The 60,948-nt window shown below is 42.7% G+C and overlaps 1 protein-coding gene and 3 long non-coding RNA genes across 10 annotated transcripts in view; 2 read left to right on the plus strand and 2 right to left on the minus strand.

Moving 5' to 3' along the window:
• The window catches only part of LOC127909488 (uncharacterized), a 4,929-nt gene extending 4,429 nt beyond the window's left edge, over positions 1–500 (plus strand). The window contains exon 6 of the long non-coding RNA XR_008071456.1: positions 460–500. This is a non-coding gene — a long non-coding RNA (uncharacterized LOC127909488). The remainder of the gene's footprint in view (positions 1–459) is intronic.
• LOC127909491 (uncharacterized) overlaps positions 1–1,642 on the minus strand; it is a 5,939-nt gene extending 4,297 nt beyond the window's left edge. For all 6 annotated transcript variants that reach the window (XR_008071480.1, XR_008071474.1, XR_008071479.1 and 3 more), the window contains exons 1-2: positions 1,447–1,642; positions 130–209 (exon numbers count right to left, since the gene is read on the minus strand). This is a non-coding gene — a long non-coding RNA (uncharacterized LOC127909491). The remainder of the gene's footprint in view (positions 1–129; positions 210–1,446) is intronic.
• Positions 1,643–21,116: 19,474 nt separating this feature from the next.
• LOC118373431 (collagen alpha-1(I) chain-like) lies at positions 21,117–55,635 on the plus strand. The gene is made up of 49 exons (XM_052471353.1): positions 21,117–21,342; positions 22,912–23,115; positions 23,827–23,858; positions 24,938–24,973; positions 26,035–26,130; positions 28,484–28,555; positions 29,187–29,231; positions 29,663–29,716; positions 30,008–30,061; positions 31,953–32,006; positions 33,167–33,220; positions 33,480–33,533; positions 33,620–33,664; positions 34,024–34,077; positions 34,442–34,486; positions 34,607–34,660; positions 35,310–35,408; positions 35,779–35,823; positions 39,143–39,241; positions 39,727–39,780; positions 40,108–40,215; positions 40,578–40,631; positions 41,264–41,362; positions 41,933–41,986; positions 42,215–42,313; positions 42,530–42,583; positions 43,545–43,598; positions 43,741–43,794; positions 43,917–43,970; positions 44,268–44,312; positions 44,527–44,625; positions 44,962–45,177; positions 45,570–45,623; positions 46,405–46,458; positions 46,587–46,694; positions 47,061–47,114; positions 47,300–47,353; positions 47,508–47,669; positions 48,535–48,642; positions 49,316–49,477; positions 49,894–50,001; positions 50,806–50,859; positions 50,969–51,076; positions 51,326–51,379; positions 51,789–51,896; positions 52,024–52,315; positions 52,593–52,783; positions 52,969–53,211; positions 54,368–55,635. The coding sequence occupies exons 1-49, from the start codon at positions 21,261–21,263 to the stop codon at positions 54,512–54,514; spliced, it is 4,383 nt and encodes a 1,460-aa protein (XP_052327313.1). The 5' UTR covers positions 21,117–21,260; the 3' UTR covers positions 54,515–55,635.
• Positions 50,008–50,799, minus strand: LOC127909494 (uncharacterized). 2 transcript variants are annotated; one of them, XR_008071485.1, is made up of 4 exons: positions 50,580–50,799; positions 50,425–50,548; positions 50,270–50,393; positions 50,008–50,176 (listed from the first exon to the last, which is right to left on the minus strand). It is a non-coding gene; the product is annotated as an uncharacterized LOC127909494 (long non-coding RNA). The 2 variants fall into 2 exon arrangements; XR_008071483.1 differs by having other exon boundaries at positions 50,008–50,238.
• Positions 55,636–60,948: the final 5,313 nt, after the last annotated feature.

Genomic DNA, 60,948 nt, shown 5'->3' on the forward strand with positions numbered 1-60,948 from the left:
GTGACAGGTTAGTACAGTGGTGAACCTATAGGTCTTCAGTGTGACAGGTTCGTACAGTGGTGAACCTATAGACCTTCAGTGTGTGACAGTGGTGAACCTATAGGCCTTCAGTGTGTGACAGTGGTGAACCTATAGGCCTTCAGTGTGACAGGTTAGTACAGTGGTGAACCTATAGGCCTTCAGTGTGACAGGTTGGTACAGTGGTGAACCTATAGACCTTCAGTGTGTGACAGGTGGTTGAACCTATAGGTCTTCAATGTGTGACAGTGGTGAACCTATAGGCCTTCAGTGTGTGACAGTGGTGAACCTATAGGCCTTCAGTGTGTGACAGTGGTGAACCTATAGGCCTTCAGTGTGTGACAGTGGTGAACCTATAGGCCTTCAGTGTGTGACAGTGGTGAACCTATAGGCCTTCAGTGTGTGACAGTGGTGAACCTATAGGCCTTCAGTGTGTGACAGGTTAGTACAGTGGTGAACCTATAGGCCTTCAGTGTGACAGGTTCGTACAGTGGTGAACCTATAGACCTTCAGTGTGTGACAGTGGTGAACCTATAGGCCTTCAGTGTGTGACAGTGGTGAACCTATAGGCCTTCATTGTGACAGGTTCGTACAGTGGTGAACCTATAGGCCTTCAGTGTGACAGGTTAGTACAGTGGTGAACCTATAGGCCTTCAGTGTGTGACAGTGGTGAACCTATAGGCCTTCAGTGTGTGACAGTGGTGAACCTATAGGCCTTCAGTGTGACAGGTTCGTACAGTGGTGAACCTATAGGCCTTCAGTGTGACAGGTTAGTACAGTGGTGAACCTATAGGCCTTCAGTGTGTGACAGTGGTGAACCTATAGGCCTTCAGTGTGTGACAGTGGTGAACCTATAGGCCTTCAGTGTGTGACAGTGGTGAACCTATAGGCCTTCAGTGTGTGACAGTGGTGAACCTATAGGCCTTCAGTGTTTGACAGTGGTGAACCTATAGTCCTTCAGTGTGTGACAGTGGTGAACCTATAGGCCTTCAGTGTGTGACAGTGGTGAACCTATAGGCCTTCAGTGTGACAGGTTCAGTACAGTGGTGAACCTATAGGCCTTCAGTGTGTGACAGTGGTGAACCTATAGGTCTTCAGTGTGACAGGTTCGTACAGTGGTGAACCTATAGACCTTCAGTGTGTGACAGTGGTGAACCTATAGGCCTTCAGTGTGTGACAGTGGTGAACCTATAGGCCTTCAGTGTGACAGGTTAGTACTGTGGTGAACCTATAGGCCTTCAGTGTGTGACAGGTTAGTACAGTGGTGAACCCATAGGTCTTCAGTGTGTGACAGGTTAGTACAGTGGTGAACCTATAGGTCTTCAGTGTGTGACAGTGGTGAACCTATAGGTCTTCAGTGTGTGACAGGTTAGTACAGTGGTGAACCCATAGGTCTTCAGTGTGTGACAGGTTAGTACAGTGGTGAACCTATAGGTCTTCAGTGTGTGACAGGTTAGTACAGTGGTGAACCTATAGGTCTTCAGTGTGTGACAGGTTAGTACAGTGGTGAACCTATAGGTCTTCAGTGTGTGACAGGTTAGTACAGTGGTGAACCTATAGGTCTTCAGTGTGTGACAGGTTAGTACAGTGGTGAACCTATAGGTCTTCAGTGTGTGACAGGTTAGTACAGTGGTAAACCTTTAAGTTGTCACTGTGTGAAAGGTAGGTGATTTTGAAAAGACAACAATGGTAATACCAGCACACTCATGTAGGGGAGTTCACTTTTTGTACAACCCAATGGGCCAGTCACTGCCGGCCCTGGACGTTCTGTCGCCGTCGGCGAGACAAATATCTCCCACCCCCCTCGTATCTCTGCTAAACTATGTATAGCAGGGGTCAGCAATAGGTTTGGCCATAGGCCAATTCTTTTCTGACCTGAAAGTTGGAGGAACAGAACATAATCGCAGCCCAATTCTTAGGCCTACACTGCAAATTAAACACCATTTTTAACACATCTCGTTAGTAGGCTATATAATCAGTTCAATGTCAGTATGTGTACATTGATAAAATCACCAATGTCTCTATTATATTAGTTATTTTTGTTTTTCTTGTGTGCATTGATTGGGGAAAAACATCTTGTAATCAAAAGAAAATGTTGGGCTGAAAAAGTCTCCAAAGAAAGGAGGATGATGAAAATAGAAGATTCAGCGAAGAATGGACAGAGAAATCGGCATTCGTACCATATTTCTCCAACGTCCATCCAGAGTGTCTTGTTTGCAAATAATTCAATCTTAGGCATTCTTGTAATTCTAAGCATGGTACTTTCAAACAGATACTCGGCCTTGTCTCAGGATGGTAAGTTGGTGGTTGAAGATATCCCTCTAGTGGTGTGGGGGCTGTGCTTTGGCAAAGTGGGTGGGGTTATTCCTTCCTGTTTGGCCCTGTCCGGGGGTGTCCTCGGATGGGGCCACAGTGTCTCCTGACCCCTCCTGTCTCAGCCTTCAGTATTTATGCTGCAGTAGTTTATGTGTCGGGGGGCTAGGGTCAGTTTGTTATATCTGGAGTACTTCTCCTGTCCTATTCGGTGTCCTGTGTGAATCTAAGTGTGCGTTCTCTAATTCTCTCCTTCTCTCTTTCTTTCTCTCTCTCGGAGGACCTGAGCCCTAGGACCATGCCCCAGGACTACCTGACATGATGACTCCTTGCTGTCCCCAGTCCACCTGGCCATGCTGCTGCTCCAGTTTCAACTGTTCTGCCTTACTATTATTCAACCATGCTGGTCATTTATGAACATTTGAACATCTTGGCCACGTTCTGTTATAATCTCCACCCGGCACAGCCAGAAGAGGACTGGCCACCCCACATATGCTCTCTCTAATTCTCTCTTTCTTTCTCTCTCTCCGAGGACCTGAGCCCTAGGACCGTGCCCCAGGACTACCTGACATGATGGCTCCTTGCTGTCCCCAGTCCACCTGACTGTGCTGCTGCTCCAGTTTCAACTGTTCTGCCTTATTATTATTTGACCATGCTGGTCATTTATGAACATTTGAACATCTTGGTCATGTTCTGTTATAATCTCTACCCGGCACAGCTGCTGAAAAATGAGCTCCTGTATATATTGAGATTTAAATGTTTTTTTAGAGTGAAGTACATCGAAAAAAATCAAGAGAAAACTGCAAGACTCAATAGAAGACAAAACAAGGAACAAACCAAAAAAGACAGGCTTTTGAAAAAGTAACTATTTTTCATAAAATTGTACAGTTATCTTAGCTAGCTGAATTGCTAGCAGAATTGTTTACTTGTTGCTAAGCAGTTGCTAGGGACTCTCCTGGAAGAAGCTAGCTAGCTTACAAAGAATAACAACAAAAATATCTAGTTAACAGAAGAAAGGAAGACAAAATAAGGACAAAAGAAGGACAGAAGAAAAAGGAAAAGAAAGAGGACAACAAAGTGAAACAGTCAGCACTTCTATTGCAACTTCGTATTTCGTCGTCCTAACGTAGTCGACACTGCTATCTGCCCAGCAGCTAGCCAGCTAGCAAACGTCCACCGTCTACCGAATAGCAGCACTGTAGAAACTATTACACTCAACTGAACGACTTGATTAGTGTAGTGTTAGCTAGCTACATAGTTGTCTTTGCTGTCTTCGTATCCAAGATAATTGTGTAGTTTAGAGCGTGTAGTCTTAGAGTGATTATCTTAATTTACCAAGGTTAGCTAGCCAGCTATTTGTCGTCCTTAACGTAGGAGACACTGCTAGCTAGCCAACAGCTAGCCAACGTCTACTGAATAGAACTTCCGCACTCAACAACCCGGTCGCATTCCGCTTCGCTCCACAGGTAGTATCACATTTTCATTTCATTTCATTACAGCACAACGGTTTGATTTGTTTGATCGTAGCTAGCTACATAGCCGTCTGTGTATCAAAGATAATTGTGTAGTCTAGAGCGATTTTCTAGGTTAGCTAGCCAGCTATTGTCGTTCTTTTAACGCAACGTAACGTAATCAACACTGCTAGCTAGCCAGCTAGCCCCGAATAGCAGCACTGTAGAAACTATTACACTCAATGGAACGACTTGATTAGTGTAGTGTCAACAACGCAGCCACTGCCAGCTAGCCTACAAAGTCAACAACGCAGCCACTGCCAGCTAGCCTACTTCAGCAGTACTGTATCATTTTAATCATTTTAGTCAATAAGATTCTTGCTACGTAAGCTTAACTTTCTGAACATTCGAGACGTGTAGTCCACTTGTCATTCCAATCTCCTTGCATTAGCGTAGCCTCTTCTGTAGCCTGTCAACTATGTGTCTGTCTATCCCTGTTCTCTCCTCTCTGCACAGACCATACAAACGCTCCACACCGCGTGGCCGCGGCCACCCTAATCTGGTGGTCCCAGTGCGCACGACCCACGTGGAGTTCCAGGTCTCCGGTAGCCTCTGGAACTGTCGATCTGCGGCCAACAAGGCAGAGTTCATCTCAGCCTATGCCTCCCTCCAGTCCCTCGACTTCTTGGCACTGACGGAAACATGGATCACCACAGATAACACTGCTACTCCTACTGCTCTCTCTTCGTCCGCCCACGTGTTCTCGCACACCCCGAGAGCTTCTGGTCAGCGGGGTGGTGGCACCGGGATCCTCATCTCTCCCAAGTGGTCATTCTCTCTTTCTCCCCTTACCCATCTGTCTATCGCCTCCTTTGAATTTCATGCTGTCACAGTTACCAGCCCTTTCAAGCTTAACATCCTTATCATTTATCGCCCTCCAGGTCCCCTCGGAGAGTTCATCAATGAGCTTGATGCCTTGATAAGCTCCTTTCCTGAGGACGGCTCACCTCTCACAGTTCTGGGCGACTTTAACCCCCCACGTCTACCTTTGACTCATTCCTCTCTGCCTCCTTCTTTCCACTCCTCTCCTCTTTGACCTCACCCTCTCACCTTCCCCCTACTCACAAGGCAGGCAATACGCTCGACCTCATCTTTACTAGATGCTGTTCTTCCACTAACCTCATTGCAACTCCCCTCCAAGTCTCCGACCACTACCTTGTATCCTTTTCCCTCTCGCTCTCATCCAACACTTCCCACACTGCCCCTACTGGATGGTATCGCGTCGTCCCAACCTTCGCTCTCTCTCCCCCGCTACTCTCTCCCCTTCCATCCTATCATCTCTTCCCTCTGCTCAAACCTTCTCCAACCTATCTCCTGATTCTGCCTCCTCAACCCTCCTCTCCTCCCTTTCTGCATCCTTTGACTCTCTATGTCCCCTATCCTCCAGGCCGGCTCGGTCCTCCCCTCCCGCTCCGTGGCTCAACGACTCATTGCGAGCTCACAGAACAGGGCTCCGGGCAGCCGAGCGGAAATGGAGGAAAACTCGCCTCCCTGCGGACCTGGCATCCTTTCACTACCTCCTCTCTACATTTTCCTCCTCTGTCTCTGCTGCTAAAGCCACTTTCTACCACTCTAAATTCCAAGCATCTGCCTCTAACCCTAGGAAGCTCTTTGCCACCTTCTCCTCCCTCCTGAATCCTCCTCCCCCTCCCCTCCCCTCCTCCCTCTCTGCAGATGACTTCGTCAACCATTTTGAAAAGAAGGTCGACGACATCCGATCCTCGTTTGCTAAGTCAAACGACACCGCTGGTTCTGCTCACACTGCCCTACCCTGTGCTCTGACCTCTTTCTCCCCTTTCTCTCCAGATGAAATCTTGCGTCTTGTGACGGCCGGCCGCCCAACAACCTGCCCGCTTGACCCTATCCCCTCCTCTCTTCTCCAGACCATTTCCGGAGACCTTCTCCCTTACCTCACCTCGCTCATCAACTCATCCCTGACCGCTGGCTACGTCCCTTCCGTCTTCAAGAGAGCGAGAGTTGCACCCCTTCTGAAAAAACCTACACTCGATCCCTCCGATGTCAACAACTACAGACCAGTATCCCTTCTTTCTTTCTCTCCAAAACTCTTGAAGGTGCCGTCCTTGGCCAGCTCTCCCGCTATCTCTCTCAGAATGACCTTCTTGATCCAAATCAGTCAGGTTTCAAGACTAGTCATTCAACTGAGACTGCTCTTCTCTGTATCACGGAGGCGCTCCGCACTGCTAAAGCTAACTCTCTCTCCTCTGCTCTCATCCTTCTAGACCTATCGGCTGCCTTCGATACTGTGAACCATCAGATCCTCCTCTCCACCCTCTCCGAGTTGGGCATCTCCGGCGCGGCCCACGCTTGGATTGCGTCCTACCTGACAGGTCGCTCCTACCAGGTGGCGTGGCGAGAATCTGTCTCCTCAACACGCGCTCTCACCACTGGTGTCCCCAGGGCTCTGTTCTAGGCCCTCTCCTATTCTCGCTATACACCAAGTCACTTGGCTCTGTCATAACCTCACATGGTCTCTCCTATCATTGCTATGCAGACGACACACAATTAATCTTCTCCTTTCCCCCTTCTGATGACCAGGTGGCGAATCGCATCTCTGCATGTCTGGCAGACATATCAGTGTGGATGACGGATCACCACCTCAAGCTGAACCTCGGCAAGACGGAGCTGCTCTTCCTCCCGGGGAAGGACTGCGCGTTCCATGATCTCGCCATCACGGTTGACAACTCCATTGTGTCCTCCTCCCAGAGCGCTAAGAACCTTGGCGTGATCCTGGACAACACCCTGTCGTTCTCAACTAACATCAAGGCGGTGGCCCGTTCCTGTAGGTTCATGCTCTACAACATCCGCAGAGTACGACCCTGCCTCACACAGGAAGCGGCGCAGGTCCTACTCCAGGCACTTGTCATCTCCCGTCTGGATTACTGCAACTCGCTGTTGGCTGGGCTCCCTGCCTGTGCCATTAAACCCCTACAACTCATCCAGAACGCCGCAGCCCGTCTGGTGTTCAACCTTCCCAAGTTCTCTCACGTCACCCCGCTCCTCCGCTCTCTCCACTGGCTTCCAGTTGAAGCTCGCATCCGCTACAAGACCATGGTGCTTGCCTACGGAGCTGTGAGGGGAATGGCACCTCAGTACCTCCAGGCTCTGATCAGGCCCTACACCCAAACAAGGGCACTGCGTTCATCCACCTCTGGCCTGCTCGCCTCCCTACCACTGAGGAAGTACAGTTCCCGCTCAGCCCAGTCAAAACTGTTCGCTGCTCTGGCCCCCCAATGGTGGAACAAACTCCCTCACGACGCCAGGACAGCGGAGTCAATCACCACCTTCCGGAGACACCTGAAACCCCACCTCTTTAAGGAATACCTAGGATAGGATAAAGTAATCCTTCTCTCCCCCCCCCCCTTAAAAGATTTAGATGCACTATTGTAAAGTGGCTGTTCCACTGGATGTCATAAGGTGAATGCACCAATTTGTAAGTCGCTCTGGATAAGAGCGTCTGCTAAATGACTTAAATGTAATGTAAATGTAAACATGGCCAAGATGTTCAAATGTTCATAAATGACCAGCATGGTCCAATAATAACAAGGCAGAACAGTTGAAACTGGAGCAGCAGCACAGTCAGGTGGACTGGGGACAGCAAGGAGTCATCATGTCAGGTCGTCCTGGGGCACGGTCCTTGGGCTCAGGTCCTCCGAGAGAGAGAAAGAAAGAGAGAATTAGAGAGAGCATATGTGGGGTGGCCAGTCAAACAGACAATCATAACATCAGTCAAAAATATCAAATTCCCAGTTTATAATAAAAAAAACAACTTTATAAGAGGTTTTAAAAATAGGTTCAATTTGACTCAACATTCCATGATGTACACTAAGGCATTGTTGGCAGAATAGTGGGATGCAGTTCAATGCATGATTAATATACTGTAATTCACCAACACATTTCTTGGTAGTCCCAAAAATATTGCTATCAGGTTGTAAATCCCAGCTGGCCTGCTACATTGTTTGCTACCTCCATACTTTACGCACTGTTTCAGTTTCAATGACTCGATATTCTGGACAAAAATTCATGAATGTAACTATGGCTGGGAATGTCAATACAATCAAACTAGCAAGGGCAATGATCACAAGTCAGTCATAATGTGGCTAATAGGCTAGCTTATCTAATGTAGCAAGCTAAAAATATGAAGCCTAAAGTTAGATAGATAGCTAGCTAGCTAGCTGCTAGGAGGATGTCATGCCATTGGAGGAGTGGGTGAGTGAGTGACTGGCTTTTTCCCCTCATATCGTTTTTCAGTGGCTATACACAGATAGAGATGCAGGTGTCATTCGGTTAGCTAGCATGAACTTGAACGACTGTTATTCAGTTAGCATATCTCTTGCAAATTCATATCAACTGATGAATTTCCGAATGTGTAACACCCGCTGAATATGACCGGTGTCAGTAAACGTAGACAAAAAAAGTAATAGTTAGTCAAGAACGCTCTAGATAACATGTAAACAGCCTAACCAGCTCTGCTACGGTGAGTACAATGGTCAGAGTGAGGTGTTCTCTCATTTATATCTGGAAGGAGCTAGCTAGCAAGCTAGCCAACTTTAGCCAGTTAGCTTGGTTGGGACAAGCATGTATTGGCAGGCAAGCTTCAGAAGGATGTGGAGGCTACAATTCCCCCTAGTTTATCAGTGCAATTTTGATGGCCAACTAGCTGAAACATTTTGAGATGGTTTATCTAACGTCCTTCATTAGATATTAGCTCACCTTGATCTGGCTAGCATTAGTTGTTGATCTTGTTGTTGTTCATGTGCATAACTGAGGGAGAGAGAGTCTACCTTTTCATGGTTCTGATCAATAAGACTGTAAAGTACCCAAATGTAAGAGGACTCCCGTGGTGTTTACATATTTGCAGAAATCCATTCAGGTGTATTTTGTGGCTATTGGTGAATGCGTTCTAATGATCAATCAATCAATCAATCAATCAAATTTTATTTGTCACATACACATGGTTAGCAGATGTTAATGCGAGTGTAGCGAAATGCTTGTGCTTCTAGTTCCGACAATGCAGTGATAACCAACAAGTAATCTAACTAACAATTCCAAAACTACTGTCTTATACACAGTGTAAGGGGATAAGGAATATGTACATAAGGATATATGAATGAGTGATGGTACAGAGCAGCATACAGTAGATGGTATCGAGTACAGTATATACATATGAGATGAGTGTGTAGACAAAGTAAACAAAGTGGCATAGTTAAAGTGGCTAGTGATACATGTATTACATAAGGATGCAGTCGATGATGTAGAGTACAGTATATACGTATGCATATGAGATGAATAATGTAGGGTAAGTAACATTATATAAGGTAGCATTGTTTAAAGTGGCTAGTGATATATTTACATCATTTCCCATCAATTCCCATTATTAAAATGGCTGGAGTTGGGTCAGTGTCAATGACAGTGTGTTGGCAGCAGCCACTCAATGTTAGTGGTGGCTGTTTAACAGTCTGATGGCCTTGAGATAGAAGCTGTTTTTCAGTCTCTCGGTCCCAGCTTTGATGCACCTGTACTGACCTCGCCTTCTGGATGATAGCGGGGTGAACAGGCAGTGGTTCGGGTGGTTGATGTCCTTGATGATCTTTATGGCCTTCCTGTAACAACGGGTGGTGTAGGTGTCCTGGAGGGCAGGTAGTTTGCCCCCGGTGATGCGTTGTGCAGTCCTCACTACCCTCTGGAGAGCCTTACAGTTGAGGGCGGAGCAGTTGCCGTACCAGGCGGTGATACAGCCCACCAGGATTTACATTTACATTACATTTAAGTCATTTAGCAGACGCTAAAGGTTGAATAGGCGCTGCTGAATAGGCGCTGAGGTTGAATAGGCGCTGCTGCACCTTCTTCACGACGCTGTCAGTGTGAGTGGACCAATTCAGTTTGTCTGTGATGTGTATGCCGAGGAACTTAAAACTAGCTACCCTCTCCACTACTGTTCCATCGATGTGGATAGGGGGGTGTTCCCTCTGCTGTTTCCTGAAGTCCACAATCATCTCCTTAGTTTTGTTGACGTTGAGTGTGAGGTTATTTTCCTGACACCACACTCCGAGGGCCCTCACCTCCTCCCTGTAGGCCGTCTCGTCGTTGTTGGTAATCAAGCCTACCACTGTTGTGTCGTCCGCAAACTTGATGATTGAGTTGGAGGCGTGCGTGCTGGCCACGCAGTCGTGGGTGAACAGGGAGTACAGGAGAGGGCTCAGAACGCACCCTTGTGGAGCCCCCGTGTTGAGGATCAGCGGGGAGGAGATGTTGTTGCCTACCCTCACCACCTGGGGGCGGCCCGTCAGGAAGTCCAGTACCCAGTTGCACAGGGCGGGGTCGAGACCCAGGGTCTCGAGCTTGATGACGAGCTTGGAGGGTACTATGGTGTTGAATGCCGAGCTGTAGTCGATGAACAGCATTCTCACATAGGTATTCCTCTTGTCCAGGTGGGTTAGGGCAGTGTGCAGTGTGGTTGAGATTGCATCGTCTGTGGACCTATTTGGGCGGTAAGCAAATTGGAGTGGGTCTAGGGTGTCAGGTAGGGTGGAGGTGATATGGTCCTTGACTAGTCTCTCAAAGCACTTCATGATGACGGAAGTGAGTGCTACGGGGCGGTAGTCGTTTAGCTCAGTTACCTTAGCTTTCTTGAGAACAGGAACAATGGTGGCCCTCTTGAAGCATGTGGGAACAGCAGACTGGTATAGGGATTGATTGAATATGTCCGTAAACACACCGGCCAGCTGGTCTGCGCATGCTCTGAGGGCGCGGCTGGGGATGCCGTCTGGGCCTGCAGCCTTGCGAGGGTTAACACGTTTAAATGTCTTACTCACCTCGGCTGCAGTGAAGGAGAGACCGCATGTTTTTGTTGCAGGCCGTGTCATTGGCACTGTATTGTCCTCAAAGCGGGCAAAAAAGTTATTTAGTCTGCCTGGGAGCAAGACATCCTGGTCCGTGACTGGGCTGGGTTTCTTCTTGTAGTCCGAGATTGACTGTAGACCCTGCCACATGCCTCTTGTGTCTGAGCCATTGAATTGAGATTCCACTTTGTCTCTGTACTGACGCTTAGCTTGTTTAATAGCCTTGCGGAGGGAATAGCTGCATTGTTTATATTCGGACATGTTACCAGACACCTTGCCCTGATTAAAAGCAGTGGTTCGCGCTTTCAGTTTCACGCGAATGCTGCCATCAATCCACGGTTTCTGGTTTGGGAATGTTTTTATCGTTGCTATGGGAACAACATCTTCGACGCACGTTCTAATGAACTCGCTCACCGAATCAGCGTATTCGTCAATATTTCCATCTGACGCAATACGAAACATGTCCCAGTCCACGTGATGGAAGCAGTCTTGGAGTGTAGAGTCAGCTTGGTCTGACCAGCGTTGGACAGACCTCAGCGTGGGAGCCTCTTGTTTTAATTTCTGCCTGTAGGCAGGGATCAGCAAAATGGAGTCGTGGTCAGCTTTCCCGAAAGGGGGGCGGGGCAGGGCCTTATATGCGTCGCGGGAGTTAGAGTAACAATGATCCAAGGTTTTACCACCCCTGGTTGCGCAATCGATATGCTGATAAAATTTAGGGAGTCTTGTTTTCAGATTAGCTTTGTTAAAATCCCCAGCTACAATGAATGCAGCCTCCGGATAAATGGTTTCCAGTTTGCAAAGAGTTAAATAAAGTTCGTTCAGAGCCATCGATGTGTCTGCTTGGGGGGGGATATATACGGCTGTGATTATAATCGAAGAGAATTCTCTTGGAAGATAATGCGGTCTACATTTGATTGTGAGGAATTCTAAATCAGGTGAAAATAAGGATTTGAGTTCCTGTATGTTTCCTTCATCACACCATGTCCCGTTAGTCATGAGGCATACGCCCCCGCCACTCTTCTTACCAGAGAGATGTATGTTTCTGTCGGCGCGATGCGTGGAGAAACCCGTTGGCTGCACCGCCCTGGATAGCGTCTTCCCAGTGAGCCATGTTTCCGTGAAGCAGAGAACGTTGCAGTCTCTGATGTCCCTCTGGAATGCCACCCTTGCTCGGATTTCGTCAACCTTGTTGTCGAGAGACTGGACATTGGCAAAAAGAATGCTGGGAAGTGGTGCGCGATGTGCCCTTTTTCGGAGTCTGACCAGAACACCGCCGCGTTTCCCTCTTTTTCTGAGTAATTTCTTTGGGTCGCTGCATGCGATCCATTCCGTTGTCCTGTTTGTAAGGCAGAACACAGGATCCACGTCGCGGAAAACATATTCTTGGTCGTACTGATGGTGAGTTGACGCTGATCTTATATTCAGTAGTTCTTCTCGACTGTATGTAATGAAACCTAAGATGACCTGGGGTACTAATGTAAGAAATAACACGTAAAAAAACAAAAAACTGCATAGTTTCCTAGGAACGTGAAGCGAGGCGGCCATCTCAGTCGGCGCCGGAAGTCAACTTTGGATGATCTAAAGTCATCCAAAGTTCAAAGTGAATGATGGCAGGCCCATGTGGCAAATGGCTTGTTTGTATAAAGGCCTACTGTAGCTCTGATTGGCTATAGCGCACCGGTCTGTGTAGACTCCTGTCCCAGATATTTTTATTCGGTTTTATCTATTAATTGTCCAAACTCACGGACGCTTTCCCACTCTATATTGCAATAGAATGTCCACAAATGCCTTAGTATACGTAATTCCCAAACATTCTAAGAACTTATGAAAATGACCATATCTAAGTGGTCGCCTCCTGGGGATGTATATGAACAGATTTCAATAATATTTAATGTTGCTAAAATGCTGTCAGTTCTACTTTAAATGCAACAATGTTTCACACACACAAGTTATTTTCAAAGAGATGGCTAACAACAGCAAGCGCGCTGCAATAAAAAACACAGTTCCACTCATCAGATGATGATCATTTGAAACAACTTTTTGTTGAAAGTTATTCTTGAAAAGGGAGAAGCTAACAAATTAGCAACAACATCCTCTTTGATAACACCTGCTGCATCCACTGCAAACTAGCCAACAACAAAAGCTAGCTAGCTAGACCGTCGGAAAAACTACAGCTCGCTATTACACAGTGACCTGTTGGCCTTCAAAAAGGCAGAAGATTCCATACATTTTTGTAAGAACAGTCCCACCCATTAGGTGAAAATGTTATTGGTTGATTCCACTGTCACTCCAAAAAATGTCCCTTATTCATTTGAATGACAGATGCCTTTATCTAGCTTCTGATAATACATTGACGTTCTGATTAAGTGTTTTCAACTCAGTGTTCTCATTCCATTAACTTATGTTCCAACTGAAAGCAAGACCTCGCCTATTCCTCTGGTCTTAAAATGATAAACTTAGTAAGTGATTTAAACTAACAACAGCTGCTTGATATCACCGTCCAAGTAATAAACATTTCTCTTCAAATGTAATTTGGTAGTTGAGGCAGACATTGGGCAGTTTGAACAAGCCTGATTTCTACTGAAAGATATTGACCGTAGCACTGCAGTAACTTCATATCCCTATTTTCACTTGACACACATGATTACAGGGCAGACACAAACGACTGGAAAGAAAGAGGGCAAACGTGTGTCTGCATTTTTAAATGTCGTTATGTTTATTTTACATGGAATACTACGTTCTGAATGGACACACACACAGACATTATCCCTAACCCCTTCTCTCTTATCAAAGGAGATTCGGGAAGTGAGTGTTCTTGTGTTGTGGCTTGAAGCCCCTGCCTTAGGGCACCATGAACCATCTTCATGGGTTATTATGTGTTCAACGTAAACAACGTTTTTTTACAGTAGGCCTGGCGGAGTGAATTGTCATGTAGATGTATTTATTTATTTACATTTGAGTCATTCAGCAGTTGCTTGTATTCAGAACGGCTTACAGTTAGTTATGGATTGAAGTTAAGTTATGTGTCATGCCCCGCGTATAAAGATTACTCAAAATAATATAAGGACACAGCAAAAATATTACTTTCTTCACCAACAAGCCTCAATAATACCCAGCACACATGTAAATAATATGACACCAAGCAGCATATAAATATATATAATACCCAGAATTTATATATATATAACACCTAGCAGCATATAGATATATGTATATAACACCCAGTAAATATATATATAACAATAAGCATAGAGATATATGTAACACCCAACATATACAGTACCAAAAAAAAGTTTGGACACACCTACTCATTAAAGGGGGTTTCTTTTTTTTAAACCATTTTCTACATTGTAGAATAATAGTGAAGACATCAAAACTATGAAATAACACATATGGAATCATGTAGTAACCAAAAAGGTGTTAAACAATTATTCAAAGTAGCCGCCTTGATGACAGCTTTGCACACTCTTGGCATTCTTTCAACCAGCTTCATGAGGTAGTCACCTGGAATGGATTTCAATTAACAGGTGTGCCTTTTCAAATGTAAATTTGTGGAATTTGTTTCCTCCTTAATGCGTTTGAGCCAATCAGTTGTGTTGTGACAAGTTAGGGGTGATATACAGAAGACAGCCCTATTTGGTAAAAGACCAAGTCCATATTATGGCAACAACAGCTCAAATAAGCAAAGAGAAACGACAGTCCATCATTACTTTAAGATATGTAGGTCAGCAAATACAGAACATTTCAGGAACTTTTAAAGTTTATTCGAGTGCAGTTGCATAAACCATCAAACGCTATGATGAAACTAGGTCTCATGAGGACCGCCACAAGAAAGGAAGACACAGAGTTTCCTCTGCTGCAGAGGACAAGTTCATTAGAGTTACCAGCCTCAGACATTGCAGCCCAAATAAATGCTTCACAGAGTTCAAGTAACAGACACATCTCAACATCAACTGTTAAGAGGAGACTACGTGAATCAGGCCTTCATGGTCGAATTGTTGCAAAGAAACCACTACTAAAGGACACCAGTAAGAAGAAGAGACTTCCTTGGGTCAAGAAACACGAGCAATAGACAGTAGACTGGTGTAAATCTGTCCGTTGGTCTGATGAGTCCAAATTTCTGATTTTTGGTTCTAACCGCCGTGCCTTTGTGAGACACAGAATAGGTGAACGGATGATCTCCACATGTGTGGTTCCCACCATGAAGAATGGAGGAAGAGGTGTGATGGTGTGGGGGTGCTTTGCTGGTGACACTGTCTGTGATTTATTTAGAATTCAAGGCACACTTAACCAGCATGGCTACAATAGCATTCTGCAGCGATACGCCATCCCATCTGGTTTGCACTTAGTGGGACTATCACTTGTTTTTCAGCAGGACAATGACCCAACACACCTCCAGGCTGTGTAATGCTATTTGACCAAGAAGGAGAGTGTTGGAATGCTGCATCAAATGACCTGGCCTCCACAATCACCTGACCTCAACCCAATTGAGATGTTTTGGGATTATTTGGACAGCAGAGTGAAGGAAAAGCAGCGAACAAGTGCTTAGCATATGTGGGAACTCCTTCAAGACTGTTTGAAAAGCATTCCAGGCGAAGCTGGTTGAGAGAATGCCAAGAGGTTGGAAAGCTGTCATCAAGGCAAAGGGTGGCTGCTTTGAAAAATATTAAATGTAAAATATATTTTAATATAATAACACTTTTTTGGTTACTACATGATTCCATATGTGTTAATTTATAGTGTTGATGTCTTCACTATTATTCTACAACATGAAAATAGTACAAATAATGGAAAACCCTTCAACGAGTAGGTCTGTCCAAACTTTTGACTGGTGCTGTATATAACACCCACCATATATATATATAGAGATTTTTTTTTTGGGGGGGGCAAATGTTGATTTCAGACATTTTACTGAGTCGTTTTCTAGTGTGGGTCAACTGCAAAAGGGCTGTTGTAAACATAACATAAAACAAGCATTTAATTATTTATTTCAAGTATTTATAACAACCATTATATAGATATATATATATATACCACTTAGCATATAGATATATTTAACACACAGAAGTATATATACAGTGCCTTCCGAAAGTATTCAGATCCCTTGACTTTTTCCACATTTTGTTAGGTTACAGATTAATTATAAAATTAATTGATTTTCCCCTCATCAATCTACATACAATACCCCATAATAACACAGCAAAAACAGGATTTTATAAAAAACTGAAATATCACATTTATGTAAGTATTCAGACCCTTTACTTAGTACTTTGTTGAAGCATGTTTGGAAGCGTTTACAGCCTCGAGTCTTCTTGGGTATGACGCTACAAGCTTGGCTCACCTGTATTTGTGTAGTTTCTCCAGAAAATCTTGTTCCTCATGGTCTGAGAGTCCATTAGGTGCCTTTTGGAAAACTCCAAGCGGGTTGTCATGTGCCTTTTACTGAGGAGTAGCTTCCGTCTGGCCACTCTACCACAAAGGCCTGATTGGTGGAGTGCTGCAGAGATGGTTGTCCTTCTGGAAGGTTCTCCCATCTCCACAGAGGAACTCTAGAGCTCTGTCAGAGTGACCATCTGGTTCTTGGTCACCTCGTTGACCAAGGCACTTCTCCCCCGATTGCTCAGTTTGGCTGGGCGGCCAGCTCCGGGAGGAGTCTTGGTGGTTCCAAACTTCTTCCATTTAAGAATGATGAGGCCACTGTCATTAAAACTAGTTTTCAAACACTCCACAAATTTCTTGTTAACAAACTATAGTTTTGGCAAGTCCGTTAGGACATCTACTTTGTGCATGACACAAGTAATATTTCCAACAATTGTTTACAGAAATATTATTTAACTTATAATTCACTTTATCACAAGTCCAGTGGGTCAGAAGTTTACATACACTAAATTGACTGTGCCTTTAGGCCGCATAGAAAATTCCAGAATATGATGTGATGGCTTTAGAAGCTTCTGTTAGGCTAATTGACATCATTTGAGTCAATTGGAGGTGTACCTGTGGATGTATTTCAAGGCCTACCTCAGTGCCTTTGCTTGACATAATTGGAAAATCAAAAGAAATCAGCCAAGACCTCCATGAGTCTGGGTCATCCTTGGGAGCAATTTCCATATGCCTGAAGGTACCATCTTCATCTGTAAAAACAATAGTACATAACTATAAACATCATGGGACCATGCAGCCGTCATACTGCTCAGGTAGGAGACTAGTTCTGTCTCCTAGTGATGAATGTACTTTGGTGCAAAAAGTGCAAATCAATCGCAGAACAACAGCAAAGGACCTTGTGAAGATGCTGGAGGAAACAGGTACAAAAGTATCTATATCCACAGTAAAACAAGTCCTATATCGACATAACCTGAATGGTCGCTCAGCAAGGAACAAGCCACTGCTCCAAATCTGCCAAAAAAAGCCAGACTAGGGTTTCAACTAGACATGGGGACCAAGATTGTACTTTTTTGGCCATAATGACCATCGTTATGTTTTGGAGGAAAAAGGGTGAGGCTTGCAAGCCGAAGAACATCATCCTAACCATGAAGCACAGATGTGGAAACATCATGTTGTGGGGTGCTGCAGGAGGGACTGATACACTTCACAAAATAGATGGCGACATGAGGTAGGAAAATTATGTGGATATATTTAAGCAACATCTCAATACATCAGTCAGTTAAGTTAAAGACTGGTTACAAATGGGTCTTCCAAATGGACAATGACCCCAAGCATACTTCCAAAGTTGTGGCAAAATGGCTTAAGGACAACAAAGTCAAGGTATTGGAGTGGCCATCACAAAGCCCTGACCTCAATCCAAAAGAACATTTGTGGGCAGAACTGAAAAAGCGTGTGCGATCAAGGAGGCCTACAAACCTGACTCAGTTACACCAACTCTGTCAGGAGGAATGGGCCAAAATTCACCAAACTTACTATTGGAAGCTTGTGGAAAGCTACCTGAAACGTTTGACCCAAGTTAAACAATTTAAAGGCAATGATACCAAATACAAATTGAGTGTATGTAAACTTCTGACCAACTGGGAATGTGATGAAAGAAATAAAAGCTCAAATAAATCATTCTCTCTACTATTATTCTGACATTTCACATTCTTAAAATAAAGTGGAGATCTTAAGTGACCTAAAAAAGGGTATTTGTACTAGGATTAAATATCAGAAATTGTGATAAACTTCCGACTTCAACTGTATATTTATATATATATCAAAAGTTTGGACACAACTACTCACTCATTAGATTTTCTTAATATTTTATGTTTTCTAGATTGTAGAATAATAGTGAAGACATCAAAACTATGACATTTGTTCTTCAAAATAGCCACCGTTTGCCTTGATGACAGCTTTGCAAACTCTTGGCATTCTCTCAACCAGCTTCATGAGGAATGCTTTTCCAACAGTCTTGAAGGAGTTCCCACATATGCTGAGCACTTGTTGGATGCTTTTCCTTCACTCTGCAGTCTAACTCATCCCACACCTTCTCAATTCGGTCAGGTGGTCAAGTGATTGTGGAGGCCAGGTCATCTGATGCAGCACCATCACTTTTCTTCTCGATCAAATAGCCCTTACACAGCCTGGAGGTGTGTTTTGGGTAATTTTCCTGTTTAAAAACAAATGATTGGTCCATTAATTGCAAACCAGATGGGATTACGTATCACTGCAGAATGCTGTGGTAGCCATGCTGGTTAAGTGTGCCTTGAATTCAAAGTAAATCATCAACATTGTCACCAGCAAAGCACCCCCACACCATCACACCTCCTCCTCCATGCTTCATGGTGGGAACCACACATGCGTTGATCATCCTTTCATCTACTCTGCATCTCACAAAGACACTACGGTTGGATCCATGAACTGATCCTCTGCAGAAGAGGTAACTCTGGGTCTTCCTTTTTTGTGGCCGTCCTCTTGAGAGCCAGTTTCATCATTTCGCTTGATGATTTTTGCGACTGCACTTGAAGAAACTTTAAAAGTTCTTGACATTTTCCAAATTGACTGACCTTCATGTCTTAAAGTAATGATGAACTGTCTTTTGTCTTATTTGAGCTGTTCTTGCCATAATATGGACTTGCTCTTTTACCAAATAGTGCTATCTTCTGTATATCACCTCTATCTTGTCACAACACAATTGATTTGCTCAAACGCATTAAGAAGGAAAGAAAATCCACAAATTAACTTTTAACAAGGCACACCTGTTAATTGAAATGCATTCCAGGTGACTACCTCATGAAGCTGGTTGAGGGAATTCCCAGAGTGTGCAAAGCTGTCATCGAGGCAAAGGGTGGCTACTTTGAAGAATCTCAAATATAAAATATATTTTGATTTGTTTATTAACACTTCTTTTGGTTACTACATGATTCCACATGTGTTATTTCATAGTGTTGATATCTTCCCTATTATTCTACAATGTAGAAAATGGTTTAAAAAAAAAAAGAAAAACCCTTCAATGAGTAGGTATGTCCAAACTTTTGACTAGTACTGTATTTATAACACCCACTATATATATATATATATATATATTGCAGATACTGTATGTCAAATAAGCCTAGTTAATGAAAAATAGGTGATCAAAAGTTAGGTAATAGCACAGCTCAACACATTTCAGACAATGTTTAGAAGTGTTGATTGTTATTTGTGATGTCCAGTATGAGAGTGTGTACATGAATTTTCAAGGAAATAATATTGCAGTGTCCTAAGTCATTGAGTCCTCTTTCGTTTTTAAACACTTAGGTCATTTAAAAATATAAATGTGACTTCCTCTCTTAGTGATGCTGGAGATACTGTAATTAACATTTTAAAAGTTGAAATAATAATGCTGCAAAACGTGTAATTGTTGTCTCTGATTATTTTCACTCATTGTAATTAGAAAGTCAAATACATGTTTCTAGGTTGATTGCCTCAGTGGCATACAGTAGAGAAAAAAACCTCATTGGAGAAGGAAGGATGTCAGATATGGCTACGTTAATAGAAGCTGCAACGTGTCCTCTCACTGAGAGTGCAATGAGGTGTTTTGTAATACTGCCACATTTTCCTCTCCAGCATCATCTACACATGGGAGGGGCAACACAGATTTGGAGAAGCTGCATTATGCATGTCATGTAATTACAATGCATTTAATGCCAGAAGTGATTATTGTGCAGGATTGTATGCACCATTCAATTGTCTTTATGAAAGGTGGGTCAACCAAACACTGTGATGACTGAAACAAAATCACAATGAATAAAATCAATTGTCTTTATGAAAGGTGGGTCAACCAAACACTGTGATGACTGAAACAAAATCACAATGAATAAAATCAATTGTCTTTATGAAAGGTGGGTCAACCAAACACTGTGATGACTGAAACAAAAGCACAATGAATAAAATCAATTGTCTTTATGAAAGGTGGGTCAACCAAACACTGTGATGACTGAAACAAAAGCACAATGAACAAAATCGATAAAAACAGAATGTTGGATGCACGTTGTAGGTATATCATTTTAATTGAAGTTTTGTTTGGATGTTGGTGTCAAGTAAAAAGGTGAATGAGAGTGTAGCCTATACAAGTAATACATGAATTTCAAAATCATCTCAACAACTATAAACTCATGGCACATATCTGTTCAGAGCTCATTACATCAAAACTATTTTAGCACAATGTTATGTCGTCTTCATTCATAAGTGGGCCACTTCATGCCACGTTTCCAATTATCATTTCCAAACTATTGTGAGAGCATCCATCTGTAGGACCCAATAATGAAACCATTATGGCTATCATTGCTATCAATCAATAAAACGACACGAGACCCCGTAAGAAATGTATCAACTGTAGGCTCCCTTGGCCAGCCTTAAGTTGCATCTCTATGTGTAAACAGTTAACATATGTGTGTAAAATTGTGCGTAAACGTCAATCAAAGCTTAATTTCTGAAGATATTTTCATGATCTGTCAGGATCAGATAATTATTCAGATCCTTGCATTCTGATATTCCATGACACGAAGGTGTCTGCTGGAAAACATCCACATGCAACAGCATCATCTGAAATTGCACAACCTAAACCCAGCTGTTACTATTCCACGTAGAATAAAATACTTAGCTTACAACGCAATTGAAATAATGAATCACTTGATTGCATGTTCCACAATGTTGATTTAAAAACGTTCCTGACAAGTTGCCTCAAGTTGAATAGGCTACTATCAAGATTTAAGTAGGATTGAAAATAGTTCGTTTGAATACGCCAAAAATATCCATAGAGTCGGAAGATGACAGCCCCGGTGTTTGAATGTCCACGTTTTAACCGAAATGTGAACTTGTTTGACATGTTTTAAATGCCGCCCTTCCCCCCTGAACTGTGAAGGAGGGACTCCTTTCACTTGAACATGTACAAGTTATCTTCTGCTCCCAGGACCTCCCCAAAAGTGTGGCATATAAAAGCCCAGTTTACTCATTTGTTTGGGCAGTAGGGTGGTTCTGTCAGGGTCTGGATTGGAGTAACAAAGAACCGGACTCTACGTTTTATGTTTGGAGTCTGAGGAGTAAAACCAGGATTCCCCTTGCCGCAAAGAGTCTACATGTCTAATATTTAGACATGTTCAGCTTTGTGGATATTCGGTTAGCGCTGTTGCTGAGCGCAACAGTACTATTGGCGAGAGGTCAAGGAGAGGACGATAGTAAGTATCACTTTATATGAGATTATGGGACAGGGACGCTCGCATGAAGAATTGGATAGCGCGTAAAAGGATGCTGCGCACCTTTCTTTTGTGTTTGGAATGTTACAAATTATGCTTAGCTACCCTGTGGGAAACATGGGGTTAAATTGTCAGCAAAAGCTTATACCATTGCTTTTGGAGCTCCGAAGCTCGATGCATTGAACAAGGATTTTATATGGTTCTGCTTCCATGGCTGAGCGTTTCTCTGACGTGCAGACACATGTTTAGCGCGCTCCTGCCATCGCTGTTCACGCGCTATTCCATGTCCTCGGGGAAGGGAAATTCTAGCTGCTGCTAAAGCTTGGATGCGCAATGATGACATGATGTTCAGATGGATTTGGAATTAACTAAACATTTACAAACCACTTGAAAATATATATATTGCTGATGTAAATTAAATACAAATAAGCGATGAGGAAATATTTTCTGAAAAAAAAGCTCAGAACAAAAGTTGATTTGCATCTGAGGCCTATCACCAAAATCTAGGAATTATATGATGAACAACAACGAATTATGCCTGGACTGGAAAAAGTTCCTGAAAGATTAGACAATAGGAAAGCCACGCCTTATTCCCCATTGGCCTACTAGTATAAATGAAAGTTTGTAACCTATTTAACAAACACAAATGGAATTTGCTATAAGAAGTTTCCATTGCTTGTTTTAGAATAACTTTAAACCAGGGAGTCAAATTAAGTGAAAATAGTTTAACTATGATGTCTTCAATGGAATTGTCTAGACATCAATTGATCAGATTGGATATAGGGAGGGGCATGTGGCTCTGTAGATATTGTCATTGTACAGGCTGGGAGCGCCACTATGTGGTAGATATTAACAATTACAAGTATAGGGACCCACCGGAACCCCAATCAGAGAGCCTACAGGCCTGTCTGATGTTGGCTATAGCATCGCTTGTAGTTCAAAGTTCAAACATTGGCCTTGGTAATTATGCATTTCACAAAGCATTTCATTGCATTTGGAAACATTTTATGTTTCGAGGGGGCGGCTCCCCCATTTTCACCAACCACGTTACAACTCCCATATTAGACACCCCCATGGCCTTTGGCCAATGCTGGTCTACTGCAAAGGCAACAACCAGTGCAACACAATAGGACATTCTGTTCATTTATGCCTGTAGTAGGGAGTAGTAGGGTAGTAGGCTACTTTTTCTTTAAAATTCTCTAAATAGGCCTACATCTAATGCATATCTAAAGGATTCTCAAGTTGGGCCTTGAGCCTTTGGGATCTTGGTAGGTCTAGACCTTGCCAATATTAGGCCTATGTCGATTCATTGGGAGTGGCCTCCTAGGATCCTACATTAGGTCTACAGTACCTGCGGCAGGACTTCAGTTTCACAGTCATGACTGATTTGCTCTTTTCTAGTTTTTCCTGCATTGTCACATTTTTATTCAAAGAGGTTTGGGTTATGCCTACACGTTAGAAGTAGGAGGCCTTCTTTTTAAATGATGTCACTTCTGGTTTATTTATTTGCCATGTGACTTACCTTGCGTCTCCAAAACTCCATCTTCCCAGGTGGATTCGGCAGCTGCTCGTTGGACGGCCAACAGTACAATGATAAGGATGTGTGGAAACCTGAACCCTGCCAGATCTGCGTCTGCGACAGCGGAACCGTTATGTGCGATGAAGTGATTTGCGAGGACACAACCGACTGCGCCGACCCTATCATCCCCGACGGCGAATGCTGTCCTATCTGCCCTGATGACTCCGAGACAGAGGGTAGCCTACCTTTGATGACCTTATATTTATTTTTTAACCTTTTTTTAACTAGTCAAGTCAGTTAAGAACACATTTTTATTTACAATGATGGCCTAAGTACAGTGGGTTAACTGCCTTGTTCAGGGGCAGAATGACAGATTTTTACCTTGTCAGCTAAGGGATTCGATCTAGCAACCTTTCGGTTACTGACCCAACGCTCTAACCACTAGGCTACCTGCCGCCCACCTGTGATTTGTGGTAGTTTTCTGGCGCCGCCTAGTGGCACCAGTTGGCTGCAATGTTTCCAGTTATAGACAGAGGGGGACAAACCCGAAAAGGAACTGAGCAGCCCTTAGGCTACACTGCCCAGACTGGGCTGGCCATTACTTAGAATGGACTGTGGATACCTTATTGATGAGAAGCAAATCATCCAGTTGGATATTACTATTGCTTTTCTTTTCCCTCCAATGGATTAACCCTGTTAAATGCTGGAGATGTGGATGTGCATTTTACACTCACATCTCCTCATGTATAGGCCTAATCAGGATTAAGCCTGTGATGCCTTCACATTCCTGTATGGGATCCAGCCATCATGCATTCATTATCAACACAGTATTATTGTACATTGAGAAACATTGTTTTACAGGATAGTACTATGACACAGTTCATGTTTGATATGAGTTTATAAGGGGTAATAATAATATTATATTTTCCTCTCAATTGATTTCATAGGTCCCCAGGGGCCAGTAGTGTCTGAGACAGAGGTATTTATGCACATTTTACTCCCAAGATTGATTTATGTCGGTGAAAATGTATTAGTGCATGACACGGGAGGTTGGTTGCACCTTAATTGGGGAGGACGGGCTTAGTGGTAATGGCTGGAGCGGAATCAGTGGAATGCTATCAAATATATAAAACACATGGTTTAATGCCATTCCATTAGCTCTGTTCCAGCCGCTAAAATGAGCCATCCTTCCCTCTGCAGCCTCCATTGGTGCATGATTGTTATCATATTATTGAATAATGACAGTTCTGGCCTGCTTACAGGCATCATAAATGAGCCCATTATGTTCATTATGGGTAATAATTGTTGAAATATGAAATATGTGGTGTATGCTATTAATTTTAGTTCATTCAAACTGTGATATCTTTCGAATGTGCTCGAGGCTTACCATTTGACCCTCCACCAAACAAACGTTCAATGCCTTTATTTGTGCTAAGTATACTGCTACCTCAGTAGGACTACACCTCTCTCGTTGGTGCTTCAGTAGGACTACACCTCTCTCATTGGTGCCTCAGTAGGACCTCACCTCTCATTGGTGCCTCAGTAGGACTATACCTCTCTCATCGGTGCCTCAGTAGGACTAAACTTCTCTCATTGGTGCCTCAGTAGGACTACACCTCTCTCATTGGTGCCTCAGTAGGACTACACCTCTCTCATTGGTGCCTCAGTAGGACCTCACCTCTCATTGGTGCCTCAGTAGGACTATACCTCTCTCATCGGTGCCTCAGTAGGACTAAACTTCTCTCATTGGTGCCTCAGTAGGACTACACCTCTCGCACTGGTGCCTCCGTAGGACTACACCTCTCTCATTAGTGCCTCAGTAGGACTACACCTCTCTCATTGGTGCCTCAGTAGGACTACACCTCTCTCATTGGTGCCTCAGTAGGACTACACCTCTCATTGGTGCCTCAGTAGGATTACACCTCTCTCATTTGGTGCCTCAGTAGGACTACACCTCTCTCATTGGTGCCTCAGCAGGACTACACCTCTCTCATTGGAGTGCAGTGAAAGGAGCACTGTAGCACAACTGATTCTCTTCCTCTTGTTGTTCTCCCATAGGGACCAGAGGGAGGAGTTGGCCCCAAGGGTGATGATGTAAGTTTCAAGTTCAACTTAGGACATAAGTTTAACTTAAGTTCAACTTGAAGTTGTTTATTTTCTATAAGTAAATTGTATAGCTTGCTACATGTCCCATGGTTTAGATGTTCCATGAGAGGCCTAAGGAAAAACATATTCTGGTACGGTGGATTTGTGTCATTGATTCTTCTGACGAATCATGGCTTTGCAGAAGTGGTGCTTGAAGTGGAGGTTGGGATTTGAACTGTAAAGGATTGTAAACACAGGTGGACATTTTTGAAAGGGGAGGAGCAGGAGACGGTCTTTGGCTTATCTGCTGCTTCTGTTCAGTACAGAATCAAATGGAGTAACTAGACAATGAAATTAGGTTCTGAGTTTACACACCTATTGAATACACCTAATGAATACACCTATTGAACACACCTATAGAACATACCTATGGAACACACCTATGGAACACACCTATGGAACACACCTATTGAACACACCTATTGAACACAGCTATTAAACACAGCAAAGCTAATTTGCAGTAGAGTTTTTACAGTACAATGTTATTGTAACTGTTTAACTTACAACTTAGTCTGTAAAAGTAAAGGTTGACATTAGTTTCTATTGACAGATATAGATTTTTCAAATATTAAACATAATGACCTTTGTTTGAACGTTGACCTTTGCAACACAGGTCAAATGTATGGATCGTTGTTCATTGTAGGTTTGCAGCCCATACTGCTGCCTCTACTTTTTGAGTGGCACCATCAGCACTTGCAAACCAACTGGTGTGAATGATTTTAAAAATTTTAAAGAAAAAATCAACAATTCCAGAATTTCTATTTACAGCATTTACTACTTCACCACTTCAACCACCACTTTTAGGTCTATACCAATTATACCAATTATAATATAATTTATCTTATGAAGTGCATTAGAAGATAGACCTGAATTTGTGACAGAACTGTATTTATCTAAGTAACTCAGCCATGGGTTGTTGAAGGCTGAGCTGTTACTGAGTAGCTGTCTGTCAATATATCTGTCTCTGTTACTGACTAGCTGTCTGTGTATCTGTCTGTCCATCTCTTCAGGGTCCTGAGGGTGTTCCCGGTAACGATGGCATGGACGGCCAGCCTGGCCTTCCCGGCCCCCCGGGCCCCCCTGGACCTCCTGGCCTTGGCGGTGGAGTAAGTAACCTCATGACAAGACAATATCCACTGACTATTTCCTGTGGATATTGTCCAGTTACTACCTGTCTTGTACCAGAGTTATTTACATCCATGCTTTTTACCTGAGAGGAAATATCAACTGATATCTGAGTTAGAGAGCAGTGAGTTTACAGTAGCCCCCTGCTCCCATCAGCACCAGTGGTAAGTTTACAGTAGTTCCCTGCTCCCTTCAGTGCCAGTGGTGAGTTTAAAGTAGCCCCCTGCTCCCTTTAGCACCAGTAGTGAGTTTACAGTAGCCCCCTGCTCCCTTCAGCGCCAGTGGTGAGTTTACAGTAGCTCCCTGCTCCCTTCAGGGCCAGTGGTGAGTTTACAGTAGCTCCCTGCTCCCTTCAGCACCAGTGGCGTGTTTACAGTAGCTCCCTGCTCCCTTCAACACCAGTGGTGAGTTTATAGTAGTTCCCTGCTCCCTTCAGCACCAGTGGTGAGTGGACAGCTCCCTGGTTCTCTGATCTAAGGCAGGGTTATGGAGGAGAGGAGTTAGAGTAGAGGAGGGCTCTCCAAGCTTGTTTTTGGTGAGCTACCCTCCTGTAGGTTTTCACTCCAACCCTGTTCCTGGAGAGCTACCCTCCTGTAGGTTTTCGCTCCAACCCCTGTTGAAACCAACCTGATTAATCTTATCAACAAGCTAATTATTAGAATCAGGTCTGCTAGATTAGAGTTGGAGTGAAACCCTACAGGACGGTAGCTCTCCATGAACAGGGTTGGAGTGAAAACCTACAGGAGGGTAGCTCTCCATGAACAGGGTTGGAGTGAAACCCTACAGGAGGGTAGCTCTCCATGAACAGGGTTGGAGTGAAACCCTACAGGAGGGTAGCTCTCCATGAACAGGGTTGGAGTGAAAACCTACAGGAGGGTAGCTCTCCAAGAACAGGGTTGGAGTGAAAACCTACAGGAGGGTAGCTCTCCAAGAACAGGGTTGGAGTGAAAACCTACAGGAGGGTAGCTCTCCAAGAACAGGGTTGGAGTGAAAACCTACAGGAGGGTAGCTCTCCATGAACAGGGTTGGAGTGAAAACCTACAGGAGGGTAGCTCTCCAAGAACAGGGTTGGAGTGAAAACCTACAGGAGGGTAGCTATCCAAGAACAGGGTTGTAGTGAAACCCTACAGGACGGTAGCTCTCCATGAACAGGGTTGGAGTGAAAACCTACAGGAGGGTAGCTCTCCAAGAACAGGGTTGTAGTGAAACCCTACAGGACGGTAGCTCTCCAAGAACAGGGTTGTAGTGAAAACCTACAGGAGGGTAGCTCTCCAAGAACAGGGTTGTAGTGAAAACCTACAGGAGGGTAGCTCCTGAACCCTGGTCAAATGTAGTGTAATTTGTAGGGAATTGGGTACCATTTTGGAGTTTGAATTACAGACAGTGTTATTAACAGTTCTAATCTATTATAAACATGACTTACAGTACAGATAGTGTTATTAACAGTTATAGCAGTTATAAACTGCTCTGGCTCCCCAATGGTGGAACAAACTCCCTCACGACGCCAGGACAGCGGAGTCAATCACCACCTTCCGGAGACACCTGAAACCCCACCTCTTTAAGGAATACCTAGGATAGGATAAAGTAATCCTTCTCACCCCCCCCCCCCTTAAAAGATTTAGATGCACTATTGTAAAGTGGCTGTTCCACTGGATGTCATAAGGTGAATGCACCAATTTGTAAGTCGCTCTGGATAAGAGCGTCTGCTAAATGACTTAAATGTAAATGTAAATGTAAACACGACTTACAGACAGTGTTATTAACAATTATAACCAATTATAAATGTGACTTACGGACAGTGTTATTAACAATTATAACCAATTATAAATGTGACTTACGGACAGTGTTATTAACAATTATAACCAATTATCAATGTGACTTACAGACAGTGTTATTAACAATTATAACCAATTATCAATGTGACTTACAGACAGTGTTATTAACAATTATAACCAATTATCAATGTGACTTACAGACAGTGTTATTAACAATTATAACCAATTATCAATGTGACTTACAGACAGTGTTATTAACAATTATAACCAATTATCAATGTGACTTACAGACAGTGTTATTAACAATTATAACCAATTATCAATGTGACTTACAGACAGTGTTATTAACAATTATAACCAATTATAAATGTGACTTACGGACAGTGTTATTAACAATTGTAGCCAGTTATTAACACGGGTTACAGACAGTGTTATTAACAGTTGTAACTAGTTATAAACATATTTTGTAGTTTTGTCATCTCTATGTTGTATGTACTTAGAAACATCCAAAGCAAACTATTTTTAGAAACAAATTGATAATTTCTTTCCTTTCCTCCAGAACTTCTCTCCTCAGATGCACCACGGTTATGAGGAGAAATCCAGTGGCGGCCAGGCCCAACAGGGACCAATGGTACAAACTGCTTTTTGTCTTCCTCTGTGCTGTTTAGTGTGGAGAGTGAAGCCACATTTCCAGGATAAATGGAATTTAATTTATTTGCGAAAACACATATACAGCAATATATACATGGACATTGTATTCCCAGAGGATAGCGCATACAAGGAGTAATTAAAACACTTTTTTCCAAAATGGTCCACGCTGAGACAAACCCCTTCAGGAAACCTGATAAGAGACAGTATCAAAACAGTGATGTTAACTATATGAAACACAGATAATGTGGACTGCTGCAATGCAAAACTGTCTTCACAAATGGCCAACCATTGTCTATTACCAAACATTTACAAAATTATTAGTCAGAATTACGCAATCACATAGCCAGAACCCAGGCAGACCAGATTAGTATTGATGTTTCTGAAGAAGGTCATGGATCCTGTCGACCCAGTAGAGTTTATACTAAGCTAGTGCTTAAACAGTACGATGCTTTCAGGTTTGCAGTAGTCCTCTGGTAGTGATCACTCATAATCATCAGCTATTTTATCCTTTAGATAACAATATCTCACAGAATCACTTTATCTCAATCAAAGGAGGTAAAGTACTGCTGCAAATGGATTCATTGATTCATTGGTTGTTGTGTTTCCAACAGGGGCCAATGGGTCCCCGTGGTCTCGCTGGCCCACCAGGAAACACTGTAAGTATCCTCTCATTTGTCATTTGATGTGTTGTCAACAACACCAACCTCACTCATCTAATTTTTTTTTTAACAAATAAACATTTAGTTGCAACTGTGTTTATTATAGCAGCTACATTCTCATGTTCCGTCTGACCATAACATGTCTATAGTTTGTTTTAGAGACTCTGCATACATTTCTACAGTATACAATGTAGTATATTTATGTCTTAAAACAGTACGTCGTATAGGGCCGGTTTCCCGGACGGAGATTAAGTCTAGTGTGGGACTAAAAAGCATGCTCAATGGAGAATCTCCTTTGAAAAAGCCTTTTAGTACATACAGGATTAGGATTCATTTCTTTCCGGAAAATGTCCCATAATTTGTTATAATAATAAGTCTTATAGCTTATATACCCTGTGTCATATGGTCTGATCTGTGTTCATGTCCAGGGTCCCCCCGGTCATCATGGTCCCCCTGGCGAGCCCGGTGAGCCTGGTGGTGCTGTGAGTATACAAACATTGCAACTTCCTGTGCCCATCAATATCAATTGACACACATTCTGAACGCATCACTTCCTGTCTATGACCATGTTGTAGTAGCCACCTCCCATGCCCCCCCACACACACACACACTGACTATTCACACGTGTGTGTATATTATATTTCAGTGAGCCCTGTCATTTGTGATCTATAACAGTCATAATAAATGTATACTATACCCCAGTAACCTTTGACACAGAGCAACACACACACACACACACACACCTCCCTTCATGCTTTTTTCTCCCCCTGTAGGGTCCCATGGGTCAACGTGGTCCAATGGGCCCCCTAGGCAAGAACGGAGATAATGTAAGTTGTGTTTTCATGATCTCAACTTTCCTTCCTTCTATCTCATTCCATTTGTCAGATCTGATCTCCACTTTCCTTCTATCTCATTCCATTTGTCAGATCTGATCTCCACTTTCCTTCTATCTCATTCCATTTGTCAGATCTGATCTCCACTTTCCTTCTATCTCATTCCATTAGTCAGATCTGATCTCCACTTTCCTTCTATCTCATTCCATTTGTCAGATCTGATCTCCACTTTCCTTCTATCTCATTCCATTTGTCAGATCTGATCTCCACTTTCCTTCTATCTCATTCCATTTGTCAGATCTGATCTCTACTTTCCTTCTATCTCATTCCATTTGTCAGATCTGATCTCCACTTTCCTTCTATCTCATTCCATTTGTCAGATCTGATCTCCACTTTCCTTCTATCTCATTCCATTTGTCAGATCTGTAGCTCAGAAACAATGATCATTAGTAAAGACAGTAAACTGAATTTAATGTAGACTTCCTCTAGTTTTCCTCCTTTGCAACTTACACCATAATATTTCCCCCCACTGCATATTGACATGTATGATTACATAATTACATACATACTGTATTCATAATATATACATAACCAGTCAAAAGTTTGGACAAACCTACTCATTCAACGGTTTTTCTTTATTTTTTTACTATTTTCTACATTGTAGGAATTATAGTGAAGACATCAAAACTATGAAATAACACGTATGGAATCATGTAGTAAGCAAAAAAGTATTAAACAAATCAACTTGGGTTGAAGTCGGGTGAATGTGGAGGCCAGGTCATCTTATGCAGCACTCCATCACTCTCCTTCTTGGTCAAATAGCCCTTGCACAGTCTAGAGGTGTGTTGGGTCATTGTCCTGTTGAAAAACAAATGATAATCTCACTACGCGCAAACCAGATGGGATGGCGTATCGCTGCAGAATTTACAGATTTCCACCGGTCTAATGTCCATTGCTCATGTTTCGTGGACTTTAGTAGTGGTTTCTTTGCAGCAATTCGGCCATGAAGGCCTGATTCATGCAGTCTTCTTTGAACAGTTGATGTTGAGATGGGTCTGTTTCTTGAACTCTGTGAAGCATTTATTTGTGCTGCAATTTCTGAGGCTGGTAACTCTAATTAACTTATCCTCTGCAGCAGAGGTGACTCTGGGTCTTCCTTTCCTGTGACTGTCCTCATGAGAGCCAGTTTCTGATGGTTTTTGGTGATGGTTTTTGCGATTGCACTTGAAGAAACTTTCAAAGTTCCTGAAATGTTTTGCATTGACAGACCTTCATGTCTTAAAGTAATGATGGACTGTCATTTCTCTTTGCATATTTGAGCTGTTCTTGCCATAATATGCACTTGGTCTTTTACCAAATAGGGCTGTCTTCTGTATACCACCCCTACCTTGTCACAACATAACTGATTGGCTCAAACGCATTTAAGAAGGAAACAAATTCCACAAATTTACCTTTAAAAAGGCACACCTGTTAATTGAAATCCATTCCAGGTGACTACCTCATGAAGCTGGTTGAGAGATTGCCAAAAGTGTGAAAAGCTGTCATCACATTTTTGAAGAATCTAAAATATTAAATATATTTTGATTTGTTTAACACTTTTTGGTTACTACATGATTCCATATATGTTATTTCATAGTTGTGATATATTCACTATTATTCAACAATCTAGAAAATATTTTAAAAAATAAGAAAATCTCTGAATGAGTAGTTGTGTCCAAACTTTTGACTGGTACTATGTAATTTAATTATGATATTTGCTATTTTTTCATCACGTTTTTATGCATTTTTGTATGCCACGTTATTGTCACTGTTTGCCACCGCATTGTTCACAGTGAGAGGACCTCTCTGTCTCTCCATCAACCTCGCTCTCCTCTCTCCTCTGCAGGGTGAGCCTGGCAGGTCTGGTCGTCCCGGTGAGCGTGGTTCCGCCGGCCCTCAGGTGAGTGGCCCTCTAACCCCATAGATCAAGGGTCAGATGCTCCTATCCAAACAGACCTGGCTCTGATACCAAGTATGCATTCCAAATGGCTTCCTTTTCCCTATGTATTGCCCACAGGGCTCTGGTCAAAAGTAGTGCACTATATCGTAAATAGGGTGCTATTTGGGATGCAGGCCAAATATCAGTAGAGTATCTACAGAGTGAGATTTAATGTAGAGTATCTACAGGGTGGGATTTAAAGTAGAGTATCTACAGGGTGGGATTTAAAGTAGAGTATCTACAGGGTGGGATTTAAAGTAGAGTACCTACAGGGTGGGATTTAAAGTAGAGTATCTACAGGGTGGGATTTAAAGTAGAGTATCTACAGGGTGGGATTTAAAGTAGAGTATCTACAGGGTGGGATTTAAAGTAGAGTACCTACAGGGTGGGATTTAAAGTAGAGTATCTACAGGGTGGGATTTAAAGTAGAGTATCTACAGAGTGAGATTTAATGTAGAGTATCTACAGGGTGGGATTTAAAGTAGAGTATCTACAGGGTGGGATTTAAAGTAGAGTACCTACAGGGTGGGATTTAAAGTAGAGTATCTACAGGGTGGGATTTAAAGTAGAGTATCTACAGGGTGGGATTTAAAGTAGAGTATCTACAGAGTGAGAATTAATGTAGAGTATCTACAGGGTGGGATTTAAAGTAGAGTATCTACAGAGTGAGAATTAATGTAGAGTATCTACAGGGTGGGATTTAAAGTAGAGTATCTACAGAGTGAGAATTAATGTAGAGTATCTACAGGGTGGGATTTAAAGTAGAGTATCTACAGGGTGGGATTTAAAGTAGAGTATATACAGGGTGGGATTTAAAGTAGAGTGTCTACAGGGTAGGATTTAAAGTAGTGTCTACAGGGTGAGATTTAAAGTAGAGTATCTACAGGGTGGGATTTAAAGCAGAGTATCTACAGGGTGGGATTTAAAGCAGAATATCTACAGGGTGGGATTTAAAGTTGAATTAGAACCATTCTAGTATAAGTACATTAAAGTAAATAACCACTAATCCAAATCAAGTTAGTTTCAGCACTGAAAGACATACATTACATGAAGAATGAAAACGGTATTGTTCATGTCTGTTATGAAGACCAGTTCACAACATTCCTTTTTCTGCCCTACAGGGTGCCCGTGGAACCCCTGGAACTCCTGGCCTCCCCGGCATTAAGGGACACAGAGTGAGTAATAGGAGGAGTGACATTAGGATGCTGTGAAGTTTCCCCTAGGTACAGATCTAGGATCAGCTGGCTCCCGAAATCCTATCCCTAACCATTGGTATTGCAAATGTATAACTGATCCAAGAACAGCTACTAGGGGCAACTTCACCCTACTCCCACGATTATATGACAGCCATGACACTACTACATTCCTACATTAAACTCCTAATCATACAGAATGTTACCTAACCTAAAACATGCTCTTTGATTTCCTTCTCAGGGTTTCAATGGAATGGATGGTGCCAAGGGAGACGGTGGCCCAGCCGGCCCTAAGGTTAGCGGTCAATCTAATGATATATATCATAATGTACGTCTATCGTTGTCTGTTCTGGAGAACTCATCTGTTCCCCCTGACCACAGGGAGAGGGTGGTTCCCCTGGATCCAGCGGTAACCCCGGTGCTATGGTGAGTATCCTGTGCATATGACAAATACACTTTGATTTGAGTAATGCTCTCGTCTCAATAAACATATCTCTTTCCCTCTCTTCGTCCTTCTGCTTCCTCCCTATCTTCCTGCCTCTCTTCCTCCCTCTCTTCCTCCTTCTCTTCCTCTCTTCCTCTCTCTGCTTCATCCCTCTCTTCCTCCCTGTTTCCTCCCTCTCTTCCTCCCTCCCTTCCTCCCTCTGATTCCTCCCTCTCTTCCTCCCTCTATTTCCTCCCTCTCTTCCTCCCTCCCTTCCTCCCTCTGCTTCCTTCCTCTCTTCATCCCTCTCTTTGTCCCTCTGCTTCCTCCCTTTGCTCCCTTCCACTCTTCCTCTTCCTAGGGTGCTCGTGGTCTTCCTGGTGAGAGAGGCCGCCCCGGACCCGCTGGCCCTTCTGTAAGTACTGCACAGCACAACCTTCACTGTTCGTTTGAGAGATTGATTGATTGGTTGATTGGTTGGTTGATTTAATTTATTAATTGATTGTAATTATAAACTGGGTAGTTTGAGCCCTGAATGCTGTTTGGCTGACAGCTGTGGTATATCAGACCATATACCACGGGTATGACAAAACATGTATTTTTACTAAATAGCAGCAATACCGCAAACATTATCTAGAATGACACAGAAAAGTCAGTGACTTGTTGTCATATAGTATAAAGTTTTGCTGCAGTACCCCTACAGATGTTCATGCCCATTTCTGGCTTTAGGAATACTTGTTAAAGAATTGTCATAACAGTGTAATACCCTCTTCCTCTAGGGTGGCCGTGGTAATGATGGTAACTCTGGTCCTGCTGGATCCCCTGTAAGTATCTTTATTACTGGTGACTAATCCTACCTGTCGTAGCAAGTCAGAGTACACCACTCAGTGCCATGTGTTAGTCCTGACTATGTTAGCTAAATAATGTTTATTTGATCTCTTCAGGGACCCACTGGCCCATCTGGTTCCCCTGGATTCCCCGGAGGCGCTGGAGCTAAGGTATGTCATAGCCCCCCACCCAAACCCCTACCCCTAAACCTAATCCACATGTTGCTTCCAAATGTTCTCTCAATTGGATAGCATTGGATAGAGCCAGTTTCACTCAGATTTCTTACTCCAGTCCTTTCCACTCAAATCCATGAAGGGAAGTGAACAAGTACAGATTTAGGGCAGAAGGGTAGAGAATTGGGACATATATTGAGATCCTGATCTGATACAGGTTGTGGCCAGCAGATGGCATATGATGACCTCGTGGAACATCTCCGTCATGTCCCTTTACTGTAGACTACCGTAATGTACAGACCTCTATTAGAGAGGAAACAGTGAGAGACTACTGTAATGTACAGACCTCTATTAGAGAGGAAACAGTGAGAGTGAAAAACTGAAATTGTTCTCAATAGAAATAATATAAACATAACACATAAAAATGAACAATGATTAATATATAATATATTCCTACACTCACACACACACACACACACACACACACACACACACACACACACACACACACACACACACACACACACACACACACACACATACACAAAACCTCCCCCTCACACACACACACAGAGATGATAACATCAGTTCCAAAGAATGTGATCATCCAGCACCCTCCTAATGTCCTCTCTGCTGCCCCCTTTAGGGTGAGACTGGTCCTCAGGGAGGCCGTGGCTCAGACGGACCCCAAGGATCTCGTGGAGAGCCCGGTAACCCTGGACCCGCTGGTGCTGCTGGACCCTCTGTGAGTACTGTTGTGCTTGGTTGCCCTTAAATGCTTATATTATTATTTGTCCTGGTTGCTTGTGCTTGTAAGTCCCAATCTTATATATGCTTATAGATCATTATCTTTATATAGGTCCTTATCTTGATATAGATCATTATCTTTATATAGGTCCTCATCTTTACATAGGTCATTGTCTTTATGTAGGTCATTATCTTTATATAGGTCATTATCCTTATAGGTCATTATCCTTATATAGGTCATTATCCTTATATATGTGTATATGCTTATGTTTACCCTCATAGTGCACCGTTTAACCTCTGACCCCTGAAGTTTACTGTAATATAATGTCCCCGCCTCTCTTTCCCGCTCTTTTTCTGTAACCAAACAGGGTGCCCCCGGAAGTGATGGCCAGTCAGGAGGCAAGGGTGCCACTGTAAGTATGAGCCTTGTGGATACATCTATCTGAAGATCTATGATTGATTATGTTCAAATGAACACTGGTAATACCACACGTAATATACTAATGATAATAAATTCCATTTAGTAGATGCTTCTATGTAAAGTCATTAACCTTTCTGGGAAGGGGGTTCCGCTAGCAGAACACCTGGCCTACAGCCAGTGAAATTGCAGGACGCCAAATTCGAACAAAATAAATCTCATAATTAAAATTCTTCAAACATACAAGTATTGTACACCATTTTAAAGATAAACTTATTGTTAATGCAGCCACAGTGTCCGATTTGAAAAAGGCTTTACGGCGAAAGCACACCATGCGATTATGTTAGGACAGCGCCTAGCCACAAAAACCACATAGACATTTTCCAGCCAAGGAGAGGTGCCACAAAAGTCAGAAATAGCGTTAAAATCAATCACTTACCTTTGATCTTCATCTGGTGGCACTCCCAGGACTCCATGTTACACGATTTTAAAAAAAATTGTTCGATAAAGTTCATCTTTATGTCCAAAAACCTCCTTTTTGTTTGTGCGTTTAGTTCAGTAATCATTATGCACACAGCACGGGCACAACATCCAGACGAAAAGTAAAAAAAGTTCCATTAAAGTTTGTAGAAACATGTCAAACAATGTTTCTAATCAATCCTTAGGGTGTTTTTATCATAAATATTCAATAATGTTTCAACCTGACAATACTGTTTTCATTAGAAAGGAAAGGGAATGAACGTCGCGCTCACAGTCACGCGCCATAAACAACTTATGGCTTTCAGCTGAGCCACATACTCTGAGTGATCTTATTCTCTCCCCTTTCACAATAGAAGCCTGAAACGACTTCTAAAGACTGTTGACATCTACTGGAAGTGCCTTAGGAAGTGCAATCTGACCCCACGGACACTGGATATTCGATAGGCATTCACTTAAAAACTACAAACCTCAGAATTCCCACTTCCTTGTAGGATTTTTTCAGGTTTTCACCTGCCATATGAGTCCTGTTATACTCACAGACATTATTTTAACAGTTTTGGAAACTTTGGTGTTTTCTATCCAAATTTACTAAGCATATTCTAGCTTCTGGGCCTGAGTAACAGGCAGTTTACTCTGGGCATGCTTTTCATCCAAACTTCCCAATGCTGCCCCCTATCCCAAAGAGGTTTTAAGTCTGTAGAATGTGGAAAGCCACTAAGACTGTAGTATGTGGAAAGCCACTAAGACTGTAGAATGTGGAAAGCCATTAAGACTGTAGAATGTTGAAAGCCAGTAAGACTGTAGAATGTGGAAAGCCACTAAGACTGTAGAATGTGGAAAGCCATTAAGACTGTAGAATGTTGAAAGCCAGTAAGACTGTAGAATGTGGAAAGCCACTAAGACTGTAGAATGTGGAAAGCCACTAAGACTGTAGAATGTGGAAAGCCACTAAGACTGTAGAATGTGGAAAGCCATTAAGACTGTAGAATGTGGAAAGCCATTAAGACTGTAGAATGTGGAAAGCCATTAAGACTGTAGAATGTGGAAAGCCATTAAGACTGTAGAATGTGGAAAGCCATTAAGACTGTACAATGTGGAAAGCCATTAAGACTGTAGAATGTGGAAAGCCATTAAGACTGTAGAATGTGGAAAGCCATTAAGACTGTAGAATGTGGAAAGCCATTAAGACTGTAGAATGTGGAAAGCCATTATTAAGACTGTAAAATGTGGAAAGCCATTATTAAGACTGTAGAATTTGGAAAGCCATTAAGACTGTAGAATGTGGAAAGCCACTAAGACTGTAGAATGTGGTAAGCCATTAAGACTGTAGAATGTGGAAAGCCATTAAGACTGTAGAATGTGCATGCCATTAAGACTATAGAATGTGGAAAGCCATTAAGACTGTAGAATGTGGAAAGCCATTAAGACTATAGAATGTGGAAAGCCATTAAGACTGTAGAATGTGGAAAGCCATTAAGACTGTAGAATGTGGAAAGCCATTAAGACTATAGAATGTGGAAAGCCATTAAGACTGTAGAATGTGGAAAGCCATTAAGACTGTAGAATGTGCATGCCATTAAGACTATAGAATGTGGAAAGCCATTAAGACTGTAGAATGTGGAAAGCCATTAAGACTATAGAATGTGGAAAGCCATTAAGACTGTAGAATGTGGAAAGCCATTAAGACTGTAGAATGTGGAAAGCCATTAAGACTATAGAATGTGGAAAGCCATTAAGACTGTAGAATGTGGAAAGCCATTAAGACTGTAGAATGTGCATGCCATTAAGACTGTAGAATGTGCATTCCATTAAGACTGTAGAATGTGGAAAGCCATTAAGACTGTAGAATGTGGAAAGCCATTAAGACTGTAGAATGTGGAAAGCCATTAAGACTGTAGAATGTGCATGCCATTAAGACTGTAGAATGTGGAAAGCCATTAAGACTGTAGAATGTGGAAAGCCATTAAGACTGTAGAATGTGGAAAGCCATTAAGACTGTAGAATGTGGAAAGCCATTAAGACTGTAGAATGTGGAAAGCCATTAAGACTGTAGAATGTGGAAAGCCATTAAGACTGTAGAATGTGGAAAGCCATTAAGACTGTAGAATGTGCATGCCATTAAGACTGTAGAATGTGCATGCCATTAAGACTGTAGAATGTGGAAAGCCATTAAGACTGTAGAATGTGGAAAGCCATTAAGACTGTAGAATGTGGAAAGCCATTAAGACTGTAGAATGTGGAAAGCCATTAAGACTGTAGAATGTGCATGCCATTAAGACTGTAGAATGTGGAAAGCCATTAAGACTGTAGAATGTGGAAAGCCATTAAGACTGTAGAATGTGGAAAGCCATTAAGACTGTAGAATGTGGAAAGCCATTAAGACTGTAGAATGTGCATGCCATTAAGACTGTAGAATGTGCATGCCATTAAGACTGTAGAATGTGGAAAGCCATTAAGACTGTAGAATGTGGAAAGCCATTAAGACTGTAGAATGTGGAAAGCCATTAAGACTGTAGAATGTGGAAAGCCATTAAGACTGTAGAATGTGCATGCCATTAAGACTGTAGAATGTGCATGCCATTAAGACTGTAGAATGTGCATGCCATTAAGACTGTAGAATGTGGATAGCCATTAAGACTGTAGAATGTGGAAAGCCATTAAGACTGTAGAATGTGGAAAGCCATTAAGACTGTAGAATGTGCATGCCATTAAGACTGTAGAATGTGCATGCCATTAAGACTGTAGAATGTGCATGCCATTAAGACTGTAGAATGTGCATGCATACATACGGGTGTTGGTGCATTCACGTGTGTGTTCTCTTGTCCATCCCATAGGGTGCTGTTGGTATCTCTGGTGCTCCTGGTTTCCCAGGATCCCGTGGCCCTGCTGGACCTCCCGGAGCTGGTGGTGGCCCCGGCCCCAAGGGTAACCATGTGAGTACCATTGTAACGTCACTATTTAGTCAATTGATCAAATAGCATTTCTTGAATAAGTTTGCAGCACTCGTCCATTTTGTGATGTGCTTTGGCTGTTTTGATCAAGCAGTGGTGGTGAGCATTGCTTTGTAAATTGATACTACACAGAAATCAATAGAACACAGTCATTTAATGCATATCTATGGATGTATAAAAACAATTAAAAGTTTGTAGCACTACACTCTAGTTTGTGATGTGTAATATGGACCAGGAATTAGTGGTGAGTGTTACCTGATGTGCAGTGGAGGCTGCTGAGGGGAGGACAGCTCATAATAATGTCTGGAATGGAGCGAATGGAATGGTATCAAACACATGGAAACCATGTTTGATGTATTTAATAGCATTCCACCTATTCCTCTCCAGCCATTACCATGAGCCCTTCCTCCCCAATTAAGGTGCCACCAACCTCCAGTGCTGATGTGATTTGTTTGTTTTCCCTACAGGGTGAGCAAGGAGCCCAAGGCTCCAAGGGAGAGCCTGGTGTAAAGGGAGAGCCTGTAAGTTGGACCGCCCTTATAAATAACCTATGGAAATATTAATTTAACAAGCAGCTGACCATGTCTGAAAACATTTAGTGCTGATTTCCGGGACACAGATTAAGCAAGAAGCCCAGTTGAGGACCAAAAAGCATGTTCACTGGAAAATCTCCAATGACATAGGTTTTTTGTCCAGGATTATGCTTAATCTGTGTCTGGGAAACCGGACCACAGGTATCTAACCCAGGGATAGACACCTGTTTCTTCTGAAGGTATTGTTAGAGAGTTGTCTTTACTACAGGTCTGATTTCTGACCCCGCCATCCTTTCCTCCTCTTTATCAAACCAGGGTTCCTCTGGTCCTGGCGGCCCCCCCGGTCCATCTGGGGAGGAGGGAAAGAGAGGTGCCCGTGGTGAGCCTGGTGGAGCTGGTGGTGCTGGACCCCCTGGGGAGCGTGTACGTTACCCCCCCCTCCCTCTCCCGCGACCCCTTAGCCCACTTCTTCCATGTCAAATACCCCTTCTCTGATGTGCCCCTACTCATAAGAACTATGTCCCTACACAGACAGATTTGTTTTAAAGTTGTGTTTTGTTATCTCCATATGATCCCAGTAAATGACCATATAGATTTTGGAATCAGAAACAGCAACAACCAACCATCAGAGCCTCAGTCACCAGTCTATACTAGACCATGTGCATCTTATACCTTTCATTCCCAGGGGACACTGATTGTCAGTCAAGCCTTGACTTTGTGATATGGTGTGCCTGTGCCATGGTCCACTGTGTAATACAGTGTGTCGGTCCTGTTTCTTCCAACAGGGTATGCCTGGTATGCGTGGTTTCCCCGGCTCTGATGGAGCTGCCGGTGGCAAGGTGAGTCAATTGTCAAAATATAATAATAGTAGTAATAATAATGATAATGACAGTAATAGTAATAGTTGAACAGTAAACTATAAAGTCCATGTGAAGAAACATGACGTCTGGTGTTAAATTCAGCCAATAAGCAAAACCATCCTTATCCTTGAAGCTAGGATCCTTAATTGAAACAACAACAAAGCCGACAGCCTTTGTTTTGGTAAAAAGCTGAGGGATGGGCCTGGAGAAATAGAACCACTTTCCAATTCATAGACATGGATGCATGGGCTGACTATCCATGATATTAAATCATAGTTTTAACAATGTTTTGAGGCTATACAGTGTTTGTTTACATTTACATTGTTTACAAACATTGGAGTATTTTGCGTTCTGTTGAACTAAGCGCATGAGACAAGTTATATTCAAGTTATATTCTTCACGAATCAATGGGTATATATCATTCAGTTCTAAATCCAAAAAATTGATGTAACAGCTGCAGATTGTAGCTTTCAATATGCTCGCTGAATGTGTCTTGGTGGCTTGGTTACCCTCACAGAGCACTATTTAATCTCTAAGCCCTGAAGCTGACCATAATGCTTGCCTATCAAAACTTGACACAGACATCACCAATTAACCTTCCCATGTGATAGGGTGGCCCTGGTGAGCGTGGAGCCAATGGACCAATGGGAGCCCAAGGTGCCACTGGTGAGGCTGGTCGCCCCGGGGAGCCTGGCATGCCTGGATCCAAGGTGAGTGTCACCTGTTCACATCTCTCTCTCTCTCTTTTTCTCTCTCTCTGTCTCTCTCTCTCTCTCTCTGTCTCTCTCTCTCTCTCTTTCTCTCGCTCTCTCTGTCGTTCTCTCGCGCTCTCTCTCTTTCTCTCGCTCTCTCTCTCTCTCTCTCTCTCTCTCGCTTTCACTCTCTCTCTCTTTCTCTTGCTCTCTCTGTCTTTCTCTCGCTCTCGCTCTCTCTCTCTTTCTCTCACTCTCTCTTTCTTTCACTATCTCTTTCTTACTCTCTTGCTGTTTCTAGTTTTTGATTATTATTTGTGTTCATTATCATTTAGCTGCACCCGCTATAACACCCGCTACAACACCCGCTATAACACCCACTATAACACCCGCTATAACACCCGTTATAACATCTGCTATAACACCCGCTATAACACCCATTATAACACTCGCTATAACACCCACTATAACAGCCGCTATAATGCCTGCTATAACACCCGCTATAACATTTTATAAAATGTGTACGTGACCAATAAACTATGGTTTGGTTTGATCTAATGTGTGCTCTTCTCTCCCTGCTTGCTGTAGGGTATGACTGGTAGCCCTGGCAGCCCTGGCCCCGATGGGAAAGTTGGCCCTGCTGTAAGTACTACTGATCTATTCACCACAAACTCAATGCATACCGAATTACTATATTATTACTATGTATATAATAAACTATATTGGCAAGAGGACATTATCGAGAGGATTTAACATGTTTTGACCTTCATGTTCCTTGGTCTAAAGTAGAAAGTAGAACAATAATTGTGTTGGTTCAGTCAGGAGAACACCATACCCTTTGATAGCCTGTGTGATCCTCCTCTCATGTAGGGTATCACTGGAAACGATGGTCGTTCCGGACCCCCAGGCTCCTCTGGATCCAGAGGTCAGCCTGGAGTTATGGGATTCCCTGGGCCCAAAGGACCTGCTGTGAGTAAACAAACAAACATACAAAAAAAGAAACAAAAGCATTCATTTCATTCCTAAATGGTGGCTACAAATGTATTATTTTTACCACTATAACAAATCGGTCTAGTTCATATACTGAACACATGTAAATGTAGGGGTGGTGTATTCAGTGTGTTTCTTACTGAGTAGAATATGAATGTACAGTAAGAGTAATCATCGTCTGTCTCTTCATTACAGGGTGACAGCGGCAAGCCTGGTGAGAGAGGAGAAGCCGGAGCTGTTGGGGGTGTTGTAAGTGAAGCTATACTAAAACCTGAAGCAGATAGGATCAATCATTCAAACTGTAACATACTGTATGCTGTATCAACATTGGTTGACTTGTCCACGTTAAATCAACGTATCTCAAGTCTGTGTCAATAGATCATTGTCCATGTTAAATCAACTTATCTCAAGTCTGTGTCAATAGATCATTGTCCATGTTAAATCAACTTATCTCAAGTCTGTGTCAATAGATCATTGTCCATGTTAAATCAACTTATCTCAAGTCTGTGTCAATAGATCATTGTCCATGTAAATCAACTTATCTCAAGTCTGTGTCAATAGATCATTGTCCATGTTAAATCAACTTATCTCAAGTCTGTGTCAATAGATCATTGTCCATGTTAAATCAACTTATCTCAAGTCTGTGTCAATAGATCATTGTCCATGTTAAATCAACTTATCTCAAGTCTGTGTCAATAGATCATTGTCCATGTTAAATCAACTTATCTCAAGTCTGTGTCAATAGATCATTGTCCATGTTAAATCAACTTATCTCAAGTCTGTGTCAATAGATCATTGTCCATGTTAAATCAACTTATCTCAAGTCTGTGTCAATAGATCATTGTCCATGTTAAATCAACTTATCTCAAGTCTGTGTCAATAGATCATTGTCCATGTTAAATCAACTTATCTCAAGTCTGTGTCAATAGATCATTGTCCATGTAAATCAACTTATCTCAAGTCTGTGTCAATAGATCATTGTCCATGTTAAATCAACTTATCTCAAGTCTGTGTCAATAGATCATTGTCCATGTTAAATCAACTTATCTCAAGTCTGTGTCAATAGATCATTGTCCATGTTAAATCAACTTATCTCAAGTCTGTGTCAATAGATCATTGTCCATGTTAAATCAACTTATCTCAAGTCTGTGTCAATAGATCATTGTGTGTGTTCTTGGATGTGTAATAGATGGCATCTTCTTGTTTATAGGGTGCCCCTGGCAAAGATGGTGACTCTGGTGCTCCCGGACCACAAGGCCCTGCTGTAAGTTTTGACACATCTCCTTCTTAGACTGAATGGCACATTTAGCCACATACATCTTCATGTACAGTCCCATTTAATGAAACATTGAGACACATACTGTATGATTTCATTCATGAGCCACCCAAACACCGTTGTGTTTCAGGGAGGTCAAGGAGAGAAAGGAGAGGGCGGCCCCGCTGGTCCTAACGGATTCCAGGTAGATTACCAGCCACAATTCTTACCTCTGCTATCATTACTTGTCTAGATATTCACATTGTAACCAATAATGTTACATGTTGACCTGAAATCTCAACCACACCTCTCCCATCATCCCAATAGGGTCTGCCTGGAACTCAGGGAGCTACTGGTGAGCCTGGCAAGGCTGGTGATCAGGTAAGTGGTGCCCTCCCATCACAGAGATTAGGTATAGGTTCTAGATAGGTTCTAGATGTAATGCTATGCCCTCCATGACATGTTGAATTGAATTGATGAACAATTAGACCCCTGTAAGTTGCTGGAAAGCAAGTTTTTACCCAAATGCAGTTGTTGAAGTGTAATCAGACATTATCTAGCAATACATTTAATTATGTGTCAAATGTTGCTGTAAAAAGGGCTATAAATATATTTGATTGATTGATTGAGTGGTTGGTTGGTTGGTTGATTGCTCCCCTCTCCTCTGTTGCTCCACAGGGTGTGCCTGGTGAGGTTGGAGGTCCCGGCCCCAGTGGATCCAGAGTAAGTACAGCATCACAGCAGATGGATCTGAACCCCCGGATCTGTCTCTAAGCTGCCTTCTTCAGTAGACATGATGTTCACAGATCTTTTCCTCTTCTCCTCCTCCTCTCCTCCCCTCTTCTCCTCCTCGTCTCCTCCCCTCTTCTCCTCCTCTCCCCCATCTTCTCCTTCTCCTCTCCTACTCCTCTCCTCCTCTTTTTTTCTATGTCCTAAGGGTGACAGAGGTTTCCCAGGTGAGCGTGGTGGCATCGGCTCTGTCGGCCCCTCTGGACCCCGTGGACCTAATGGTTCTCCTGGTAACGATGGTGCTAGGGTAAGAGAACACTGGAGAACACAGATACAGATTACATCATTGATTAAATAATTAAGTTTGTCCTTATGTTGATCCTAGGACTGAGAATGACATTAGGCCCTATACAACCATATAATTTGTCCTTTTCTTATTTATTTTTGCACCGCAACAAATATTTTTGTATATATATTATTTTGGCACAGAGCAAAGGAGGTTTAATGTGTGTGTCTCTCTGTCTACCATCTCTGTTCCTTTTTGTAAATATATTATTTTGGTACAATGCGATAGGAGGTTTAATGTGTGTCTGTCTACCATCTCTATTAGTTTAATGTTTCTCTGTCTACCATCTCTGTCCAGGGTGAGACTGGAGTTGCTGGTGCCCCTGGCGGTATGGGAGCCCCAGGTCTGCAAGGAATGCCCGGAGAGCGTGGCTCAGGTGGCAACTCCGGTGCCAAGGGAGAACGAGGTGATGGTGGCCCCAAGGGAGCCGACGGTGGCCCAGGAAAAGACGGCATGCGTGGTATGACTGGACCCATCGGACCCCCTGGACCCACTGGTGCTCATGGAGAGAAGGTAAGAGCAAAAAGATGTTTGGATTGAAACAATTTGATTACACAGTAAACAGTAAAATATCATGTGTTGAAACAACTACTGTGTAGCTACAGCCTTGATGTGTTGAAACAACTACTGTGTAGCTACAGCCTTGATGTGTTGAAACAACTACTGTGTAGCTACAGCCTTGATGTGTTGAAACAACTACTGTGTAGCTACAGCCTTGATGTATAGGATTGTTTAGGTAAATCTTCATTCAAATATGAGATAGTTCTCCCCTCCTCTTTCTCCTCTCCCTGTTCTCCCTCCTCTCCCCTCCTCTCCCTCCTCTCCTCTCCTTTCCCTCCTCTCTCTCCTTCCCCTCCTCTCTCTCTTCTCCCCTCCTCTCCCTCCTCTTTTTCTCTCTGTGTTAGGGTGAGGGTGGTCTTGGCGGCCCCCCTGGTCCCGCTGGAGGTCGCGGTTCCCCTGTGAGTAACTTCCAATGACATACTACATGTTCATCTGCTTATGACAGCGGTGTAATGCACATATTGATGGCCCGCCATTTCTCTTCACCACACTGAACAAAGCACATTGATGGTCCTCCATTTCTCTTCACCACACTGAACAAAGCACATTGATGGTACTCCATTTCTCTTCACCACACTGAACAAAGCACATTGATGGTCCTCCATTTCTCTTCACCACACTGAACAAAGCACATTGATGGTCCTCCATTTCTCTTCACCACACTGAACAATGCACATTGATGGTCCTCCATTTCTCTTCACCACACTGAACAAAGCACATTGATGGTCCTCCATTTCTCTTCACCACACTGAACAAAGCACATTGATGGTCCTCCATTTCTCTTCACCACACTGAACAATGCACATTGATGGTCCTCCATTTCTCTTCACCACACTGAACAAAGCACATTGATGGTCCTCCATTTCTCTTCACCACACTGAACAAAGCACATTGATGGTCCTCCATTTCTCTTCACCACACTGAACAAAGCACATTGATGGTCCTCCATTTCTCTTCACCACACTGAACAAAGCACATTGATGGTCCTCCATTTCTCTTCACCACACTGAACAAAGCACATTGATGGTCCTCCATTTCACTTCACCACACTGAACAAAGCACATTGATGGCCCGCCATTTCTCTTCATCACACTGAACAAAGCACATTCTGCTTGTTTATGTATCAGTTGTTCATTCCCAACCTCTAACCCTATGTGTTTTCTACCCATAATCCTCCAGGGTGAGCGCGGTGAGCATGGTGCCCCTGGACCTGCTGGATTCGCAGGACCCCCTGTGAGTAACATCATCACCCAGCCTGGTCCAGTTCAGACCACTCTGAAGCTGGTCACAGTTCTGTTTCCAGGTGGAATTCTTTAACCCAGCCCTGACCCGTCCTCTCTTCTTCTCCCTCCTTGCTTCAGGGTGCTGATGGTCAGCCTGGCAACAAGGGAGAGAATGGTAACAACGGCCCCAAAGGTGATGCTGGTGCTCCTGGGCCCGGTGGACCGGTTGGTGCTCCTGGACCTCAGGTATGGATGTCTGAGGCTGTCCTATCAGCTTTAACTCCTGAACCGACAGATTTGTTAGAACTACAAGCTCTAATCTCAAATCTCCAAGAAAGAAAGAAATATACAGTTTGCTTTTTGCTGTTTGTTCCTGAATCAACCAATTTAGGAATCGTTTGCAGATATATAGCACAAGTTACTTTTGGCTAACAGGCCACCCTTGTATATCCTTATTGTACTATAATCCAGTGACCGGTTGAAATTGTCTCTCACCATTAGAAGGTGTTGAGGACTGACTCAGTGATGTGACCATCAGTGTTCAGGACATGTATATATTGTCATGTGTCCTTTATAGATGTTTTTTGGCCTAACTGCTGTTTGTGTCCTCAGGGTCCTGCTGGTAATGCTGGTACTAAAGGAACTCGTGGTGCTGCTGGGCCCCCTGTAAGAACTCAAATCATTCATAACAACACTAGTTTTCATTTATTTTAACTGAATAAAAATGTAAAGTATGTTTTTTTAAGAAAGCTGTTCTGTATTCCTCTGTGTGTGTGTGTGTGTGTGTGTGTGTGTGTGTGTGTGTGTGTGTGTGTGTGTGTGTGTGTGTGTGTGTGTGTGTGTGTGTGTAGGGTGCTTCTGGTATGCCTGGTCCTGGTGGAAGAGTTGGCCCTCCTGGTGGAAGTGTAAGGTCACCTTTGTAGCACTTCATCTATCACCAATCTATCATTCATCCACAATGAAACATATCAAGTTTGGATTTTCAAGTTAGAAACACATACTGTAATACTTAAAATATTTGCTCTAAACAAACTACCCTCATCTCCTAAATGTTTTCAGGGAGCCCCCGGACCCCCAGGCCCTCCCGGCCCCTCTGGTAAAGAGGGACAGAGGGGTGGACGTGGTGAAACTGGTCACGCTGGTCGCCCCGGTGAGGCTGGAGCCGCCGGACCCCCAGGACCCTCAGGACAATCTGGAGCCAAGGGTAATGATGGCCCAATGGTAAGTACAGAGCAATAAACATATAAACATATAAGCAAAAACAGCAATAAACAAATAAACAACAACAATACACATATAAACAACAATAATAAACAAATTAAGAACAACAATAAACAAATAAACAACAGCAATACACATATAAACAACAATAATACACAAATTAAGAACAACAATAAACAAATAAACAAATAAACAACAACAATACACATATAAACAACAATAATAAACAAATTAAGAACAACAATAAACAAATAAACAAAGTAGTAAACAGAGCAACACATCAAGGATGAAGGGATGAAGGGAAGGGCTGAAGGGATGAAGTGCTGAAGGATGAAGGGCTGAAGGGATAAAGGGCTGAAGTGCTGAAGGATGAAGTGCTGAAGGATGAAGGGAAGGGCTGAAGGGATGAAGTGCTGAAGGATGAAGGGCTGAAGGGATAAAGGGCTGAAGTGCTGAAGGATGAAGGGAAGGGCTGAAGGGATGAAGTGCTGAAGGATGAAGGGCTGAAGGGATAAAGGGCTGAAGTGCTGAAGGATGAAGTGCTGAATTTGAAGGGATGAAGGGCTGTTATATTATAATTATATTATTATATGTTTATATGTTTCTCAGCATTACGAAACAAAATAACAATATGAAAAAAGACAAATAATTTAAATAACTAGATGGAATGTTTAACAAAATAAATAAAAATGAAATTATAAAAATATATAAAATAATACATCCAAATATGTAATGCTACATAAACGTTATGAATGTAGTAAAGTTTAAACCATGGTGATGAATCCCTTTATATAGACTTGTTCTGGTTCTCCATGCTGCATTGAAGAATATGTCATCTTTGCCTCGATCTGTTCTCTTTCTCCAGGGAGCCCCAGGAACCCCCGGACCCGGAGGTATTGCTGGCCAGCGTGGTATTGTGGGGGGCCCAGGAGGAAGGGGAGCCAGTGGTAGCCCAGGAGTTCCAGGACAAGCTGTGAGTGTTCCCATCAACAGCACCCCCACCCTACTCCACATATTACTATTTAAAGGCATCAAGTAGCTATATAAGAGCGGCAGGTAGCCTAGCGGTTAAGAATGTTGGGCCAGTAACCGAAAGGTCGCTTGTTTGAATCCCTGAGCTGACTAGGGGAAAAATCTGTTGATGTGTCCTTTTTTAAATGTAATTTTTATTTAACTAGGCAAGTCAGTTAAGAACAAATTCTTATTTACAATGACGGCCTACCCCCCCGGCCAAACCCTTCCCTAACCCGGACGATGCTGGGCCAATTGTGCACCTCCCCATGGGACTCCCGATCATGGCCGGTTGTGGCACAGCCTGGGAACGAACCAGGGTCTGTAGTGACGCCTCTCGCACTCTAATACAGTGCCTTAGACCGCTGCGCCACTCAGGGGACCAAAAGCAAGGCACTTCAAGCTAATTGCTCCTGGAAGACGCTCTGGATAAGAGTGTCTGCCAAATGACTAAAAATGTATTTCACTTTTAACTTCTATGAAAAGTGTTACCTCACAACTCAAATCAGCTTCATTATTTTTCACACAAAAAGCCCATAAGATCCTTCATTCTTAAGTTTTCTCATGGATTTCTTTGTCTCTACTTCCAAATCTTAAGAGTCTTAACCCTTGAGCTGTCCATTGTCCTCTCTCAGGGGGAGCCTGGTAAGCAGGGACCTGGCGGCCCCGTCGGTGAGCGTGGATCCCCTGGCCCCATGGGACCCCCTGGCCTGTCTGGTGCACCCGGTGAGGCTGGTCGTGAGGGTTCCACTGGTCACGATGGTGTTGCCGGTCGCGATGGACCCCCCGGTCCCAAGGTAAGCCTCTACTATCAAACCACGTCTTACTCTTCCATGACACTGTTGTTATAAACAACATTGCTGCTGGATAATAGAAACAGCCTACTTGTCTTGAAATTACACACTCAGGGCTCTATTCATTCCGCATCGATGATGTTCAATGGAAATTTAAAGGCAATGTTCCCGCTTTAGCATTCACGGTAAACGCTGCACATATCAGCTCAAATGGGAATTACTATATATTTATATTGCGCATTCTGTAACACTTCAGCTTGACTTATTGAATAGAACCCTTACTGTTGGTTTATGTAGAGCTCTTTCGGGTGCTCTTGTCCAGAACTTTACAATGTAAGGAAGGAAGCTCCAACACTTGTCCCCATTACTGGTGCTGTTTCCCTCATGGCTCTTTGTTCCTGTGTGTGTGTTCATTGCAGGGTGACCGTGGTGAGAATGGTAATGCTGGTTCCCCTGGTGCTCCTGGACCTCCCGGTGCCCCCGGTCCATCTGGTGCTTCTGGCAAGACTGGTAGCCGTGGAGAGTCTGTAAGTACCTCTTCTCATCAATTTAGGGGTTGACTATAGTATCTCTGTCACTTTCAGGCCGAAGGCCTTACAATATTAAAAAAAAAATGTTTTGGACATTTGTTGGACTAGCTTACAATGTTACCCTGAATTAATCAATGTTACCTTGGCATACCCTGAGATTCATCAATGTCACCTTGATATACCCTGAGATTCATCAATGTCACCTTGACATACCCTGAGATTCATCAATGTCACCTTGATATACCCTGAGATTCATCAATGTCACCTTGATATACCCTGAGATTCATCAATGTCACCCTGACATACCCTGAGATTCATCAATGTTACCCTGACATACCCTGAGATTCATCAATGTTACCCTGACATACCCTGAGATTCATCAATGTTACCTTGACATACCCTGAGATTCATCAATGTCACCCTGACATACCCTGAGATTCATCAATGTTACCTTGACATACCCTGAGATTCATCAATGTCACCCTGACATACCCTGAGATCCATCAATGTTACCCTGACATACCCTGAGATTCATCAATGTTACCTTGATATACCCTGAGATTCATCAATGTTACCCTGACATACCCTGAGATTCATCAATGTTACCCTGACATACCCTAACAAACATCAATGTTAACCTGACATACCCTGAGATATATTAACGTTACCCTGACATACCCTGAGAGATATCAACGTTACCCTGACATACCCTGAGATATATCAACATTACCCTGACACAACGTTACCCTGAGTTCCATCAATGTACACACATAATTATCCTTGATTCTCTCTCTCTCTCAGGGTCCTGCTGGTCCTGCTGGCCCTAACGGTCCTGCTGGTGGTCGTGGAGGTCTTGTAAGTTTTCCGTCAGCATTTTGTCATCCATACTCCTCAACCTAATGTATTGTAAGGATGTCCACTGTCTTTGCTGAGTACATGTTTGACCTTTGACCTGTGTCTGTAGGGCCCTGCTGGTGCTCGTGGAGACAAGGGAGAGGCTGGAGAGGGTGGAGAGAGAGGCCACAAGGGACACAGAGGTTTGAGCGGCATGCCCGGACTTCCTGGACCCGCTGTGAGTATACCAGCCTTCCAATATCATACAACTCATGCTGTTACATTTAGCTTCTTCTCTTTACGATAATTTACTGCCCTTTTAAAACTTGTTTTTAGTGATTTGTGGCATTAAGGAAGCATGCACATTGTGTCTGGGTTGTAGATCTGTTGTTCTCTTTGCTTTAACATATATAATGTGTGATTAATGTGATATAATGTGTGATTAATGTGATATAATGTGTGATTAATGTGATGTATCTGGTTCCAGGGATCCCCTGGAGAGTCTGGGCCTGCTGGACTTAACGGACCTTCTGGACCCCGAGTGAGTATGGCTCTGACTCCCAGTTCATCAATAGAACATGGTTAATAATGTAATATAAGTTACACATTGGCCCTGCCCTCCACAACAGTCTTCAGTTGGATAACATTGGCCCTGCCCTTCACAACAGTTTTCAGTTGGATAACATTGTTCATAGAATGATCCTGTATGTGACGTTGTGTTCTTAACCTTAACAAGAAGATTCCACACATCAGATTATGCAGGGATATCCTATCTAGTCATTTATTAGTTATGTTGTCGCTGGAATGGAAGGAATAGGACCTCTGATGAAGGCCATTAATGAAGGCTGAGAGGTCAAGTTGTTAATAGTTAAATAATGGTGAGTGAGCGCTGTGACTTCCCTGATCAAGGTATATGACTTCTAATGGAGTTGTTGTTGTGTGTCCTACAGGGACCCCATGGTTCTTCTGGCTCCACTGGTAAAGATGGCATGAATGGTCTGCCTGGACCCATCGGACCCCCCGGACCCCGTGGTCGCAACGGAGAGATGGGACCTGCTGTAAGTCTCACACTGACCTCCACATGTACCGTGCATACGCACAAGCACACACACAGATCCTCACAAACATAGCACAAGCCTTCGATGCCAGATTTGACCCCTTTCTGTCTTCTTCTTCCCTACCCAGGGTGCTCCTGGTTCTCCTGGTCTGCCCGGACCTCCAGGTCCCGCTGGCGGCGGCTTCCATGTCGCACCGATCTACAACCAGGAGAAGGGACCTGACCCCATGCGAGGAGGAGGAGGATACCACTACCGTGCTGACGAGCCTGACATGATGAACGACCGTGACATGGAGGTGGACACCACCCTGAAGAGCCTCAGCCAGAAGGTGGAGAACATCCGCAGCCCTGAGGGAACCCAGAAGAACCCCGCCCGCATGTGCCGTGACATCAGGATGTGCCACCCTGAATGGAAGAGCGGTAAGTTCCAGGCTCAGTCCAGCGCATGCCGCAGACAAACACTGGTTATATATATAGGCATGCTGTGATCAGTGATTGGTTGGTTGGTTGATTGGTTGATTGATTGGTTGTTTGAATTAATGAATGATTGAATGATTTAATTTATTCAATATTTAAAAAGGAAACATCAAAGAGCTCCATTAATAACTATCAATATAATAACTTCTACTTTATTGGACCTCTATGGTCACCTGAAGCACCTTGATGGATTATATTCTGTTCTCTCTTAAACCCACAGGCCAGTACTGGGTGGACCCCAACCAGGGCTCTCCTCTGGATGCTGTCCAGGTCTTCTGCAACATGGAGACTGGAGAGACCTGCATCTACCCATCCCAGGACACTGTCCCCATGAAGAACTGGTATACCAGCAAGAACATCAGGGAGAAGAAGCACATCTGGTTCTCAGAGTCTATGGACAACGGCTTCCAGGTAAGGACCATTCAGCGTAACCATGTGACAAGGACTACAATCAGAGCTCGGGTAGAAACGACTCAGACTTACACTCAAACTTGGATTACTGGGGACATGGGTCTTGACTTGGACTCAAGTTTTAGTGACCTGCCTTCACTACAAATCTGCCTTCATGATACTAACCCCCCTCCTCTCCTCTCCAGTTCCAGTACGGTAGCGAGGGCTCCAACCCAGAGGACGTCAACATCCAGCTGACCTTCATGCGCCTGATGTCCAACGAGGCATCCCAGAATGTCACGTACCACTGCAAGAACAGCGTGGCCTACATGGACAAGGGCACGGGCAACCTGAAGAAGGCCCTGCTGCTCCAGGGATCTAACGAGATCGAGATCAGAGCTGAGGGCAACAGCCGCTTCACATACACTGTCAGCGAGGACGGCTGCACGGTGAGACACCTACTACTATTGTCCACTTGTACTGTCCTCTACTCTTTTCTCTTATCTTTCAACTCCCTTCTGCTGTCTTTTATTCTATGCTCTCTTCTACCCTCGTCTTTCACTGTTTTCTGTCTTCTACCTCTCTTCTACTCTCCTCCATTCTCTTCTACTCTCCTCTATTCTCTTCATCTACTCTGCTCTATTCTCTTCTACTCTCCTCCATTCTCGTCATCTACTCTCCTCCATTCTCTTCTTCTACTCCCCTCTTCTCTTCTTCTACTCTCCTCTATTCTCTTCTTTTAATCTCCTCTATTCTCTTCTACTCTCCTCCATTCTCTTATATTCTCCTCTATTCTCTTCATCTAGTCTCCTCTATTCTCTTCTTCTACTGTCCTCTATTCTCTTCTTCTACTGTCCTCTATTCTCTTCTTCTACTCTCCTCTATTCTCTTCATCTACTATCCTCTATTCTCTTCTTCTACTCTCCTCTATTCTCTTCTTCTACTATCCTCTATTCTCTTCTTCTACTATCCTCTATTCTCTTCTTCTACTCTCCTCTATTCTCTTCTTCTACTCTCCTCTATTCTCTTCTTCTACTCTCCTCTATTCTCTTCTTCTACTATCCTCTATTCTCTTCTTCTACTCTCCTCTATTCTCTTCTTCTACTCTCCTCTATTCTCTTCTTCTACTCTCCTCTATTCTCTTCATCTACTATCCTCTATTCTCTTCTTCTACTCTCCTCTATTCTCTTCTTCTACTATCCTCTATTCTCTTCTTCTACTATCCTCTATTCTCTTCTTCTACTATCCTCTATTCTCTTCTTCTACTCTCCTCTATTCTCTTCTTCTACTCTCCTCTATTCTCTTCTTCTACTATCCTCTATTCTCTTCTTCTACTCTCCTCTATTCTCTTCTTCTACTCTCCTCTATTCTTCTACTGTCCTCATTTTGAATGTAAAATTGTGTGAAATCCATGTTATGAAACTAAAGATAAAGGAAGTAACTAAATAAAACAGAGGTTATATAGAGGTTAGTGTGTCATCATTCATCTTTACTAGGACTGGTTTCTGATTCTGACCTATGCTCTGTCTCTCTCTCTCTCTCTCTCTCTCTCTCTCTCTCTCTCTCTCTCTCTCGCTCTCACTCTCTCTCACTCTCTCTCCACAGTCACATACTGGCACATGGGGCAAGACAGTCATCGACTACAAGACATCAAAAACATCTCGCCTGCCCATCATTGACATTGCTCCTATGGACGTTGGTGCACCTGATCAGGAGTTTGGCGTCGAAGTTGGCCCTGTCTGCTTCGTATAAAATAAAAAAGAAATATGGACATGAAATTGTTTGCAGTCATCTCTAATTCTATTTTCTATGCATTACCTACAAACTCATTCGGCTGCCACTGGTCCACGAGCTTAAAACTACTCTGCTGAAGACGTCGTTTGCATGTTTTTGATTCTGAAGAAAATACATTTGGGGACTGCTACTTCAACCGAAACTTACAACAATCAAGGACACTTAAAAAATAATATTTTGTTTCCACTGGCAACAAGAAAACAAGTGTAATATGAAGTGTAAAATCCCCATGGAGAAACACAATGAGATACAGGTGACTTTTTTGTCGTTTTTTTACCACTGCGGAAGGACAATGAAAGCAACAAATGCTATGTACCATTTTCTGGTATTAAATAAATCTTAAAAACGACAGTGAAGTGTCTTCTTGTTCTAAATTTATGACAGAAAAACACCTGAACATTCACATTAATTTTGAATACATTAATGGCTACCTCAGAGAAGAACTCCATGTTACCCAAAATGTTTCACAAACCCTAGGGCCGATTTTACACTACAGGAATATTATTGGATAGAAAACAAATGTCAAAGGTGCTATAATATCAACTCATGAGGTCCAGTTATTGGTCTTTGTTAGAACAATCTTTTCATGTCATAATTAGCTAACTAACAACCATCGGATCTTTGGTGCTAACAAATCAACACGCTGTCTTCCTTGTTGTCAGTACAATTGTTTTCTTTGTCAAGTGTTGGTTAATTAACAGTTCTGAAATATGTTTTACTGTGGATATAATGCATGCCAATGGTGTCTGGTGTGGATTTAGGGAAGTGGTTTTGTTTTCAGTTGTATTTCATTTCACCAGCTGATGTTTGTGTCCACCCTCTATGCTACCCTTGTGATTGTCCAGATCACTGCATCACTAAAGCACCACTCAAACCCTCCTGATGTTTGTGTTTTGTTTGTTGAAGAAAAACGTTTTAGGTTTCTAAAAAAGGAAAAGAGTTTGACAAGATCTGAGAAGCAGACACACCTTCATGGTTTTGAAAAAAGAGAATCTGTACTGATGTTGTACATGTATAATAAATCAAGATGTTTTTAATTATTTGGATGCTGAATAAAGCATGTGAAGTGGTCTACACAATGTTTGACATGTCCCCTTGGTTTTCTCCATTCGGCTCACATCAAACCGACAGACAATTCAGCGACTGTGGCTGATTATACATTTTTTATATTTTATAGTTTCTTTTAGGCAAATGATAAAATAATCTCCAAAATAACGTAAAAGTTTAACTTTCATTAAAATCTAATCTTGTTGTAGGTTTATAGTCAAACACATAACTTCAGCCCATGTTGGTCTTGTTCTTGGGAAACATAATGTTAAGGCATTAACCAACATAGCCCTAGTTATTACAACTGACTCGAACCCTGATGAGTGGGACTTGTAGGACATAGAACACATTGGTAAGGAGCATTTGGGATAACAAGTGATGTTTATTTAACCTTTATTTAACTAGGCAAGTCAGTTAAAGAACACATTCTTATTTACAATGATGGCCTACCAAAAGGCAATAGGCCTCCTGCGGGGAGGGGGGCTGGGATTAAAAATTAAATATAGGACAAAACACACATCGTGACAAGAGAGACACCACAACACTACATAAAGAGAGACCTATAAGACAACAACACAGCATGGCAGCAACACATAAAAACAGAGCATGGTAGCAACACAGCATGGCAGCAACACATAAAAACAGAGCATGGTAGCAACACAGCATGGCAGCAACACATAAAAACAGAGCATGGTAGCAACACAGCATGGCAGCAACACATAAAAACAGAGCATGGTAGCAACCCAACATGGCAGCAACACAACATTGTAGCAGCTCAAAACATAGTACAAACTTTCTAGTTGGTTTGGTTGAAAAAAACGTATCATTTTCTAAATGTCCAGTGCTCCTAATTTCCAATGACACAGTAATTACGCAATAATAAATATGAGTTGACTTCTGAGCCTTGTCACCATTTTGTTGGGATCCTAGAATTAGTCATGTAGCCTTGTACTGAACTCTGGAGGTTTTCGGTGGAACAGTTCTGAATTAGACTAGGCTACAGTGAGGGCTACAGTCTACCTACCTCACACGTGTCTGTGGTCTACCCACTGCAGGTCTCCGGCCAGTTCCATTCCAGAAGGATATCCTCCAAACCAGGTTTGGCGGTACACATCCACAAATCCAGTCACAAAAAGAATACATGCTGAAACGTGTGGATTATGTGGATGCGATTCTACTAAATTTGCAATGTCCTTTTATAGATCTTCCGTATTTTTCTTTTGAAAATGAAGCGCAGATGACACGCGGAGTTTTTATCCTGTTATTTTACTTTTTTAAAAGAGGATTTGTCTTCCTAAAGACGACGTGGATGAAGTGGATAAAAGTCAACGATGCCTCTGTGTGGTTACCCTGTAATTAGTAGTCTATTTGTTGTGCTTTTTTTTTATTGTGTTCCTAAATTGCTTCTATTTGATGTATGTAGTACTACTAGGCAAGTCATTGGCAGCGCTCCTCTGATTAATAAGACACATCTCTGGACAAATGTTATTGCCTGGTAATTACAGAATTATTACACAGGCTATTTGGGGATCGAGATTACCATTAAAACAACAATGGAGTCAGTTGGGGGTTTTATTTAGAAAAAACATGGCATATATATATAGATATATATATAAATAAGAAAAATTCTACCACTACGTGTAGGCTATTTGCCTACCAATGATTAGGTTTAGGAAAGTATTTATGAATCATTTTAAAAACAGGTCTGGAGAGCCTTTACACACCAAAGGGAAAAAAACGGTGGTTTGATTAATTCTGAAAATTGCCACATTCAGTTCTTTAACCCATGTTAATGTTGGAAGATAAGTGTCAAATAATTATTATGGGAGAATAGTGTACAATAGTAGACTGTACCCTGGTCTATTGCCTGCACTATCCATGGGACTGTGTGATGACACAGCCAAGTAGTACGCCATTCGTCCGGTCGGTTAAGGCTTGGTCTCCACTCTGCTTTATAACATTCAGTTAGACTACATGTCATTATTTAAATTATCATGTGTTACTAATGATCCTCAGCAACAACCACATGGCCGTGACGGTGTTTACAGAGGATGCAAATTAAGGTAAATAACACAATGTAATGAAATGGAATGATAATGTTGCTAATGTAGGCTACACCATCTGACGGGAACGAACAGTGAATTGGTAGTTGAGTATGTGTGGTCTAGTGACAGTCGATAATGATAGTGGCTAATATTTAACGTGATAGAAACAGGAAACGGAGAAAGTGGGGGTAGCTTATAATTAAGACGCTCGAGAGTGCCCAACACTGCAAGTTAAAGGGCTGTACAATTGAAATCATACACAATGGCACGGCATTTCATCAACTTTACGATGGGAAAGTTGATATGTTGATATGTTTCAGTTTTGTTGACATATGACTGGTTTCACATTTGTCTCCAGCGATTATAAGGTAAAATAGATTTTAAAAATAATTGTCATTTATATTTACAATTCCCTACTCATTTACCTAGCTCTTATCAATAGCTCTAAACAGGTTGTAAATTACAGTGCATGGAGAATTGTGTTATTACTATAGGAAAAAGTAAAGTAGATGATTTTCCCTCTTGGAACCGGCAGGTTCGCATGACCTTATTCATCGTTTCCTTGCGTCAGAATACGCATAGAGAGAAAAGTGCATAAAATGGGGATTAATTCCCTCATAAGAATGTTGAGGTCAAGGATCAACTTCTCAGCTGTTTGGTACCCTGACTACCACGCTGAAGCGAACGCATTCACATGCGCGCGCAGACACTGTTTGTGACCATGTGAGAGAGAATAGTGAAGCATAACAGCCTTATTCTAATATTGATTCAATTAAATGTTTTCCTCATCAATCTACACACAAAACCCTATAATTGCAAAGCGAAAACAGTTTTTTTGAAATGTCTGCAGTGTATAATAAAATGAAAAACAGAAACACCTTATTTACATAAGTATTCAAACTATTTGCTATGAGACTCGAAATTGAGCTCAGGTGCATACTGTTTCCATTTATCATTCTTGAGATGTTTCTACAACTTGATTGCAGTCCACCTGTGGTAATTTCAATTGATTTGAAATTATTTGGAAAGGCACTCACCTGTCTATATAAGGTCCCACTGTTGACAATGCATGTCAGAACAAAAACCAAGCCATGAGATTGAAGGAATTGTCCGAGGGCGCCGAGACAGGATTGTGTCATGGCACAGAGTTGGGGAAGGGTACCAATATATTTATGCAGCATTGAAGGTCCCCAAGAACACAGTGGCCCACATTATTCTTAAATGGAAGAATGGTGCAAAGTACAGAGATCCTTGATGAAAACCTGCTCAAGAGCGCTCAGGACCTCAGACTGGGGCGACGGTTCACCTTCCAACAGGACAGCAACCCTAAGCACACTGCCAAGACAACGCAGGAGTTGCTTCAGGACAAGTCTGAATGTCCTTGAGTGGCCCAGCCAGAGTCTGGACTTGATGAACCCAATCGAACATCTCTGGAGAGACCTGCAAATATCTGTGTCGCGACCCTCCCCATCCAACATGACAGAGCTTGAGAGGATCTGCAGAGAATGGGAGAAACTCCTGAAATACAGGTGAGCCAATCTTGTAGTATCATACCCAACAAGACTCGAGCCTATAATCACTGCCAAAGGTGTTTCAACAAAGTACTGAGTAAAGGGTCTGCATAATTATGTAAATATGATTTTCAGTTGTATTTATTTTAAATGTGTAAGTTTTTGCTTTGTTATGATGGGTTATTGTGTATAGATGAGGGAAAATATATTTAATCTATTTTAGAATAAGGATGTAACGTAGCAAAAAATGTCAAAGTCCGGGGTCTGAATGCACTGTATACCTGACTTGGAATATACTGGTACACTTTGAAGTTGATCCACTAGGTGGTGCTATAGACCAAATATCATAATCCAAGTTGCATATTATTATCTATTTCTCTCAATGGCTTTATTGGCATGGGAAACACATGTTAACATGTCATATGTCTATATAGTGTTGTAACGATGAGCAAAAACGGAAAATAAATAAACATGGGTTGTATTTAAAATGTAGTTCTTCACTGTTTGCTCTTTTTCTTGTGGCAACAGGTCACATGTTGCTGCTGTGATGGCACTGGTATTTCACCCAGTAGATCTGGGAGTTTTTCAAAATCGGGTTTGTTTTCTAATTCTTTGTGGATCTGTGTAATCTGAGGGAAACGTGTCTCTGTTCATACATTGGGCAGGAGGTTAGGAAGTGCAGTTTAGTTTCCACCTTAGGCTATGTGCACACTGCCACCAATCTTCTCTTGAGAGCCAGGTCCGCCTACGGCGGCCTCTCTCAATAGCAAGGCTATGCTCACCTGAGTCTGTACATAGTCAAAGCTTTCCTTAAGTTTGGGTCAGTCACAGTGGTCCGGTATTCTGCCACTGTATACTCATTATTTAGGGCCGAATAGCATTCTAGTTTGCTCTGTTTTTTTTTTGTTCTTTCCAAGTAATTATCTTTTTGTTTTCTCATGCTTTGGTTGGGTCTAATTGTGTTGCTGCTCTGGGACTCTGTAGGGTCTGTTTGTGTTTGTGAACTGAAGACCCCCAGGACCAGCTTGCTTAGGGGACTCTTCTCCAAGTTCAGCTCTGTAAGTGATGGTTTGTTATGGAAGGTTTGGGAATCACTTGGTTGTAGAACTTAACGACTCTTTTCTGGATTTTGATAGTTAGTGGGTATTGGCCTAAGTCTGCTCTGCACGCATTACTTGGTGTTTTACGTTGTACAGAGTCTCAATTTGGTGTTTGTCCTATTTTATAAATTCTTGGTTGGTGAGCGGACCCCAGACCTCACAAACATGAAGGGCAATGGGTTCTATATCTGATTCAAGAATTTTTAGCCAGAAAGTTTCTTTGCCAGATCTCTCCCTCGCTCTCATAAGCAGTATGTGTTCTATGTGGAGTTGCGCTAGTCGGGTCCCATATGTGCTGTAGCAAAAAAAATTGACAAACGAGTTGGCTAAAGCTCAAACAAACCAGACCACCAGTTTAGGGCCAGGTTGAGCTACTGTATTGAGTCTCTACCAGTAGTAACAGTCGACTACTCCCTGCTGGGTCACCAGGTTGATCTACTGTATTGAGTCTCTACCAGTAGTAACAGTAGACTACTCCCTGCTGGGCCACCAGGTTGATCTACTGTATTGAGTCTCTACCAGTAGTAACAGTAGACTACTCCCTGCTGGGCCACCAGGTTGATCTACTGTATTGAGTCTCTACCAGTAGTAACAGTCGACTACTCCCTGCTGGGTCACCAGGTTGATCTACTGTATTGAGTCTCTACTAGTAGTAACAGTAGACTACTCCCTGCTGGGCCACCAGGTTG

This window comes from Oncorhynchus keta, chromosome 2, assembly GCF_023373465.1.
Source record: "Oncorhynchus keta strain PuntledgeMale-10-30-2019 chromosome 2, Oket_V2, whole genome shotgun sequence".
Classification (NCBI taxonomy): domain Eukaryota; kingdom Metazoa; phylum Chordata; class Actinopteri; order Salmoniformes; family Salmonidae; genus Oncorhynchus; species Oncorhynchus keta.

What these genes read in the sequence shown, in the direction of transcription:
- LOC118373431 (XM_052471353.1), top strand. Translation starts at nt 21,261, where the DNA reads ATGTTCAGCTTTGTGGATATTCGGTTAGCGCTGTTGCTGAGCGCAACA. An exon ending in ATGGGAAAGTTGGCCCTGCT is followed by an intron (nt 41,987 to 42,214) that starts GTAAGTACTACT and finishes CCTCTCATGTAG; the next exon opens with GGTATCACTGGAAACGATGG. An exon ending in ACGGAGAGATGGGACCTGCT is followed by an intron (nt 51,897 to 52,023) that starts GTAAGTCTCACA and finishes TTCCCTACCCAG; the next exon opens with GGTGCTCCTGGTTCTCCTGG.